The sequence below is a fragment of the Anomaloglossus baeobatrachus genome, chromosome 2, assembly GCF_048569485.1.
Source record: "Anomaloglossus baeobatrachus isolate aAnoBae1 chromosome 2, aAnoBae1.hap1, whole genome shotgun sequence".
Classification (NCBI taxonomy): Eukaryota; Metazoa; Chordata; class Amphibia; order Anura; family Aromobatidae; genus Anomaloglossus; species Anomaloglossus baeobatrachus.
In genome coordinates this window covers 126,163,019-126,235,107 of record NC_134354.1, presented here as the reverse complement: position 1 = coordinate 126,235,107, position 72,089 = coordinate 126,163,019, and the positions used below count along the sequence as shown (strand labels likewise).

The following is a 72,089-nucleotide window of genomic DNA, read 5'->3' as shown; positions in this document are numbered from 1 at the left end:
TTTCTTGTAAAAGTTCAATTGACATATTGCGCATGCTATTTTCAGTTTTACTCTTTTAGTTTATAACTATATACCCATAAGTGATAGTGTGGTCACTATGACTCCGTGGTACTGTTTGTGTAATAAGGCAAAAAAATAAATAAATCAATAAAATTAATATATATATTTATTTTAAGAGACATATATATATATATATATATATATATATATATATATATATTATTGTCTTTTTTTGGGCCTATTGTTGTACCTAGGGCTGACAAAAAGCTCCAAAGAATCTACTTACAGTATTTGGGCTATGGATGGGACTGGAAAATCAATATGTATGCCAAGAATGAGCCAAAAACGATTTTGGCTCTTGCTCTTCTGCTCACGTTTTGACGATGCCACAAGGGAAGATAGAAGGGCTTCAAATAAGCTCAAATTATCCAAGTATATGAAAAATGTGTGGTAGCATACAAGTCTAACTGTATGCAAGGCACTGAATGTACGGTGGATGAATCTGTCCTTGGGCTTAGAGGAACATGCAGTTTCAACCAGTACCTACTCAACAAATATGATGTATAGGTGTACATATTAGCTGACAGTTCATTGGACTATTTAGTTAATTACAAAGTATGCATTCGAATACATCAATTCTTCATGTTTATTAAGGGGTGGATTTCATTATTTAAATAATTCCTAATCAAAATACAAGCATAGAATTACAAAATTTGGTGGTGGGGGTCATATTGACTCCATGGTTCCGCTAGTGGTTTTTTTTATGCTCCTAGACAAGACTTGAGCTCATATCTACAGGTTAGATTAGTCATACTTGCGAGTGACTTGGCGAGTCTTGCATCGCATCACCCGGCACAGTGCACACTCTCCTGACTGGAGCCGGTCGGCTGCATGTATTTCTATGCAGCGGAGACGTTGTTCCTGTCTGGAGGGTGGCAGGCCTTGCCAGGTGATGCGATGCGAGAGTCTCTCGCAAGTGTGACTCCGGGCTTAATAGCGTAATAGCGTTTGGCTACATGACAGGTTCCCTTTAAGAAAAGGTGAGAACCAAGAATCCTCTTTTAATGAGGCATACATGGTCTGTGATCAGAGGTCTACATATTCTTAGTGCAGTTGCTATTTATACCTATTATGCACAGGTAAAAAATAATTTATTTTTGAATTTAGGAAATGGAAAAGTGCTTTGACTGATGTTTACTTCAATGAAATTGATGCCAGACTTAAAGAAGAACTCATGGGTTTGACAAGTGTAGAAAAAGCATTTGATCCCGATCTCTTCTTCTCTGTATGTGCACTGTCAGAACGTATGTTTTATTCAAGACTTGTGTAAGTATTTCCAAGTGAGTAATGAAATCAGAGCGCCGTCAGATCCCATTATGTAGTATGGCAGGTGCTCACAAACATGGAGTTATTCTTAGATAGCTGGTATCTTTATTACAGGGGTGGGCAATTAATTTGCTCATGGGGCCGCATTCCAAATTGGGATGGTTTTAGAGGGCCGGACTAATATAATTAACTCAGTTCTACCCAATACTACCCAATACTGTATATAGTATATATACTATCCCTTCATAAACAAACAGTAAGTTAAACAATACAAAGATTCAATGAAAATATGGAGGTCAGTGGGGGGGCATAGACATTACTGGGTTCAGTAAGTGGCAGCCATTACTGGGGTCAGTGGGGGCATACACATTACTGGGGTCAGTGGGGGACATACACATTACTGAGGTCAGTAAGTGGCATAAACATTACTGGGGTCAGTAGGGGGCATACACATTACTGGGGCCTGTGGAGCATATATACTGGCCCTGGTGGCCAGTGGAGCATACATACTGACAGTGGTGGCCAGTGAAGCATACATACTGACAGTGGTGGCCTGTGGAGCATACATACTGGCCCTGGTGGCCAGTGGAGCATACATACTGACCGTGGTGGCCAGTGGAGCATACATACTGACCGTGGTGGCCAGTGGAGCATACATACTGACCGTGGTGGCCAGTGGAGCATACATACTGACCGTGGTGGCCAGTGGAGCGTACATACTGACAGTGATGGCCAGTGGGGCATACATAGTAGCCCTGGAAGTGCTGAGAGCACAGGCAGGCAGCACTGCAGCAGCAGAGCCTGAGGGGCTCCTCTGGCTGCTTCTTCTATTGCAGGCACAGGAGGGACCTGAGAAGTGCTGCTCCCCTGCTCTCCCCTCCTGCAGGCACACTGCACTCTCCCTGCTGCTACTGGTGCACATTACCTCAGTTGCAGAACAGACATTTTTGAAGTGGCTGCTGTGGAGATGAGGTGGTCACATGATCCTGGGTAGAAGAGGCAGGGAAAGGGGGCGTGGCCAGCATCGAGAGAGCAGCAAGAGGGGACAAGGAAGGCATCCAAGGAGTGTGTGTGTCCAGCATCCAGGGGGCGTGGATGACAGCAAAAAGGGCGTGGCTAGCAGCATAGATGCCATAGAAGGCATCCAGTGACTGTGGCCAGCATCCAGAGGGGGAATGACTGGCAGCAAGAGGGGGTGTGACCGGCAGAGTGGGGGCGTGGCAGCTGCTTATCACTGCACTGCGGGCTACATATCTCCCGGCAGTGGGAGCGGGGCTGAGGCATAAAATCGTAGATCAGGCCACGCCTCCAACTCTCAGCTATGACGGGCGGGTCGTTTACAGACAGTAGGCGGTCCGGATCCGCCCCTTGCCCAGGTCTGCTTTAATGTATAAATCTTATGCCTCAATGCGTGGAACCAGATGATATATTAAGACAGGTCAGTATTGCTATTAATTCTATTCATGACCAGATTTTTCACATTATCAATGAATTTAAACCTCATCCTTCAAAACAGAAAACTATAGACCCCACTTCATAAAGAGCGGCGCCGCTGGTCTCTAGGGGCAATATTGGAGTCTGATGCTTGTGATTCACTAAGAGGCGTACACCTCAATGCATCAGGAGAATCTGGCAAATGGCGTGTGCTGCACCACAAATCTTATGCCAGTCAGGGTCTGAAGATTTTTACTTTAAGGTATGCACCATATCATCATGAATTACATGAGTTGTAGTGTGATGACCACATTCAGCACATTTTGGTTGAGCTTGAAAAGGCAAAGTGTCACAAAATGTTTATGTAACATAGTGTAATGTAAATATTTTATGACTTAGCGTTTTACACCAGACTTCTAGCTTAATTTCTTTGATGAATCAAGGCTGTCTTTAACCCCTTCACAACCAAGGACATATATATACGTCCTTGGTCGTGCATGGCCTTAAATACGAGCTTGCATTATTCCCTGCACATGTCTGCTGATCTGATCAACAGGCGTGGGGGATCTTTGATCCACCCGTGCCTGTTAACCCCATAGATCGAACTGTCAAACTCTGACAGTGCAATATAACGCACTTCGGCAGGGATTGTGCGGTTCTCCACCGCCATCGGCGGCCGTGTGACATGATCACTGGACACCAATGGATTGTCATGACAGCTGTGGGTCAGCTGATGACCCTTGTTGTTGCCATCACTCACTTCCTGTTAATGCCATCAGAGCGCCAGAATTCGCAGGAACACAGCATTTCTGCTGTTCAGAGGGATGCTGAAGCACTGCTCTGATCACCATAAGTGATTGGACAGTACAGGTATAAAGCTGTAAAAATACGTTTTTAAAAATATGAAAAAAAAACCCAAAAATCTAAAAGTTCAAATCACCTCCCCTGTTGTCCCATTGAAAATAACTAATAAAAAAATGCACATATTTGGTATCGCAGAGTTCAGAAATGCCCAATCTATTAAATTATAATTAACCTGATCAATAAAGGGCGCAGCGAGAAAAAAATCAAACCACCAGAATTACCGTATTTTGTGGATTTTAAGATGCACCTCAAATTATGAGGAAGAAAATAAGAAGAAAGAAGAATTTTGTATTACTTAAAAAAGGGGTCCATCTTAAAATCCAAGTCTGTTTTAAAATCTGGATATAGATTACTGGGTGGTGTCATGGAGCGGAGTCGCAGCTGAAAGAAATCGTTGGCGGTGGCAGCACGGCATGCTGCGGGCCCGAGGCTAGAAGGAAGAGCTATTGCGGCAGCGTGATACGGCCTCCATGGATCTCAGGTCAGTGCAGAGGTGTATCTAGGCTTTCTGGCACCTGGGGCAAGACTTCAGTTTGGCGCCCCCCTCCCCCATGTGACCAATCTTTCATATGTGATTTGCACACTCACAGTCACGTGATGACGAGCTGCTCTTAATAATTTAATTATCTTAATGTTCAAAGAGAAACATATGAAGAAAAGCCAGTTGTCGTATGCAAGTATGAAAATCACATATGAGTGGAGTGGCCAAATGATGACTGCTGGATCCAAACGCAGAGCTGAATCCTGACAGGGAGTATATTACATGCTGTTATGATTGGGCTACAGTGCTTAATTTTAAAAGTAATGGGGTTGTCCAGGTTTGAGATGAAAATCTGCAGTTACTATGTGACTGCAGACTTCTGAATTCTCACAGTGCGCACACTGCCCGCTGTCAGGATTCTCTGGTGCCGATAGATGGTCAGAGTGGGAGGTCATGAAACTGCAAGTATGTGATTTACATACATGTGGTCACGTGCTGACTAGACATGCGTGGCCTCGCTCAAAATGAATTAAGTGAGGCTGGACACGTCAAATCAGAATGTGGCCAGACATATAAAAATCTCATACTTGCGCTCACATCACCGTCCACTATTGCCACTGGCAACGGAGAATCACAAAAGTGTGCAGATCATGCATTGTGAGAATTCAGAAGCCTGAAGTCACCTAGAGTCACTGCAGAATTTCATCTCAAACTTAGACAAGCCCTTTACTTATACAATTAAGCCGTGTAGCCCAATTCTAAGTAAAGGGGTTGTCCAATCTTACAATTTATGAATTGTTACTTGTGTACAGGATCAGAGCTAATAACAGCACCAGAACCAGCAGAAGTACGGAAATACATAATTATAATACCCAACAGTACAAAAATACAGCATCACAACCACCAGCAGTACAGAAATTCATCATCAGAACCACCAGCAGCACAGAAATACATCCATGTAACCCCATCAGTTTAGAAATACAGCATCAAAACCCTCATCGGTACAGAAATACATAATCAGAACCACAAGCAGTACATGGTACATCAATTGCAATGTCAGGTCAGACCTATACACATTTGTATTGCATGAACTGACAACTTCCAGTACATTCAGGGCTGGCTTCAGGTTTTTGTGGGCCCCGGGCAAAAGAGTATCAGTCGGCCCCATACACACATAGAAACACATACATACATATTTAAAAATTCACAAGAATACATCTAAATAGACAAATCTATACACTGTCCTATACATTGACATACATAGATACACATCATACATGCACACACAGACACATTAGAGATATTAATAAGGGGAAGCCGGCAGCAGCCTCACTCACCTCCCCAGCTTGTCTCCCATCCACCTACTCCTGGGCATGTGGCTGTGCCGCGCTTATTGGTGGCCATGGCTAACAGACATGGCCGCACACAGAGCACTCTGACACTGCTACAGTATATACATCACAGGAGAGACTGGAGACATACAGCAATGGGGGCACGTACAGCTCCAGAGGTGGGCATACAGCTCTGAAGTGGCAAACAGCACTGGGGTGCGGGAACATACAGCTCTTGGGGTGTACAGCACTGGGGTGGTGGGGACAAATAGTTCTGGGGGTATACAGCTCTGGGGTGAGGGGGACAAACAGTTCTGGGGGTATACAGCACTAGGGTGGGGGGACAGACAGTTCTGGGGGTATACAGCACTGGGGAGGGGGGGACAGACAGTACTGGGGGTATACAGCACTAGGATGGGGGTATACAGCTCTGGGGTGGTGGGGACAAATAGTTCTGTGGGTATACAGCTCTGGGGTGGTGGGGACAAACAGTTCTGAGGGTATACAGCTCTGGGGTGGTGGGGACAAACAGTTCTGGGGGTATACAGCTCTGGGGTGGTAGGGACAAACAGTTCTGGGGTATACAGCTCTGGGGTACGTGGGACAGATAGTACTGGCGGTATACAGCACTGGGGTGCGTGGGACAGATAGTACTGGGGGTATACAGCACTGGGGTGCGTGGGACATAGTATTGGGGTATACAGCTATGGGGTGTGTGGGACAGATAGTACTGGGGTATACAGCACTGAGGTACGTGGACAGATAGTACTGGGGGTATAGAGCACTGAGGTACGTGGGACAGATAGTACTAGGGGTATACAGATATGGGGTACGTGGGACAGATAGTACTGGGGGTATACAGCTCTGGGGTGCGTGGGGCAAGTATTACTGGAGGTATACAGCTCTGGAGTGCATGGGACAGATAGTACTGTGGGTATACAGCACTGAGGTACGTGGGACAGATAGTACTGGGGGTATACAGCTCTGGGCTGCATGGGACAGATAGTACTGGGGGTATACAGCTCTGGGGTGTGTGGGGCAAATAGTACTGGGGTATACAGCACTGGGGTGCGTGGGGCAAATAGTACTGGGACTATACAGCTCTGGGATGCATGGGGCAAATAGTACTGGGGTATACAGCTCTGGGCTGTGTGGGGCAAATAGTACTGGGGGTATACAGCCCTGGAGTGTTTGGGGCAAATAGTACTGGGGGTATACAGCTCTGGGGTGTTTGGGGCAAATAGTACTGGGGGTATACAGCTCTGGGGTGGGAAGGATGAAATTCAGCTCGGCAGTATGTGGATGCTTCGGCTCCTCTGTGGGTTGAGCCTAGAATGTATGGGCTCCTTCCATGTTAGTGGGCGTGACCAGCTTCATTACAAATTGTCATACCTGGAAGGAGCCCGTACATTTTAGCATCTACCTTCATCTGTTGGATGGGGAGCACAGTGCGTGCTAGCTCCGCCCACAGACAAACTTAGACCCTGCACGCAGCAGTGAAAGCTGCATGCAGGAGAGGAGTTAACAGCCAGCAAACCAGGAAAGTGCGGCTGCCGGCATGAGCGCTGCGGTACCCGGAACTCGGCCCGGGGGCAGCAGCATACATCACACCCTTGCTGACAGACAAGCGCTGGCGCTGGCCCTGGCCGCCAGGGAGACTCAGTGCTGCATCAGTCGGTATGACAGCGCCCCCCCTGACACTGCGCCCGGGGCAGATGCCCCGCCAGCCCCCCCTAGATACGCCTCTGGGTCAGTGGATGCGATAAGCTTCAGGATAATGGCTGCAGATGCAGCGCATTTGCAGATTGAGATCTTGGAGAGCCGATATCTCAATCTGCTCATGCTCCTCTTTTGCAGCCATTTTCCTGAGTCCATCATGTTAGAAGCGGCAATCTACACATGTGCTAAATCCGCGGCCATTATCCTGTAGCCCATCTCGTCCACTGACCAAAGATAAATTGAGCCCATATCACGTTACCGCAACACCATCTCCTCCCAGCTTCGGGCCCGCAGCATGCTGTGCTGCCGCTGCCAACTTCTTTCAGCTGTGACCCCGCTCCACCGCACCCCCTTTTAAGATGTATCCTGAAGATGCACCCCCCCATTTCCCCCCAATTTGGGTGGAAAAAAGTGCATCTTATAATCCGAACAATACGGTACTTTTTGTGCAACATTGCATTAAACTTTAATACCAGGCGATCAAAATATCGCATCTATCCAAAAACAGTATAATTAAAACCATCAGCTCAAGACGCAAAATATAAGCCATCATTGAGCCCCAGATCCCAAATAATGAAAACGCTATGGGTCTCGGAAAATGGCGACAAAAGCGCAATTCATTTTTTTTTTTTTTTTTACAAACTTCTGAATTTGTTTTCACCACTGGGATAAAACTATACATGTTTTGTATCTACAATCTCGTACCGACCTGGGGAATCATAATGCCAGGTCAGTTTTACCATATAGTGAACACGGTGAATAAAAAAAAAAAAAACAATCGTGCAATTGAGACTTTTTTTTGCAATTTCACCACATTTTTTTCCCCCCAGTTTTCCAGTACAATATGGGGCAAAGTGAATAGTGTCATTCAAAAGTACAACTCGTCCTGCAAAAAACAAGCCCCATATGGCTATATTGATGGAAAAAAAAAAAAGGTTATGGCTTTTGGAAGAGGAAAAAACGAGCTCTGCTTACTTTGATAAAAGGGAATGTGTCATCAAAAAATCATCTTTAGTTTGAATCAGGTTTTGTGAGTTTAAAAAAAATTAATTAACCCCTTAGTGACAGTGCCAATTTTGACCTTAATGACCAGGCCAACTTTTTGAATTCTGACCACTGTCACTTTGAGGCAATACCTCTGGAACTGTTAAATGGATCCCAGTGATTCTGAGACGTTTTTTTCATTACACATTGTACTTTATGTTAGTAGTAAATTTAGGTTTATTTTTTTTGTGCGTTTATGAAGACATCAGAATCTTGCTGAAAATGTTGTAATTCTCAAACTTTAATTTTTTACTAACTCGTTTATACCCTTAAAACAGTCTCGCTGTAAAAAACTAATTAATAAATAACATTTCCCGTATGTCTACTTATTTTACATCTGCATTTTTCAAATGTCATTTTGTTAGGATGTTAGAGGAGTGAAAAGTTTAACAGCAATTTGTTGTTTTTTTTCAAGACATTTACAAAAACCTGTTTCTTTAGGGACCTAGTTAGATTTAAATGAACTTTGAGAGTCCTATAGATGGGAAACTCCCCAAAAATGATACCATTTTAAAATCCACATCCCTGGAATACTTGAAAACTGCTGTCTATGAATTTTTTTTAACTGTTCAGATGCTACACAGGAATTAATGCAGATTGGAATGAAGAAACAATATCGTATTTTTCGGTTTATAAGATGCAGTGGATTATAGGACGCACCTCAAATTCAGAGCAAAAAAGGGTGAAAAAAAAATATGGGGTCCGTCCTATAATTCGGTGGTCTCTTACCAGAGGAGGCGGCAGTGGTGGTGGAGCAGGGTTACAGGAGGCCGGGGCGGTGGGTGTCCCAGATGCTGTCCCACAAACTGTTAGCTGTGCTGGGGCTTCGGCGGTGGCTGGGGCAGCTGTGCTGGTTCTCGGGCCGCGGCTGGTGAAGGCTTCAAAAAATGGTGCCCGGAGTCAGCGCGTGTGCAGATTGAGCTCTCAGCTCAATGGCAAGCCAAGATTTCATCTGTGCATGCACCACCTCCGGAGGCCATTTTCCTTAGATTTTCCTTAAACCTGCTACTGAGAGATCAATGGGCCGGAGGCGGCGCATGCGCATATGAGATCTTGAGTCAAGATCGCTGACCCCGGGCACCATTATTTGAAGTACTCACTGCCCACCCCGCAGCACCAGCCGTTGCAGACCCTGCACAGCAGCCGTAGCATCAGCCGCTGCGGACCCCGCACAGCCGCCACAGCACCAGCCCAGCCACCGCAGGATTCCTCCGGCCTTCCTCCACCACCCCCAGTAAGCTACATTCAGATTATAAGACTCACCCCTCACTTTCCTCCCAAATGCTTGGGAGGAAAAGTGCATCTTATAATCTGAAAAATGTAGTAATTTCTCCTCTGAAATGTTGCTTTAGTCCCAATATTTCACTTTTACAAGGGATAGAATGAAAAAAAATGGAGTCCACAATATGTTACCCATTTTCTTCTTAGCTGGCTGATACTCCATATGAGGTCAGAAACCTCTGTTTGGACAAACGGCAGGTTTGGAAGGGAAGGAGAACTATTTGAATTTTGGAGCACAAATTTGGTGCCTAAACAGCAGAAACCCCCAAGTGAACCCATTTGAGAAATTAGACCAATCAAGGAATTCATCTAGGGGTGTACTGCAGTTCGTGAACCCATAGGTGTTCCACAGATCTTTGCAAAATGTGGATGTGAAAACGAAAATACACTTCTACTAAAATGTTGTTTTAGCCCCAAATTTGTCATTTTCACAATGGATTGTAGAAAACAGAACTTATAATTTGTTACACAATTTCTCCCAAATGCAATGATACCATATGTGGTCAAGAACTGCTGTTTGGGCAGATCGCAGGGTTCAGTAAGAGAGCTATTTGATTTTTGTAGCGTACATTTGTCTGGAATAGATGTGGACGCAATGACACATTTGCAGAGCCCTTGACATGGCAAAACTGCAGAACCTCCCCAAGTGACCCCAATTCGGAAACCAGACCCCTCAAGGCATTCATCTAGGGGTGCACTGGGCATTATTAACCTACAAGTGATTCATGTAACTGTAATATTTGGATGTGAAAACTTAAAAAAAAAAAAACTAAAACCCTCTTTTTCCACTAACATACTATTTTATTCGTATATCGAAGGATCATATAGAAACAGTGATTTACTAAAATACTGTTTTAGCACCAAATTAATATTTTACACAAGGGGCAATAGGAGAAAATAAACCCTGTAATTTTTGGCTTTTTAAATAATTTCCAGTATAAGGTTGGGATCACATTCTTGTGTTCTACACTGAGTACTTTATTTTTGTAGGATTTACACGGACTCCCAGACATGAGATTCATGCGAAACCCAGGACGAAAGCAACTCGCTATGTGTCAGATGACTTTTGACTCAGTTTGGAGTCAGTTCCGGTGGTATCCATCTTTCTTGGAGTGCACAGAACTGTGGTCATCCACACTTGTGGACGCCTAAAATGATGGGGGGGGGGGGAGACTACACCGGAACAGGCGAAGTCCAAAGTGACTCCATCTGCATCATTATATTGAGTGTTTCAATCGGCGGGTTTGACTGGATTGACTGGACTAGAATTTCTGATGCAAGTGCTCAGTGCAGGATAAATGTGACTAGTCTTATTCCAATTTGTGGGAGGTAGAATGATCAACTAGATAGCAGTTCCAGAATAGTTCTTATTTTTATGTGGTACACTGTATGGTGTAAGTGATAAGACGACTTTGTCCATCAGGTCGGTGTGATTACAGCGATACCAAATTTATAGGTTGTTTGTTTTTTGTTTTTGTTTTTTTTTTTTCTTTTTTGCATCACACTGTAAAAATTAATTTTTATAAATGATTTTGTCCCCATATTCTGAGAGCTGTAACTTTTTCATTTTTTGGCAAACAGCTGCATCAGGGCTTATTTTTTGCGAGATGAGTTGAAGAGATGTGTGTGTGTGTGTGTGTGTGTGTGTGTGTGTGTGTGTGTGTGTGTTTTTTTATTTATTCGGATCTTTCAAAATCAGAATTATTATTATTCTTCAGGTCAATACAGTTACAGTGATACATTTATTTTTTTATGCTTTGATGCATTTTTGGAAAATATTGTTTAGTGCATACAAGTGCTTGCTTTTGTTTAGCTATTCTGAGAGCCAAAAAAAAAAAAAAAAATTTGCTGAAGGAAGCCATTAGGGCTTTTTTTTCTGGCAGGACAGTTTGTTGTTTTTATTTATACTTTTTTGGGTTTTTTGATAACTTTTTATTCAATTTTTTTGTGCCAGTATGACAAACATGTTTGGCACATTTATGTTTTTTTTTTTTTACAGTACATATGGAACCACACCAGTTTTATAGTTCGGGTTGTTTCGGACCCGGCGACACCAGTTGCATTTAGTTTTATTTTTGTTTTACCACAAATGTGGTGTTTTTAGTGATGAAACAGGTTTTCATAATTTATTTGCGCTTTTTTTTTTTATCACAGAAACTTAAAGGGAACCTGTCAAGTCAAATATGCACCTAGACCAACATGCAGTTCTGTGTGTATATTAGTAATTCCTGCCTAACCGTTCCTGTATACACTAACATAGACAAAGAGATCTTTAGAAAAAGTATTTCTAAATATCTTTTATCGTATGCTAATGAGCGCAGGGACTAGTCCCCTAAGAGTTAGTCGCCCCTCATTAGCATGTTAGTATGTCCCTGTGGGTGTGCTAGCATCCTAATGAATACGCAGCGTCACAGGATGATCTCACTCACCTCTCCGCTGCCATCGCAGGATTTTGGCTTAGTGCATATGACCACGCGCACTATGAAGCCGGGTGTACACGTTCTGGTTTCAAACTGGAGTGGTGTGCATGACCCCAACTCCGAGGTTATGCACACTGAGCTGAAATCCAGCGATGGCGGCGGAGAGGTGAGAGATCATCCTGTGACGTTGCGTATTCATTAGCAGGATCCAGGGGCATACTAACATGCTAATGAGGGGCGACTAGCCAGGGAACTAACGCCCAGGAGACTAGCGCCCTTGCTCATTAGCATACAATAAAAGATCTTTAGAAATACTTTTCCTAAAGATCTCGTTATCTATGCTAGTGTATACAGGGAGTATTGGGCAGGGAGTAGGAACATGCACCCAGAACTGCTTGTTGTTCTGGGTGTATAGTGCACCTGACAGGTTCCCTTTAACACGTGACAGATTCTGCTATAAGCAGGTTGTAAGAGGCCCCCGTATCCTGGGGGTCATCCAATGACCTCAGGGTACCATGTCAATGATTGGCACGTGCAATTACAATCGTGGAGGAATAACCTTGTCAAAGGGGGCTCTTAGACTGGTATGTAGGGGGTCAATCAACCCAATTTCCAAAATCAGTCAGCTGTCTTGTAGCATTCACCTGCAGGATTTTCAGCCGCAGAGGGGTGGTGGTTTGTATGGAGGCATTTGGTGGCTATATACTTATGTCCAAGAGCAGTTGTAAAATGAAGGAATAAGGCCACCTTATGGCCGCCGTTTTAATGAGTCTTGGCGTTCGTAAAATGACATTTTTGTGTACTCACCGTAAAATGTCTTTCTTGGAGCCTTTCATTGGGGGACACAGACAGTGGGTTATATGTTGTCTCCAGGGGAGGCTTGACACTAGGTTTAAAAAAGAGTTAGCTCCTCCTCCCACAGCATATAACCCCAGCTAGGCGGGAACTAGCTCAGTTTGGTGTAAAAGCAGTAGGAAAAGGACAACCAAAACCACAAGGGCGGGAGCTGTGTCCCCCAATGAAAGGCTCCAAGAAAGACATTTTACGGTGAGTACACAAAAATGTCATTTCCTTTCTCGCCTTTTTCATTGGGGGACACAGACAATGGGACGTCCCAAAGCAGTCCCTGGGTGGGAACTGAACTATTAACAGTGTATAACATCAGACTAAGAGCTGGCTAACAACTGTAACTGCAGTGAACACATATCAGAACACTGTCAAGAACCGAGCAGTGGCCACTTATAAATGGGCCACTGCCGCCTGAAGGACTTGTCTTCCAAGAGCAGCATCCGCGGATGCATGTGTATGCACTCTGTAGAATTTTGTGAACGTGTGCACACTGGACCAGGTAGCGGCCTTGCAACGTTGGGCCGCCGAAGCCTGATGGCGGATAGCCCAGGAGGCACCCACTGCTCGTGTAGAGTGGGCCCGCACAGATTGAGGGGGAACGGCACCTCGTGATTTGTATGCCTCACAGATGGCAGTCCTGATCCATCGAGAAATCGTGGATTTAGACGCCGGGTTGCCCTTTTTGTGTCCTACTGGGAGGACGAAGAGGGCATCGGACTTGCACAACGGCGCTGTTCTGGAGATGTAGATCCGCAGAGCCCTGACAAGATCAAGAGTGTGAAGGGCTTTCTCAAAAGAGTGGACCGGGGCCGGGCAGAATGATGGCAACACAATGTCCTCGTTCAGGTGGAAAGAGGATACGACCTTCGGAAGGAAGGCGGGGGAAGGCCGAAGGACCACCTTATCATGATGGAATATCAGGTAAGGTGAGCGACAGGAAAGAGCTGCCAGTTCGGACACTCGCCTGATAGAGGTAATAGCGACTAAAAAGGCAACTTTCCAAGACAGTCGTTGAAGAGAGATTTCTCTCAGAGGTTCGAAAGGAGGAAGTTGAAGGACTCCCAGAACCAGATTCAGGTCCCAGGGATCTAAGGGGTGGCGATAAGGAGGGACCAAATGCGCTACCCCTTGAAGAAAGGTACGGACCTGAGGGCGAGAAGCCAGCTGCATCTGAAAAAAAAATCGACAAGGCAGAAACTTGTCCTTTAAGGGTACTGAGAGCAAGACCCGAGTCCAGACCGTCTTGCAGAAAAGCAAGAACATTAGGGATTGAAAAGGTCAGGGGCGACCGATTATGACGGTCACACCAGGAAAGATAGGTCTTCCAGGTCCTGCGGTAAATGCTGGCGGAGGAAGGCTTCCGAGCATTAAGCATGGTATGAACTACCCTGGAAGAAAGACCCGATTTGGCTAGAATCAGGGATTCAAGCGCCACGCCGTCAAATGCAGCTGTGCTGTATTCTGGTGGAATATTGGACCTTGCGACAGAAGATCCGGGCGGTCGGGAAGACGCCAGGGAGTGTCGCTGAGAAGTTGGAGGAGCTCTAGATACCAGGCTCTCCTGGGCCAGTCCGGGACCACGAGGATCACCGGGATTCCCTCCGCTTTGATTTTCTTGATTACTCTCGGAATGAGAGGAAACGGATTGAAGATGTAGGGCAGCCGAAACTGCGACCATGGAAAGACTAGGGCGTCGGAGCCGAGCGTTAGCGGGTCTCTCGACCGAGATATGAAGTGACGTATTTTGGCATTCATTCGAGACGCCATGAGGTCCACATCCGGGAATCCCCAACGAAGAGTGATCTGATGGAACACTTCGTCGTGGAGGGACCATTCCCCTGCCGCTAGACCTTGCCTGCTGAGAAAGTCTGCGGCCCAGTTGTCTACCCCTGGGATATGGTCAGCTGAAAGGGATGTGCTTCTCTGCCCAAAGACGAATCCTGGATACTTCCTTCATCACTGCCTTGCTGCGAGTTCCTCCCTGACAGTTGATGTAAGCCACGGCCGTGGCATTGTCTGACTGGATCCGAACAGGGAGGCCCAATAGTAAGGTTTGAAAATTCTGAAGGGCCAAAAATATGGCTCTGATCTCCAGAACATTGATGTGCAGAGAGCGCTCAGAAGGAGACCAGCATCCCTGAACAGTGTGGTGGAGAAATACTGCCCCCCAGCCTATCAGGCTGGCATCCATCGTGACTACCTGCCAGTGGACCGGGCGGAAGGACTTCCCTTGAGATAGGGATGAGGCTTGAGTCCACCAGACGAGGGAGCTGAGCGCAGACCGAGATAGGCGGACTGACCGGTCCAGGGAAGCTGGATTCTTGTCCCAGGAGGATAGAAGATCCAGTTGTAGAGGGCGCAGATGGAATTGGGCAAAGGACAGGGCTTCTATGACAGCCACCATCTTGCCTAACACTCTGATTCTATTCCGAAGGGATGTGTGATGGCGAGAGCGGAGGGATTGGGTGACCCGGATCAGGGAAGACCTCTTGTCCTCTGGAAGAAAAACCCAGGACTGAGCCGTGTCTATCAGCATACCTAGAAAGGTGATGCACTGATGAGGAATGAGGGATGACTTGTTGAAGTTGATAAGCCACCCTAGCCTTGACAGCGTGCCTAGGCAAATCTGCACGCTTTCTGAGCAAACGTGGAGAGCTCCCTTTGACAAGAAGGTCGTCCAAATAGGGAACGACCAGGATGCCTCTGGGGTGTAAAATGGACATGACGGCCGCCATGACCTTTGTGGCCAGCCGAAAGGGGAGGGCCCTGAATTGGAAATGACGGTGTCCTACGGCAAAGCGAAAGAACCGTTGATGAGAGACACATATGGGAATGTGTAAATAAGCATCTTGAACGTCTATGGAAGCTAGGAATTCTCCAGGTTACATGGTGGCTAGTACTGCTCTCAATGATTCCATTCGGAGAGTTCGAATCCGTACGAATTTGTTCAGCCGTTTGAGGTCCAAGATAGGGCAGACAGAGCCATCTTTTTTGGGAACGACAAAAAGGTTTGAATAGAAACCTTTGCCGCGCTGTTCCAGGGGCACTGGAATGATGACGTTTGCTTTCTGTAAAGAGGCTATGGCCTGAAATAAGGCCTGGCTTTGCGTTTTGGACTTTGGAAGACGAGAACGCAGAAACCTGTTGGCCGGCAGGGAATGGAAATCGATCTTGTAACCTGAGGTGACGATTTCTCGAACCCAAGCATCGTGAGTGTGGTCTAGCCAGATATCCCGAAAAAGCAGAAGCCGCCCTCCCACAGGAGTCGGATCTGCGGGATACCTAGCGTCATGCTGAGGGGGCCTGTACAGAGCGAGGTCCTTTGGGTTTAGGTTGCTTGGAGTGGGAACGCCAAGAAGAGCCCCTTGAGGGACCGGATCCTCGATCTGAGCGTTGGGACGGTCCTTGGGCCGATGGTTTTTGGGGGGCAGGCCGAAAGGACTGCCTGCGCCAAGAAGATTTTTTGAAATTTCTGGCTACAGGCCGCTTTTGTGGTAGAATGGTACTTTTACCACCCGTCGCCTCAGATATGAGTTTGTCCAGGGATTCACCAAACAGACGAAGACCCTGGAAAGGAAGTGTGGACAGGGACTTCTTGGAGGCACTGTCTGCATTCCATATTTTTAGCCACAGAACCCTTCGGGCGAAGACAGCATTGGCTGCCGTTAGGGCTGACCAGCTAGCTGCATCTAGGGAGCCGTGAAGAAAATAATTAGAGGCGAGAGAGAACAAATCAAGAATCTCAAGAGCCTCTGGAGGAATATTGCAGGGGCGAAGCAACTTGCGCAGGTTCCTACTCCACACGCTCATAGCTCTTGCCACCCATGTCATGGCAAACAGGGGGCCCAGAGAGGAGCCCGAAGCCTGGAAAATAGATTTGACCGCAGCCTCAACTGCGAGGTCGGACGAGTCCTTGAGAGACGCGTTGTCTAAAACAGACATAACTGTGTGTTTAGCCAGTCTGGATACTGGTGGATCCACAACGGGGGGTACCGACCAGGGCTTAACCATTTCCGGAGGAAAAGGATAAGCGAATGAAGAGGAGGATTTTTTTTTATTTAACCTCCTATCAGGGTAATCCCACCGTTTATAAATGATTTGATGAAAAATCGGATCCTGGGCAAAGGACTTAGGAGGCTTCTTGGCTCACTTGATTGCCGACTGAGAAGTCGGGTCCGAGGGCTGATCAGAAATCGACAGAGAGTGATTGACAGCCGCTATTAAAGTGTCTTCCATATGCCTAGACTCAGAAGGGACATCTGAATCAGAGTCAGAGTCTCGGGAATCGTGACTACTAAAGGTCACGGAGCCTGAGTCAGACTGACCATCGTGTGAGTCAGACTAGGCGGAGCGGTCGCAATGGCGCCTTTTGGAGACAGCCTTTTTACGTACTGGGGATGATACACCAGACGAAGGCGGGCTCCTCTGAGGGAGCTGAGCTGGGGGGAGGCTGCGGGAGCCTGTGGAAGGCTGGGATATCTGAGCGGCCAGGTCATCTAATCTTTTAGACATCAGAAGAGCCCATGCAGGGATAGCCTCATAAGACGGGGGTGCTGCCTGAATGGTGGCCGGGGCCGAACCCACAGATTGCACGACTTCCTGGCCGGCCACGCCTGTTGTGACACTGTAGTAGGGGCATCGCAGCCCGAGCAGAGTGGATAGCTTCGACCATTGGGAAACTAGCTTCCACAGGTGGTACAAGCATAGTACAGGTCCATAGAGGATGCCTGGGAAGCTTTATCACCCTTGCGGTTTTTACGCATGTCAGCAACAAACGTACAATTAGTACTGTGAGCCTCTAGCAGTATTACACTACTGTGGGTGAGGAGCTACTAGCAGTATTAGAAAGGGACTGCTATACAGAGCTGATATATACCAATAGTAAAGTGGCATACACTGCCAACAGTCGGTATATACCTGCAGACACAGTCAGTATATACCGCTAAAAGCTGATATACACAGCCAGCCAGCAGGCACACACCGCTAGAAAGACAGCGATATACCGCTGAACAGAGCGGTATATAGTGCTGCAGAGTTGCAGAGCCAAGGAGGCGATCTCACCCGTGTCTGCTCCCCACATGTAATGGCGTCCAGCGTTCTCTGGCAGCATGGAGGGGAGAGACGGCCCACTAGAGGGAGCGGCTTCTGGAGCAGTGGAGGGGGCGTTGCTAAGAATGCAGGCCGACACCGGGAGCTAAATTTATGATTCTTCCCCAGGAACACGGCCTGCATTGCCCCACCGGCGCCGCCTCAGGCGGCGGTTGGATTGCTGGGGACGGGTACACGTCATCTCCCTACCTGCTCTTGCTCCATCTGAAGACGCGTCGGTCCTGGGATGCGTAGATCTCGGGGACGCATCTTCGGCTCAAGGCTAGTAGGTGCTCGGCTCTGCTTAGCCCTCTGGATCTACCTTTGTGAGGTGCTTGCAGGGAGCCTGGAGGGGTACGCAGACCCGACCACTTGGGCGCGAGGGAAGACTGACGGCTTTTGCACACCAGGTTTCCTCTGCCCGTAAGCGGGGCGAATGAGGGTGAGCACACCCTAGTATTGCCCCATAGTCAAAAATAGAATAAAATCACAAAGAAAAAGAAATAAACAAAAAACATGAGCTGGCCTGGGGCTCAGGCCAGACGTGTCAGCCTCCCTGCTGACACTAAAAAGAACTGAGCTAGTTCCCGCCTAGCTGGGGTTATATGCTGTGGGAGGAGGCGCTAACTTTTTTAAACCTAGTGTCAAGCCTTCCCTGGAGACAACATATAACCCACTGTCTGAGTCCCCCAATGAAAAGGCGAGAAAGGAAGTGATTTAAACATCTTTAACAATTCCCTCTTTTTTGCACGTTGCAATCTTGTACTTAAAAGGGAATTTGTCCCCAGATTTGGCCTAAATAAGCCTCAAACCGCAGTTACCGTCAGTGCTGGAATGGCTCCAGAACAGAAGAAGATCGGTTCATATGGTAACTGGGGGGAAAAAAAAGTGAAATCGGGAGTTCTAGTAGCAGACAACACCTTTAAGCCTAACAAAAAGCTAAACCTCCTGTCAATACATGCAGTTGACCAGGCATTTTTTTTTTTGGAGACCCATTATTTGACTGTTCTATACAAATTTCCTGTAATTATTTACATTCTATTTTTACACCTTGATCCAGTTATACGGATTTGTTTTTCTTTAACAGCACAAAAGATATGAGTGAAGTACTCCGAAAAACAATGGGTGGAAACCGCAGACTTCTCCACACAGTTGGAAATTTGAAGGATGTAACATTATCAGATCTTTAAAATAAAAAATCAGACTGAACAGTGTCCGATCCGGACTTGGTGCTCTAAAACAAGGACTTATTGATCCTTCCAACCTACGGTGAAAATGACAAGCGTTTGCTTTTACGGTATTTCAATAGACTAAGGAACTAGACAGGAGATCAGAACACAATTTCCTAAATGTTAAGGTCATTGTGTAGTCCTATGTGATTATATCCTAACATGAGGAAAGTAGCATTATTTTAAGCTTATTTCATAAATATACATTTTTAATTATGTGCTTAAGAATAAATTCAATGGAATAAATGTAAAAAGACAGATCAGAATTAGAGAACACTTTCAGATACCTGCAAATTGTTGTTGTTAATCTACACTTTCAGATACCTGCAAATTGTTGTTGTTAATCTGGCTCCTGGCACCAATTTCCTTAATTATCTGACAAACCCTATTCAACTGACAGCCTAACGTTCCAGTTTGCAGATTTTGCAAAAATTGTGTGCTGTTCAAATGTGACCGAAACCCTCTGGCAGCAGGTTGTCCACTTGAAGGTAATAAGGAGTGACCCCATCATCCATAGCAAAAGATGTTGGTCGTTCCAAGTCTGATTTCAAGAATATTGCATCTTTACAACAAACCCTTACAAGTCTCCCAGGAAAGCTGGTCGCCCTCAAAAGATAAATGCAAGATACGACTGGATAATGCAGAGAATCTCCATGGGTAATCATTTCAACACTGCAGCTAGAACTGCTCAGCACTGAACAGGGTAAGGATCTGTCTCATCATACAGTGTCACGACATTGAATAGCATTTGGACAGAAAGCACACTCTGCAGTGACCAAACTTCTCATTAGCAGAAAGAATTAAAAGGCTAGATTCAGCTTTGGTGAGGAGCATGTTGTGTGGACAGAGGAGAAGTGACCCACAACAGTTCATTTTAATGATAAAAAAAGGTTTTTGGGTCTGATGGGAAACTTGTCTGTCGACAAACCAGGGAAAGCCTGAACCCAAAGTGTGTTAAATCAGTGAAAGGTGGTGGAGGAAGTGTAATTTTTCTGCAGCAGGCGTTGGACCTCTCATACACACTTGCATTCACTCTGCCATGTAGCAGTATCAGAACCTTCAACAAAATGTGGTTCCTTTTTGCATTCATCACTATCAGCCAGCAATTTTTCATTCAGGACAATGTCCCCTGTCACACATCAAGACAGGTAAAGCAGGTCCTTGAAACAGAAAACATTGAAACAATGAAATGTCCAGTCCCGAGTCCTGATCTAAACCCAAAAGAAAACCTGTGGAAAAAATCTTTGGTGACAAAGTTATGGCTAAGGCTACTTTCACTCAGTTTTTTTCCATCAGGCAAAATCCGGGAAAAAAAAAAAAAAAAGGGAATTTTGTTTACTTACCGTAAATTCCTTTTCTTCTAGCTCCAATTGGGAGACCCAGACAATTGGGGTGTATAGCTCATGCCTCCGGAGGCCACACAAAGTATTACACTAAAAGTGTAAAGCCCCTCCCCTTCTGCCTATACACCCCCCGTGCATCACGGGTTCCTCAGTTTTAGTGCAAAAGCAAGAAGGAGGAAAGCAAATAAATTGGTTTAAAATAACTTCAATCCGAAGAATCTCGGAGAACTGAAACCATTCAACATGAACAACATGTGTACACGAAAAAACAACAGGGCGGGTGCTGGGTCTCCCAATTGGAGCTAGAAGAAAAGGAATTTACGGTAAGTAAACAAAATTCCCTTCTTCTTTGTCGCTCCATTGGGAGACCCAGACAATTGGGACGTCCAAAAGCAGTCCCTGGGTGGGTAAAATAATACCTCATAATAGAGCCGTAAAACGGCCCGTTCCTACAGGTGGGCAACCGCCGCCTGAAGGACTCGTCTACCTAGGTTGGCATCCGCCGAAGCATAGGCATGCACCTGATAGTGTTTGGTGAAAGTGTGCAGGCTCGACCAGGTAGCCGCCTGGCACACCTGTTGAGCCGTCGCCTGGTGCCGTAAAGCCCAGGACGCACCGACGGCTCTGGTAGAATGGGCCTTTAGCCCTGAGGGAACCGGAAGCCCAGAAGAACGGTAGGCTTCAAGAATTGGTTCCTTGATCCACCGAGCCAGGGTGGATTTGGAAGCCTGTAACCCCTTACTCTGACCAGCGACAAGGACAAAGAGTGCATCCGAGCGGCGCAGAGGCGCCGTACGGGAAATGTAGATTCTGAGTGCTCTCACCAGATCTAACAAATGCAAATCCCTTTCACATTGATGAACTGGATGAGGACAAAAAGAAGGCAAGGAGATATCCTGATTGAGATGACAGGTGGATACCACCTTAGGAAGGAATTCCGGAACCGGGCGCAGCACCACCTTGTCCTGGTGAAACACCAGGAAAGGGGCTTTGCATGACAGCGCTGCTAGCTCAGACACTCTCCGAGGTGAGGTGACTGCTACTAGGAAGACCACTTGCTGCGAAAGGCGAGAAAGAAATATCTTTCAAAGGTTCAAAGGGTGCCTTCTGAAGGGCCAGCAGAACCCTGTTCAGATCCCAGGGTTCTAACGGCCGCCTGTAAGGAGGAACAATGTGACAAACCCCTTGCAGGAACGTGCGTACCTGAGAAAGCCTGGCAAGACGCTTCTGAAAGAACACAGAGAGCGCTGAGACTTGTCCCTTAAGGGAGCCGAGCGACAAACCTTTTTCCAATCCTGATTGAAGAAAGGAAAGAAACGTGGGCAATGCAAATGGCCAGGGGGAAAATCCCTGATCAGAGCACCAAGAAAGGAATATCTTCCACGTCCTGTGGTAGATCTTGGCAGACGTTGGTTTCCTGGCCTGTCTCATAGTGGCAATGACCTCTTGAGACAACCCTGAAGACGCTAGGATCCAGGACTCAATGGCCACACAGTCAGGTTGAGGGCCGCAGAATTCAGTGATGTAAGCCACCGCTGTGGAGTTGTCCGACTGAATTCGGATCTGCTTGCATTCCAGCCACTGCTGGAACGCTTTTAGGGCAAGATACACTGCCCTGATCTCCAGAACATTGATCTGAAGGGAGGACTCCTGCTGAGTCCACGTACCCTGAGCCCTGTGGTGGAGAAAGACTGCTCCCCACCCTGACAGACTCGCGTCCGTCGTGACCACCGCCCAGGATGGGGGTAGGAAGGATTTCCCTTTCGACAATGAAGTGGGAAGAAGCCACCACCGAAGGGAAGCTTTGGCTGCTTGGGAGAGGGAGACGTTCCTGTCGAGGGACGTCGACTTCCTGTCCCATTTGCGGAGAATGTCCCATTGAAGTGGGCGCAGATGAAACTGCGCAAAAGGAACTGCCTCCATTGCCGCTACCATCTTCCCTAGGAAGTGCATGAGGCGTCTCAGGGGGAGTGACTGACCTAGAAGGAGAGATTGCACCCCTGTCTGCAGTGAACGCTGTTTGTCCAGCGGAAGCTTCACTATCGCTGAGAGAGTATGAAACTCCATGCCAAGATATGTCAGTGATTGGGCCGGAGTCAGATTTGACTTTGGAAAATTGATGATCCAACCGAAACTCTGGAGAGTCTCTAGAGTAGCATTGAGGCTGTGTTGGCATGCCTCTTGAGAGGGTGCCTTGACTAGGAGATCGTCTAAGTAAGGAATCACCGAGTGTCCCTGAGAGTGAAGGACCGCCACTACTGTAGCCATGACCTTGGTGAAAACCCGTGGGGCTGTCGCCAGGCCGAACGGCAGTGCCACGAACTGAAGGTGTTCGTCTGCTATGGCGAAACGCAGGAAGCGCTGATGCTCTGGAGCAATCGTTACGTGAAGATACGCATCTTTGATATCGACCGATGCAAGGAAGTCTCCCTGGGACATTGAGGCGATGACGGAGCGAAGGGATTCCATCCGGAACCGCCTGGTCTTTACGTGTTTGTTGAGCAGTTTTAGGTCCAGGACAGGACGGAAGGACCCGTCTTTCTTTGGAACCACAAACAGGTTTGAGTAAAAACCGTGACCCTGTTGCTGAAGAGGAACCGGGATCACCACTCCTTCCGCCTTTAGAGTGTCCACCGCCTGCAGAAGAGCATCGGCTCGCTCGGGAGGCGGAGATGTTCTGAAGAATCGAGTCGGAGGACGAGAGCTGAACTCTATCCTGTAACCGTGAGACAGAATGTCTCACACCCAACGGTCTTTTACCTGTGGCAGCCAGGTGTCGCAAAAGCGGGAGAGCCTGCCACCGACCGAGGATGCGGTGTGAGGAGACTGAAAGTCATGAGGAGGCCGCTTTGGTAGCGGCACCTCCAGCGGTCTTTTTAGGACGTGACTTAGACCGCCATGAATCGGAGTGTGTCTGATCCTTCTGAGGCCTTTTGGACGAGGAGAATTGGGACCTGCCCGCGCCCCGAAAGGACCGAAACCTCGACTGTCCCCTCCTCTGTTGGGGTATGTTTGGTTTGGCCTGGGGTAAGGATGTATCCTTTCCCATGGATTGCTTGATTATTTCATCCAATCGCTCACCAAACAAACGGTCACCAGAAAATGGCAAACTGGTTAAGCACTTTTTTGGAAGCCGAATCTGCCTTCCATTCCCGTAGCCACAATGCCCTGTGTATTGCCACCGAATTGTCGGCTGCAACCGCCGTACGGCTCGCAGAGTCCAGGATGGCATTAATAGCGTAGGACGCAAATGCCGTCGCCTGAGTGGTTATGGACGCCACTTGCGGCGCAGACGTACGTGTGATTGCGTCAATCTGCGCTTGACCCGCTGAGATAGCTTGGAGTGCCCATACTGCTGCAAATGCTGGGGCAAAAGATGCGCCGATGGCTTCAAAGATGGATTTCAACCAGAGCTCCATCTGCCTGTCAGTAGCATCCTTGAGTGAAGCCCCATCTTCCACTGCGACTATGGATCTAGCCGCCAGTCTGGAGATTGGGGGATCCACCTTGGGACACTGAGTCCAGCCCTTGACCACGTCAGGGGGAAATGGATAACGTGTATCCTTAAGGCGCTTGGAAAAACGCTTATCAGGACAAGCTCGGTGTTTCTGGACTGCGTCTCTGAAGTCAGAGTGGTCCAGAAACATACTCGTGGTACGCTTGGGAAACCTAAAACGGAATTTCTCCTGCTGAGAAACTGACTCCTCCACTGGAGGACCTAAGGGAGAAATATCCAACATTTGATTGATGGACGCGATAAGATCATTCACTATGGCGTCCCCATCAGGTGTATCTAGGTTGAGAGCGGCCTCAGGATCAGAATCCTGATCAGCTACCTCCGCTTCATCATACAGAGAGTCCTGCTGAGACCGTGAACAATGTGATGATGTCGAGGGAGTTTCCCAGCGAGCTCGCTTAGGTGGTCTGGGACTGCGGTCCGTGTCAGAGACCTCACCCTGGGACCTATGAGACACCCCGGGAGGACATTGTTGCTCCAACTGAGGTGGACCATGGTGCAGTGATTCCACAGTGCCCATGGTCTGAGATACCGGTCTGGACTGCAAAGCTTCTAATATCTTAGCCATAGACTCAAAGTCTATCAGTAAAAACTGCAAACTCTGTCCCCGTCACATGGACATTGTTAGCTGGTGGTTCCCCCTGGGCCCCCCTTCGCAGAGGCTCCGGCTGAGCAAGTGCCACAGGGGCCGAGCATTGCACACAATGAGGGTCAGTGGAACCTGCCGGTAGTATAGCCGTACATGCAGCGCAGGCAGCATAGTAAGTCTGTGCTTTGGCACCATTGCTTCTTGTGGACGACATGCTGTTGTGTCCTCTGAGCAATCCCGGAGGGAATATAGCCAAAAATCAATCGTGCACCATACAGTGTAAAGTATAGCATATAAGGATATAATCTATATGTACACTACTGCACTAGTGGGGCCAGCACCATAGGTGCTGCTTACCGACCGGTCAAGCGGTTGTGTGGTCACCAGAAACGCTGCCTGGGTCTCCCAGAGCTTGTCTCCCCTCTCCAGCGTCGGAAGAGCTGACAGGAATGGCTTCCGGCGTCCTGAGGAGAGGGGGAGGCCGTGGGCGTGCCCGAAAAAGTGCGGGAGTCTGGTGCCCCACTGTGCACAGTGAGGGGGGTGGAGTATGCAAAGCACGCTCCAGCCCTCAGTGCTGACGTTCTACACAACATCTCTCCCTTCCCCTGACTGACAGGCCTGGGGGCGGGAAAAGACCGAGACTAGGCCGGAAAAGCCGGGGACTCAAGTTATAAGCGCGGCCGGCGTATAAGCTCGGTCTGCGCGGAAGTCCCCGGCGTACAAACAATCCCAGGCGCGCTGCCGTGTTGCAATGGCAGCGCGCGGTCAGGCGGTAGTCTCTAGTAAACCAAGCACACCAGCACGCTGTAGTGTGTGATGACACAAACGCGGTCAGCGCCGCGGTCCCTGGTGCACTAACACACCCAGCAATGCTGGAGTGATTCTGTGCGCGGTCCCCACGGGGACACAGAGTACCTCAAAGCAGCAGTGTCCCTGACGATACTCGGCTCCTTGTCCAGCAGATATCCCAGGTGCTGTGGATGGAGCACGGTCTCAGTGTCTGGAGACCGAATTAGGATCCCACTTCCCCAGAGCCCATCAAGGGATGGGGAAGGAAAACAGCATGTGGGCTCCAGCCTCCGTACCCGCAATGGGTACCTCAACCTTAACAACACCGCCGACAAGAGTGGGGTGAGAAGGGAGCATGCTGGGGGCCCTGTAATGGGCCCTCTTTTCTTCCATCCGACATAGTCAGCAGCTGCTGCTGACCAAGCTGTGGAACTAATGCGTGGATGTCTGACCTCCTTCGCACAAAGCATGTAAACTTAGGAACCCGTGATGCACGGGGGGTGTATAGGCAGAAGGGGAGGGGCTTTACACTTTTAGTGTAATACTTTGTGTGGCCTCCGGAGGCATGAGCTATACACCCCAATTGTCTGGGTCTCCCAATGGAGCGACAAAGAAAAAACGGATAATCCGGATCCAGCGCCAGATCAGTTTTATCCCCATTGATTTGTATTCGCGCCGGCTTGTGCCCGATTGCCTTGCATCCGGCTTATGCCGGATCCGTCGTAATTGGCTAATGCGGAGGCCAAATGGAACATCTCTTGTAACGTTTGTCTATGACAAAACCCAAACTGCATTGCGCCGAATCCGGCACGATACGGTGTGATTTACAATGGAAGCCTATGGACGCTGGATCCGGCGTAATGCAATAAAAACGGATACTCCGCCGGATCAGTTTTTTTTTTTTAAACTAAGCATGCTCCAATTTATTGGGAGAAAAAAAAAAAAAAAAAAAACAAAAAAAAAAAACAGAAAACTGATGCAAAAACGGACGCGTCAGATCCGTTGACAGATCAGGTATACCGGATCCGTAAAAAAAAGAAAAAAAAAAAAAGCAAACGGTGCATCCATTTTTTTTGCATATTGCTGAAGCCGTTGCATCAGGCATACGCCTGATAAAAAAAAAAAAAAAAAACTGGTGTGAAAGCTTAAAAAAACCCACAACAGTCAAAGAACTGTGGAAGAGACTTAAAGATTATTATTATTATTATTATTTCTATTACGAAGAGTGGACCAAACTTACACCAGAGTGGGACTAGTGATTACCTGTGACCACAGATGTGCTGAAGTCATTCAAAGAAAAGTCCTGTACACTTCCTACTGATGCGTTACGGTTACCTTCAGAAGATTGTTAGAATCTCTGTGCTACAGTCGGTGTAATTATGAGCTTCACATTTTGGGTAAAATCTTTTGTATACCATGCAACTAGAACAGTGTTTTACAAATATAGATCAATGTAAATTACATTATTTCTGAAAAAAAGCAAGTGATCATACATGGTTCTCTAATTCTGATCTCTAATGTAGATGCCAATGATTAGTCCTGAATAGAACACCCTGTAGAAAGATTAAGATTCAGTCATAACTAAAACAAATTAATTTGTGCCATACACAATGCTGAATATCAGCATACATGTCTAAGGCTATGTGCCCACGGGGACAGTGTCCTGCGCATATATCCGCAAGACATTCCGCAGGTGCTCCCAGAAATCCGCAACAGAACTCTGTTTCAATGCTGCGGATATACAGCGGAATGTCGTGCGGATATGGTGCGGACATTCTGCATTGAGGATACAGTACCATGGCTTCGGCACTGCATCCTCAATGCAGAACAAGTGCTGCAGTGATCGGGGTGCTCATACTTCCCTCCATCATGCAGCACCTCGCTTTCCGGTGGCCGGGTCACTGTCAGGCAGCGTCTGGTTCACTGTGCTGGAGGTGGGCGGGCCTGAACTAGCTCCGGCTGTCACATGACCGGAGCTCGTGCAGGCCCCACCCACCTCTTCCTTCCTGTACCTGGCTGGATCCACCGTGCTGCTGCCGCTACACCGGACGGAGAAAGTGACTCTGGTCTCTATCAAGGCAGGTAAGTATATGGGACCCTGCGGAGAAATCCGCAACAATAATTGACATGCTGCAGATTTTTCCGCACGAAAATCCGCACGATTTCCGCTGCGGAAAAATCCGCAGCGTGGGCACAGCATTTCCCAAATGCCATAGAAATGGCTGGGGAGTAACTGTGCTGCAGATTTCTGGAAAATCCGCGGCTTTTCCGCGAGAAATCCGTGGCAAAATCCGTGCATTTTCCGCAGCGTGGGCACATAGCCTAAGGCTACTTTTACTTCAGCGGTGTTCTGCCGCACTGTCAGATCTGACACAAATGCCATACAGGTCAATGGAAGCGCAGCGAGGTAATGTCACATGCGGCCGCATGTGATCTTAGCTTGCCGCGATTCCATTGAACTGTACTGCATTTGTGCCGGATCCAGCAGTATACCGCTGATGTACGTGCAGCCTAAAGGATAACCTTTTTTGTGTAGTCGCTGTAGAATAAATAGAAGTTTCATCTATGGTACTCTTCAGTTCCCAATGATAGCAGCCATCTATAGCAAATAGAAATCAGAAAACTATAGTGGGCAAAGTCTATCTGGTCATATCAGGGGTGACCCAGACAACTCAATTCTGGGAGGTTTTTTTACTTGCTCTAACATGGCACAATTTATCCCTAAACCTGTAGCACATACGATTTAGAGATCTGATGGCAGGTGACACACACTTGTCTAACTTAAAACTTTCAAAAGGTCAACTGCGTCTGTTGCTGCTTAGGCGATTGTGCAGATTTCAGCTGTGATGTCACATCAACAGCGCTGCAGCCAATTTCTGGAACAGCAACGAAAACAGCATTGGACGTGGGAAGGGTAAAATTTTATAGCAATGACAAATTAGTTAATAAAAATCTAAAAAAAGGGAAACCCTTTGAATGTTGAAAAGATTTTAATCATCCTATCAAGTTCGGCACAATTATTTTAGATCTTGCAAGATGCACATTGAATGAATGACGTAGTGTAACCTAATAGAATAGCGAGTGTCTGCACTGTACAATGTCACATTAAGGTGTATGAACAGTCATGTGGTGTTCCAACAAAATAAAGGTAAAATGGTCACTTTATACGGATGCCTTTATTTTAATGAAGCCAATTACACTTGGGCAACATTTTCTCTTGCAAAGGAAAAAAAATAAAAAAAAATAAAAAATAAAAACACACCATAGAGACTAAAAGCTAAACCATTATTATACTGACCAATAGTACCCCATTCTGACAAACTCAAAACTTCAATAAAATTACAGGTTTTGGCAAATCCTCATGAAAATTTAAATACCCATATAGCAAGCAGAGTATGTACCTCCAGTTTATGTCTAGCTACTGACACAGCCACACACAAGACTAGTCTTCTGAATAGTATTGTGGACGTAGCCCCAGCTCCTGCACACAGCGGAGGAAGGACCATTATAACACTGCAATCTTGTGCAAAAGTGCTAGTGACATCGATGCACCGGCTCAGCCTCTCTGACATCACCGTATCATAGGGAGCAATGGCTTCAGCCACAAAATTGCTGCCTTCATTTATTCAGGTGACTGGGCCAATTTAATGGCAATTATTGTATCCTACTAGTGGAGAGAAAGCTGGTCCTTAAAGGCTACTTTGACTACCAATATAATATCCTTACACAGACAAGAAGAGGTCAAGTGAGTAATATTTGGCATTTTTAATTTAGGTTTTGTTTATTTAAGTTTAATGTTAATTCCATGCTGTGTTTCAGTAAGAACAATGACAGATTCTGTATCTGTGGCTCCAGTCAGATATCCAGTAGTACAAATTAGCTTCAAGTTACACATACTGAACGAAAGATAGGTTGAGCAAGAGAAAAAAGGGCGGAGGAGGGAAAGAGGGGGTGGGGGGGTAGAAGATAGAAAAACGAAAAAATTTTTAAACACGCATGCAGGCTATTAGACACCGGCTCCAATGCTAACCTGCTCCGAGGAGGGAAAAGTAAAAAGGAGGCAAGAATGAATAAACACGGATTGTGACATGATACCAGCACCAGAGTTTTCAGCAACATTTTTGCACAGTTTGAAAACACTTTTACAGCAAAAACCACTACAAGGACATTCTGAAGCAATCTGCGACGTCAAGCTCTAACCACATTTTAAACAATAGAATTTAATTCAGTTTCAAAACATTTAAAAACAAGAAAAAAAAAAAAAAAGAAAAAAGAAAGAAAAAGCCACCACACATTCTACAGTGCGATTGACTCTGGTCTGCCCTAAAGAGTAACGTCTTCATTCTATGTGTTTCTAAGAGGTTATAGTGCTGGATGGCACGGAGACAATCTAATGCTGAAAAAGCCTCTATGCAGTCCTGTTAGTGTCTTAAAGAACCTAGGATGGCTGGCAGCAGCAAAATCCACAGTCATTCACTCTTGCCTTTAAGAATTCTTAAACTGTGTAAAAATGATACACCCAATTGGGCAGGAACCTAAATCCTGAGAACCAGTGTAAAAGTCAAATTTTGATGGTCCTCAGAGTGAGACGGGATATTTGGAGGGAAGGGGCAGTTGGTTAGAGGGTCTCTTCTTGGCTTTTAAAGGTCTCACTGAGTTTCATCTTCCACATCCTGCAGTGCTTCTTTACTCTGTTCATCACCTAGAAAAGGTTGAAAAAAATATAAAATAAATTCAATCATTGTTTGGCTTTTTTTGGTAAGCTTCATGCACAATAGAGGTCATCTTTATAGCGACTGTCAGTCCCTCGGGAGCACAACTACCACCCCCACCTTGTAGAGATGACATTAGCACCACTCAGGGAAAACACTTTCAGATAATTTATACCTTTAATGTACAGACATTCTTACATCCATCGCCTATAGCTCCCATTTATTATATAAAAACAAACCACAATATCAAGTATACCAGATAGAATTCTGTTTTATCTCCTCAATCCTACTGGTGGAGCTAAACGACAATATTCAGCAGCTTTTTTGTTATTTGTTGTTTCATAGCCTGTTCTGCCTCTGACAATCTAAGATTCTTCTCGGCAGCACGGTTTGTTTACAAGAGTAATGTGCTGCAGAGACAGATTATATTTTGTGCAGCACAAAAGGTAATTTCACATGAGCGATTAGCATTTTGCCCATTCATCAGGTGATTGGCAACCTGATTACACTGCAGTATCATGAAGGTGTTTTTTTTTTTTTTTTTAGGTATGCTCATTCACAATCTTGTAGTGTAAATAGACAAAGGACCCAGCTTCCATCACATAAATGGGGGCGTATGGATAGAATTGATGCACACATTTACAAAAATCCAGAACAAAAAAAAAAAAAAAAAAATAGCAAAAAGTTTTTTTTTAAGTCTAAAACACATGCATAAAATTAGACAAATTTATTTTGAATCTATTTGCACACAACCATAACAGGATGTTTCTTCAAATTGCATAAAAGCATTATTCGAGACCCTCACCAACCAGACATTCAGCACTATACACAGGCACCTGTGGGCCAAACAGCTGTGAAGTGAATTGCAGCTAGCTCCCCTTGAGTAGAGCCACGTGCTGCAGTTCCTATGCACAGCCGGCGCCCCATTGTCCCAAACAAAGCCAATCCCAGAGGCCAGACCACCACACTGTATCACCACCTTAGGAGATGGGATTATGCCTTTAAGGCTACCTTTACACAGTGCATCTTAAAATGCAGAGTTTTTAGCTAATGTGTTGTTTTTTTTACTCATATCTATTGGCTGAAAGGACTCAAAAGCTCTGGAAAACCGCAAAAAGAATTGACATTCTGCATCTTCAAAAACGCAGCCCAAAAAAAAAAAAAAAAATGCCCAGTGTGGACAGCAAAATAGAAACCTCAGACACTGCAGGGGGACAGGAAATACATGCATTTAGGTGCAGCTTTGGACCTCAAAAACGCAGTAAAAGATGCACTGTGTGAACATAGCCTAAATGACCAACCATCTCCTGAATGGCATGTGTACAATGGGCTGATCAGTATTTTGCACCCCCTGTATGCAGCACTGAGATTTGCATGTATTCTGGTAGGGAGCAGTATTTAGAGAAATTCTGTCAGTGGGTTTATGTCGAGCTCCACTCACTGATTAACACCTGCTATGTGGCTCATGATAGCCCAGCCCCACCATTGAAGGAACCAGTGCGGCCAGAACAGGGTCAACAGTGGGGTATCGGGGACAGCTAGAGCTCATGTGTATCATAAGACTACATAGGAAACTCAGTGAGAATAAAACTGCAGAGTTTTATTTATTATAAAAAAAAAAAAAGCCATGAGGTGGCTGGAATCAGGGGCACACCCAGGCCTTAGTTTGTCAGACTAGAGAGCAACCTGCTGAGAGATCTTTTAAAACCATACCTTGTAATGGTAGATATTAGTGATAAGCAGTGTGCTAGGCTCTCCAGGTACTCTGTACTGGGAATCAGGGTATGTGCGCACGCCTGCGTTCTGCCATGCCAAATCTTCTGCAGCGTTTGCAGCTTTTCGGCTGCGTTCTGAAAAGTGCAATCTGGGGGCATTGTGGAATGCAGAAATCATGCGTTCTGGATGCTTGCTCTGCCATAGACTGTGAAAAGCATCCGGAACGCACAAAAGTAGTGACATGTTTTTTTAGAACGCAACATTTTGGATCAAAATTTCAGCATCCGAAACGCTGCGCTCTCAAACGCAACGTCTGGCTGGATTATGCACATTCATAGAGTGTGCTGGGGACACAAGGACGCATGCAGTTACGCCTGCGACTAAGACTCCTATAGCATAACTTATCTCCTCCCTGCATGTTCATCATCACACATGCGATCACAGATGCGGATTCTAGGAAACCTCAATAAAGATTTATACTTCTATAACAATACTATTAGCTAAGGATTACAAATGTCAAACATATTGGTAAATATGCAGTTATTTACAGTTATTTTTTGAAGGGTTTAGTAGAAAAAAAAAATCACAAGTTAAAAGGTTAGGAAATGAAGGTGTTAAAAAAAAAAAAAAAAAAAAAAAGGGAAGATCCAGTGTTAAAGTGTAGTTGTTAATGGTAGTAACGTATAAAAATGGGGGGGGAAATAATCACACAATTCATTTACCCAACATCTGGTATCTCAGAGGTGGCCACACACACAGATAACTGGCCAATAAAGCATTGATCCAAAAGCCATAAGACCCCAAGCACTAGCCAGGCACACTAGTATAGGAGTGTATATTCTTGAAGGAAAAAAAAAAAAAAGCTGTTCCTTGGCATTTTAGCATGTGTTCATTGCACGAGAGAATGTATGTTAGGTGTGAAGTGGCGTCACACACAGAAGATAGTCGTCGCCGCTCGCTCAGCAGCTCTCATGTGTATCTAAAACTCAGACGTTCTTCATCCTCATTTTCCGACAAGTGCAGATATTGAGAGGTTCAGCAGATGGTGCTTTAAGGCCAACTACATATATACCCTCAGTGGCTGTTGACTGAACGATGCTTTGTCTGACACCCATCTCAGGCACAATCACATAAGAGCGTTCGCTCAGCAGAGCGCTCCTGTATATTTCTTTTGTAAGTTTGTTTTTTTTTGAGAAATCCCAGGGAGAACAATGCAAATTTAAGTAAAAAATAAAACGTGCAATTGACATCTCTTCCGACCACTAGTAAGCAGTCACTGATACTCAGACTGTCAGCCGAGTCAGGGGATACCTGTGGGATCGGCTGACCGTATTTATGGAGACTTCAACATGTGCAGCAGATTGGTGGAGGTTCAGGTCCTGAGATTCCCCCCCGATTGCACAAAGCCACTCTGCAGTGCACAGCCAGTAAGGAAAAAGTGCACAGCCCCTGACTAACCTGGCACAAAGCATTGTACAGGCTCAAGAGAAAGTATGAGCCAGTACAGAGTGGAAATGGGCCCGAATACAGCTCCTGTCTGATCACACGTTTCAAAGTGGCCCTAGAACCCCGACTGATCCGCAGGACATGTAAAGGGAAGCAATCACAAAATAATCTACTGGTTAAATACACGTACCACAAAACCCTGATTTTACTCCTTTCTGACATGACAGCCGTGTTAAGGTATCATCCACCTACAACAGACTTTGGGTGAGGAGCGCCGCATGCTGTTAACCTGTTAAATGCCACTGTCAAACGAACAGTGGCACTTAATGTGCTGGCCGGGGGGGGCACATCATTCTGTGTGTCCATCAGCAGGCCAGTGACGGGAACACGGGGCGGCGTTGGGTTGCCAGTATAACCCAACGCCGTGGGGGGGGGGGGGGGGGGGAGGTCTTTCAGCAGTGGGGGGCCGCTGAAGACCACTGCGCCTGTCATTACAATTCTCCTGTGAAAGCCTTTCTGTAACGGACAGTCATAGGAGACTGATTTTCGCTACACATGGCAGTACAGTATCACAGCCTTATATCGTACAAGCGATCAGATTACTGCATGCTCAAGTCTCCTAAGGGGACCAAGTGAACAAAAGTTATTTGTTTTTGTTAGTGTATAAAACTTCAAAAAGCACCCCTTTTTTGCTCCATTACAGAGTAAAAAAAAAAAAAAATTTGGTATCAATTGGCATGGAAAAGTCAACACTTTTGGGCCGCCAAAACATTGCTATAAAATGCAATAACAGGTGATCAGTAAAAACATCACCCCGGGGCGAGAGAGGGGAAAGGGGAAAAAAACAAACAAACAAAAAAAAAACCCCTCACAGCCCCCGATCCCAAAAATTACGGGTACGTTATGGGTCTTGGAAAATAGCGACTATTTGTTCAGGTCAGTTCAGTTACGCAGAGCCTAAATTTGTACCAATCACATTACCGGGCCAGTTTTTTCTGGTTTATTTACCATGTTTGCAATTGAAGAACTGCATTTTTTTTTAGCAATTTTGACGCAGTTGGAATTTGTTCCCAGCTTTTCAGTGCATCATATGATAAAAAGAAGTGTAATTCACAGGTACAACTCGTTTCACACAAAAAAAAAAAAAAAAAAAAGGGAATTGAACGCAGCGTGAAGGGATTAAAATGCAATCTGTCACCAGGTTTTTGGCACCATATCTGACACCAGCATAATGTAGGGGCAGAGACCCCAATTCTGGAGATGTGTCACTTACTGGGAAGCTTGATGTAATTTTGATAAAAGCAATGCTTTATCGGCAGCAGATTCGGGTTATAGGACTAGTAAACTTAGTGCCATATTCATGAGCTCTGTATAACCCCAGCCAAATTGACAACTGTGCACACTGCATAGGCAGAAAGCTGCCAAAATCATTAGTCGCCGGTGTGGCTGGGTTATAAAGAGCTCAGCATTAAAAAAAAAAAAATAAAAATAAAAGTGGTGTAAGTGATACATTGCTGGAATCAGGGATTACGCTACTCTCAGAAGGGCTAGCAAAACACCGGGTGGCAGATTTCCACTAAGTATTGCTTCTCCCTTTATCACTTGTACATTTCTACTGCGTATGCTCAGACATGCACTAAACTACGGCACTGCCAAAATTTGCATAGCAGGAAGGGACAGCTCAAACAATTTTAGTTCCCCAGAGTTGAGGAAATCCTGGCCACGTGGGGTCCACACCGAAGATGTGAACAGTTTAATCAGCTAATGCTCATGGAGCATTTTCCCAGTCAGAGCAACTTTCATACCCCATGTGCCTTAGCATATACAAGAAACCATTAACACAACAAGAGGGGAGACCATGCCAAAATATTAGTACAATCCAGATCTGCTACTGTAGGGGTCCACACAAGTTGTAAAGCCACCTAAAGCCACACAGAGCAAACAGCTGCAAGGGTTACGATGAACCAGAAACACAAGCCTACTATGTCAGGCAATCATGACAGCAACTTACAAAGAATATTTAGGAAAGGGACACGTGGGTTTCCTTTAGGAATCTACATAAGAAAGGAAAGAACAGGATCATGAAATGACAGTGATGTTAAAAGCATGAGGGGGAGGATTCAGCCAAGTGATTAATGTAGATTATGCTTTATATTAGAACCTGTCACCAGGTTTTCCCCATATAAAGTACGGCCAGAACCTTTAAGACCTATCTTACAGCATACTAGAATGCTGCAACGTCTCCAATCCACTCTGCCCATTCCCAAAAAAGTCCACTTATACGCAGATGGCACAGCCCAGTCCAACAGCGCTTCCTCTTGCCCCACAATAGCCATTCTCCTGCTTTCTTCATGTGGGTGACACGTTCTGGGTCCCCCAATATCACTCCTGCACAAGCGCCACTTCTCCCTGCCCTACCGATCGCAGAGCAAAGTACTGTAGTGCGCATTCGTCAGCTTTACCGGTCACTGGCGCTCTTTGGTCTTTCCTGGCGCATGCGCATTACAGTATAGTACACTGCCCTAAGCAGAGTAGAGATAAGAGGACTTGGGGGACACTGTGTGGATGAAGTAGAACGCGTTAGCCACATCAAGCAAGCTGGAGGATGGTCATTGTAGGAAGAAAATATCAAATGGAGATCAGAGATTCCCATCGGACCAGGCCATCTGTGGATATGATAAAAAGGTATTTTTCAGGATCTGCAGAGGAGGGTAGAATTTTTTTTTTTTACGGCATTCTTGTATGAGACCTTAATGGCAGTGGCTGTATTTTACATGGGAAAGACCTGGTGACAGGTTCCCTTAACATGTAAACAAAATACATGATACATTTTATGGAATTCTAGTACATGGCGTCACTGCACTTTCACAGTATCGGCCAGAGTGGCAGGCATTGCAAGGAGGTCACAAATGTAAGGACCATCTGTTGCATAGAGCTAGAGGGACTTTCAGAAATGGTCCAATTGGGTAGATACCTCAAAGCAGCATGAGAAAAGGGCTATATTCTTGTAGTAAAGGGTGCTGAAGACTTCTACTTACCATCACCTTGCATATCTGAAGTCCATAGTGTCAGATTATCACGTAACAATTGCATGATAAGCGTGGAGTCCTTGTAACTTTCTTCGCTCAGTGTATCCAGTTCTGCAATAGCATCATCGAATGCTGCTTTTGCCAACCTTAAATAAATCAGACCAGTGTTAGCCAGGAAGGTGCCATTAGGCTACATAATAGTCATTTAATCAATTATTCTAAAATGTCAGTTTATTCTACTCCAGAGAGAAAGCGTAAACTGCATTTAGGACAGTCATTTGTACACAACGTTCTGCCATATTATACTACACCAAAAGCTTTAAGATACCAAGATATCCTTAGAGGAAACTACAAGCATTTTATGATCATTCTGAGCCAGGACAAAAAAAAAAAAATCACAGGAGCTCAAAATAATAAATAATAATTTTATTCATTTATATAGCGCTATTAATTCCACAGCACTTTACATACATTGGCAACACTGTCCCCATAGGGACTCTAGATTGTGAGCCCCAATCTGTATGTCTTTGGAGTGTGGGAAGAAACTGGAGAACCCGGAGGAAACCCACGCAAACACAGGGAGAACATACAAACTCCTTGCAGATTGTGTCCTTGCTGGGATTTGAACCCAGGACCCCAGCGCTGCAAGACTGCAGTGCTAACCACTGAGTCACCGTGCCGCCCGTATACAAGTTAAGCTGCTTTCAGAGTCTTCATTAACACTAGAACTACTGAGGTAGTCATTTTGACTACTTTGCACTATGTATTTCTATATAGGTGTCACGAGTCCAGTAGTTCTAGTGTTAAAAATGAGCAAATATTTTGCTGCTGCAGAAAGTATGCATGTCCTTTATCCTAGAGCTTTAGAAGAAATAGCTGTCACAGCTCCTCCATCTGACGGCTTTCTTGGTGTATGCAGTAGCAGCAGAGTTTCCAAAGTGTGGAGGGCAGAAGAGACCGGCTACAGATACAGGAGTGTACATGATGACAATATGTGCAGGATAGAAGCTGTACTGATATATGAACTAATAAAGACCGCAGAGGCCTGATACACAGACCATACATTCAGCAGGTATCAGGCCAAGTTCACACAGTTTTTCTAATCAGGCACAATCCAGTTTGTGCCTGATGCAACGGATCAGTCTCAGATTGTGTAAACTGATGCGACGGATCCAGTAAAAAAGATCCGTTTTTTATGCTGAGACCCCATCATCACCGCACTACCGCCCCCACCATCACCACACACGCAGGCACTCCCGCTCGCACCATCACCTCACATACACCGGCACTCCCGCACGTACCATCACCGCACACCCAGGCATTACCTCAGTGACGTCCCCGCTGACAGCGCGACTCCCTTCAGTTGCTGCGTGGAGCTCCCGGGAGCGGCAGTGTTCTATTGCCGCTCCCGTCAGCTTCATGTAGCAGAGCCGATAGCGTCGTGGGACCTCTGTGGATTATGTCGGACCTGGAGGGGTATTTGGGGATTTTAATAAAATGGTGAAAGAGGGTGTTTTTTGTCTTTTATTCCAAATAAAGTATTTTTTTTGGGTGTGTGTCTGGGGGGCTCCCCATTCTGAGAATACCAGCCCCTAGCAGTGTGGCTTTATCTTGGCTGGTATCAAAGTTGGGGGGGACCGCACGTCGTTTTTTTAAATTAATTTTACTGCACATATATAGACCCACCCACCGGCGGCTGTGATTGGTTGCAGTGAGACAGCTGTCACTCAGCATGGGGGAGTGTCTGACTGCAACCAATCATAGGCGCCGGTGGGCGGGGAAAGCAGGGAATACGAGATTGAATAATGGGCGGTCGGCATTTTCAAATCAGGAGAAGCCACCAGAGCTTTGTGACAGCCGTGCAGCGCCACGCCCGTGATCGGTGAGTGGGTGAATGAGTCAGTGAGTGAGAGTTTGAGAGTGATTGATTTTCTGACAAGCAATGACTTTTTATCACTTCTGGGCATGCTCAGAAGTAAAACCCGGATCCGGTACATGCTTCCGGCATTTGATGCATGCCACCAGATCCAGGGCGCATAGACTTTCATTATGCATCATGCCGCACCCGGCGCTGTGTTTTTTTTTTTTGCTGCAGGAAAAAAAAAAAAAAAAAAGTTCCTCTCTGCGTCCTGTGCGGCCGCCGGAGTGACGATTTTTCCGCATCCGGCAAAAAACGGATCAAACGCAAGTACATGCGGCACAATCCGGCGTTAATAAAAGTCTATGAGGAAAACACTCACCCAACGGCAAAAAAAAAAACAAAAAAAAAAAAAACTGTTTTCCTGAAAAAAACTGATACGGTGTTCCTGCAAATCGCCGGATTGTACCGCAGAGCAAAAACCTGATGTGTGAACATAACCTTAGTCGGACACTCCCATGGCAACAGCTGCATACCAGGAAGTCTTAAAATGAAGAACAGATTGCAGCCCGAAATTGTATTAACTAATCACTGAAGTAACTGTTAAATTAACTGCATAACCTTTAACTCAATCATTTCATTATAACATACCTGCATGCACGATCAGGGGAATTAAGAATTTCATAATAGAACACAGAGAAATTGAGTGCGAGACCTAAACGAATGGGATGTGTTGGAGGAAGTTCTGTCATTGCGATATCGCTTGCAGCTTTATAGGCTACCAAGCTGTTCTCTGCAGCCTCCTTTCGGTCATTGCCTATGGCAAACTCTGCCAGATATCGGTGGTAGTCTCCTTTCCTAAAGAAAAAAAAAAGAAAAAAATTTAGAAAAAAAAAAAAACACAAGAAAAACTCAAACATTACATATAAAACAATAACTTAAAGTCCATTCCCAGGCTCCAGGTATTGTACTATTGTGGACATTTAGTAACAGTATATAAAATTGTATCCGCTCTTCAACAACGGTATAACTTAGGCCCCTTTCACACTGCGTTTTGCCTTCTGTTCACAGCTTCCGTCGGGGCATCCGCCCGAACCGTCCCACCCCCACAAAGTGTGTTTCAGACGCATGCGCAGACAGGGCCATTGACTGTAATGGAGCACACTACGTTAGCGTGTGCTCTGTTTTGTACTATTTTGTTCATATTTGTTTTCTGCAGACGGACACCTGAACGTAGTCAACTATGTACAGGTGTCCACCTGCAGAAAACGAATATGTGCAAAAATGGTACAAAACAGAGCACACGCCAATGTAGTGTGCTCCATTACAGTCAATGGCCCTGTCGGCGCATGCGTCCGAAACACACTTTGTGGGGTGGGGGAGGGGCGGTTAGGACAGATGACCCAACGGGACCTGTGAATGTAAGGCAAAACGCAGTGTGAAAGGAGCCTTAGCAATGCTCTCTATGATCAGGACTCAATACCTACAGACACTGCAGTTACTTACATTTTATAATAAAAAACCTTAGACTCTCCACTGCTTGCAGCTGGAATGAGGTGCTTGTCCAGTACATCCAGAATGTCACCACAGATACATTTCAGTTCAGTCTCAACCTACAATACAAAGTCATACAAAGTGTCAGTTGTCATGTGAAGCAAGGGGCACTTTCTGCCACATATATTCGTTAATAAGTAAATACTGCAAGTGTTGGCGAGTTACTGCTGCATGCCGGATTGTGTGTGCACAAGTATAGCCACATCTGTCATTCATTTCCTGTAATACTGTTCCCCTTTTCAGCACCCCATTCCTTCCATGCTTAGTCATTCAGTATGGCACACCCCCTCCCAGAAACAGTAGCATACACCAGAACCTAGAGCAAGGACTGCAGCCAAATCTGTATGACCACAGGCAGGTACCGTCTCAAATGATACAAGGTCCAGAAATATAACTCTACATCTCCCACATTTGATACCTTACTATATAGAGGATAGCACATGATGGACAGGTGGGAGGGGGATCTCACATAAATCATGGGTTAGGGAAGAGGAGTCATGGACCCCACAACTCCTCTGGACCAGAAGCGGACACCTTCTGATTAGTCGGCCCAGGGTGAAGTCATTTTTCAAATGTGTCAGTACAGCTGGGTTTATGGGTCTACTAATCAAAAGTGGTGCTGAACACCATGGTAGGTAGGAGGAAGTTCACAGGGCTCTGCTAGGCAGCCATGGACTACCAGGGTGGCTACTGAACCAGGGTTCTGGAAGTCTTTTGGTTTAATGTTAATTTATACAATCTAGTCGTTGAAATTCTACATTGTGAACCTCCAAGCATGTGAAAGTGGTCCTGCTGCAAACAATTCTACAAGTCCCATTCATCTTAGCTGAATATTGCAGATTTTTGTTACTGAAATGTCTGTGGCTATATTCAAATTGTCTCTCCAGTAAAGGAGACAAACTCTAGCACAGCGCCACCTATTGGAAGTAGCGATCCTAAAAGTCACAAGTGGATTTTCAACAATCCTTTGCAATATGACTCAGGATATATAAGCCAGATCAGAATCCCAATTTGCAGACACGGTGTTTCGGGGTGCTTGCCCCTCGTCAGTGCAAAGTATGGGGGTGTCTGATCTGGCTCATGAGAAAGCTATGTGGGGACCACGGGGGAACACTATTCTCCTTAAGGAGACTTTGCAAGCCAGTCTGGCTGCCAGGTAAGGGGACTAATAGCTGCCATGCCCCTCTAAGAAATATTCAAATTGTCTCTCCAGTAAAGGAGACAAACTCTAGCACAGCGCCACCTATTGGAAGTAGCGATCCTAAAAGTCACAAGTGGCTATATATATTTTAAAATAAAAAAAAAAAAAAAAAGATCTTAAAACATGCGAAGTAAGCGTCTCACCGTTGTCCGATAATCCTTGATCATTTTAAGTTTATCTTCTCCGCCTTTGTTCTCTTCCTTCTGTTCAATGCTGCTGATTATCCTCCAAGACGCTCTTCTGGCTCCAATCACATTCTTATATGCAACAGACAGCAAGTTCCTTTCTTCTACTGTCAATTCCACGTCCATCCCGGCCACTTTCTTCATTGATTCAACCATTTCTAGGAGGGGAGGAGTAACGTTTTATTAAACATCAGCAACATAACATTCAGCCTAATAGCGAATTCAGGCACCCTGGACACATGCAAACAGCAGGTTTTTATCCGAAAAGTAAAATATAGCTAAACCAAAAAACGTGATAGACATAAATGCTTAAACATGAGTCAATGTGATCGAATCAGTTATTTTAGTCAATTGAAAACTGATCAAGTTTTCTTAGTTACTGGACATGTGAGCTCCGCCTTGAAATGACTGTCAGATTCTGCACACTTGATAGATGGGTACCATTCTGTGCCATGAGCATCTCCCATTCAGAAACTGCTTATCTACACATGTAGTACAAATGATGAATGGCTAGCTGTACAATACTTGCCAGAGTAAACACTGAATCATTCACACGCAGGCTGGAAGCGACGAGTGGCACGCCTCACAGCTAAAACGGATCAGATAAAAGGTAACAAGCACTCGCTTAAGTACACAGATTTCCAACAAACTAATCCCTCCTGTAGGCTGCCACAGCTTGCTGCAAAATGCAGAAGTACTAAAATTGTGAAAGTCAGTGCATTTTTCTCTGGTAGGCACCAAAATGCATATAAAAGCAGCACTAAATCGCAGCTGAACAGGCGGTCAGTGCATGCACACGGGCCATTCTGTACACCCTTCATTGTGCGGCTATATATTGCAAAAGGACCAGCAAGCAATGTGTGGAATTACTGATAAATGGCCACATACGCCACGACCCTCATCGAATATGCCGATTATGTGGTTCAGAGTAGGTATGAAAGAGGCATTAGCTAAATCACAATCCAGAGTGCCAAAATTGCCATAAAGGAGTTATCCACTATTCGCATAACTCCTTCTCCAACCCTATGGTCCCCCAAACAGAAAAATAATAATAATAATAATAATAATAATAATAATAATAATAAATAATAATTAATAATAATAATCATCATGGAGTCTGCTTCGCTCCAAATTATTGGAAGGAGGAACAATGACCTCAAACATACAGCTCTTGTTCATTCACTTTGCATTTTATTGATACATTGTTATACCATTCTTACGCTAACTTTTCTCCACCCTTGCCCATAAACCTTTGCAGTGTTACACGCAGACAGCTTTAATAAGAAATATGCTGTGTTCATCCCTTGTCAGGTCCTCACAGACTTCGTGTCACCATATACTCCTAACGTCTGACTACATCCGGCCAACCTCCATATGGTGAGGACGTCCGCGTTTATGCGATTTAATCCCAAACACTACATCTCAATCTCTTGGGAAACAGGGCGGCTGTATGCCAATTACACAGCTCTAATATTCCATTAGTGTAGGCACTCAGACGTCTGCGACAGCCTGAAGTCCTGCCAAGCACACACAGTACATATTGTGATGTCTGCCATGGTATTCTAGGATGCCCTTTTAAATACACATGCAATGTGATAGATGGTGCCTCCCTGCACCACTTTAAGTGACCTGGTACACTTGGTTAAAAAGGTTATCAACTTAGGGGTGCTTCACACATAGCGAGATCGCTACCGAAATCACTGCTAAATCACGGTTTTTGTGACGCAACAGTGACCTCATTAGCGATCTCGCTGTGTGTGACACTGAGCAGCGATCTGGCCCCTGCTGTGAGATCGCTGCTCGTTACACACAGCCCTGGTTCGTTTTTTTGTCGCTCTCCCGCTGTGACGCACAGATCGCTGTGTGTGACAGCGAGAGAGCGACGAAATGAAGCGAGCAGAGAGCAGGAGCCGGCATCTGGCAGGTGCGGTAAGCTGTAACCAGGGTAAACATCGGGTAACCAAGGTGGTTACGCGATATTTACCTTCGTTACCAGCCTCTGCCGCTCTCACGCTGCCAGTGCCGGCTCCTGCTCTCTGCACATGTAGCTGCAGTACACATCGGGTTAATTAACCCGATGTGTACTGTAGCTAGGAGTGCAGGGAGCCAGCGCTAAGCAGTGTGCGCTGCTCCCTGCACATGTAGCTGCAGTACACATCGTGTAATTAACCCGATGTGTACTGTAGCTAGGAGAGCAAGGAGCCAGCGCTAAGCAGTGTGCGCGGCTCCCTGCACATGTAGCGATGTGATGATCGCTGCTGCGTTGCTGTTTGACAGCTAAGCAGCGATCATAACAGCGACTTACTAGGTCGCTGCTACGTCACAGAAAATGGTGACGTAACAGCGACGTAGTTATCGCTGTCGCCATGTGTGAACCCAGCATTAGCAAGCTATGGGATAGCTTGTGAGCACTGCTGGGACCCCACGATTGCAAAAAGGAGACCCAGAAATACCCAGTTAGAACACCTACATCTCCATTCATTGACTATAGGACTGCCAGAGAAAATCAAGTACAACACAGCCACATTTCAACAGGGAAGTTTACAGTACCTTTCTATGGATAATTAGGGTGTCCCCAATAACTTGCTACGGGTAGGAATAACCCTTTAAAAGTGAAATCTGACCAGGTTTTTTTCTATCCCAGCTAAAAGCAACATTATGTAGGGGCAAATACCCTGATTCGAGTGATGTGTCACTTACTAGGCTGCAGTTTTGATATAACTGATTGACAGCTCTGAGAACACTGCATAGGCAGAAAGTTGCCAGTGGTGGGTTTGGGTTGTACAGAGCTCAAGAATATGGAGGACAGCCCAACAGAATTACTAGTGATCAAATGATAAACCTGATTTTATGAAAACTAAATAAAGCAGCCCAGTAATGACATCACTGCAATCGGGGTCTTTGTCGCTATGTTATGCTGCTCTCAGATTAGGCACCAAAAACCTGGTGACAGATTCCCTTTAATACACTAATGGACATCAATATCAAAAGAAAACTAGTTTGTCTGGTTTCCATAAGCAACACAAATTCCATACAGCTCAGAACTATATATATAGGAAAACATTACTTGTTAATTCTGATTGAGCGGTAAATACAATGAGCGGTAAATACAAGGACACATTTCTTCAAACTTAAAGGGGTTGGTCATTTTCTCTTTGTGCAGTTTCCTCAAGCTGACCAGCACTTCTGCCCATATAACTGCTGCTGGAGGAGAATATGACCAGTGTGTCATCCTCCTCCAGAAGAAAGCAGCCTTCCCATGTGTGCGGTTTTACAATTGGAGGAGGCTCCTTTACCAGCAGCCGTTTTTTTTTGACAATTTGTGAGGAAAGCTGCACTTAGAGTAGAAAGTGGCAGCCACTTTCTACCCCTTCAGTCCCAGAGCGGTTTCAGTTTTTGTTTTTTGCTCCCCTTCTCCCAAGAGCCATAACGTTTTTATTTTTCTGTCAATCTTGCCATTTGAGGGCTTGTTTTTTTTGGGGGACGAGTTGTACTTTTAAATGAAACCATAAGTTTTACCATATAGTGTACTGGAAAACAGTAAAAAAATTCCAAGTGTGGAAAAACTGCAAAAAAAGTGTGATGGCACAATAGTATTTGGGATATTTTAGTCACAGTGTTCACTATATGGTAAAACTGATGTGTCGGTGTGATATCTTAGGTCGTTGCGAGTTTGTAGACACCAAACATGAATAGGTTTACTTGTATCTAAGGGGGTTAAAAAAAAATAATTCACAAGTCTAATAAAAGTGGAGCACATTTTGCGCCATTTTCCGAAACCCGTAGCGTTCTCATTTTTCGGGATCTATGGCTCACTGACTGCTTATTTGTTGCGTCTCGAGCTGATGTTTCTAATGGTACCATTTTTGCGCAGATGATACGTTTTGATCGCCTGTTATTGCATTTTGCGCACAACTTGCGGCGACCAAAAAAAAACGTAATTTTGGCATTTGGAATTTTGCCGATACGCTGTTTACTGATCAGAATAATTTATTTTATATATTTTGATAGATCGGGCATTTCTGAACACTGCGATACCAAATGTGTGTATATTTTTTTAACCCTTTAATTTTCAATGGGGCGAAAGGGGGGGGGGGGGGGAGGTGATTTTTCGGGTTTTTTTTTTTATTTTACTAGTCCCCCTAGGGGGCTATAGCGATCAGCAATCCGATTGCTCTGATCTATCTGTAGATCTCAGCTACAGAGCTAAGATCTGCAGATACGCTGCTTTACTCTCCGTGCTGGCATTATGCCGGCACTGAGAGGAAGTGACTCATGTTAGCTACAGGCGTCATCACATGACACTGTGCTACCATGGCAACCACCGAAACTATGGCAGCGAGGTGTAAGGGGTTAAATGTTGCGAGTGGAAGCGATTCCACTCGTAACATGCAGGCACACATGTCAGCTGTTGGAAACAGCTGATATGTGCGCGGATCACCGCAACCTGCCCGCGGCAGGGGGCGGGTCTTAACGTCACACGCTCCATGACAGATCCGTCCTTGGTCGTGAAGGGGTTAAAGCAGATAGTGTCATTTCAGGTGACTTCAGAAATAGCATGTGTACTTTAAAAGCAGTATTATTTCTGGCCATTATTTGACTTGTATGCTGTCATAGATTTCCCATCTGCAGGTTACCAGATTTATAGCAGTCTGAGCTAGTGGGTAGAAACTGCAATAATGGCCTCAAAAAACACGGACATGAGGGATTCAGGCTCTCCTGTCCCTGTAGCAGCACCATGAGGACATACAGCAGCGCTAAAGTGCACTGGTGTACGATAAGTATACCCCAACAATAAGAGGTAGCTGCCCCATCTCTGCTTCTCATTCACCTCCTTCCTCCATAGACCTCAATAGGCAGCTGCACTTTGATCCCTCTGACCTGGCAATCTATTCTCTCAAACGCAAGCGAATAATGAGTCTTATTTTATAAGGCCTACTTTGTATAAAGAAAAAAAATAAATAAATGTCCTTTTACTAGATAGTCCCTTTAAGAAAGGCAAATTTCAGCATCTTTTCACACTGAATGAAGAATTTAGAAGAGGTCAGGGAAAGTAGTGGCTCATATTTGGAGAAAGGATATTTTACCAAGACAACTGAATAAAACTTGATAGTCCCGTTTAAAAAATTCATGAGGGGGTAAGCCCAAAAGTTTATTGAAAGCTGGCAACCAGTGTGCATTATAACCCGGCATGTCCACAGGGCACATTTCCAGCTGCATCCACCATATTACAAGGCCAGGGACAATGTAGAAATTGTCAGCGGCATAAAATTATGAAATTATGGGATGACCAGCGTAAGCCCACTACACCAGCATAGACAATACACTAGAGACATCTCCTGTAATGTCCTCTGAAAGGCAAACAATTACTTTCTGTGTATAGAAAATGACTGCCAGCATTGTCGTGGTCTCAACATAATTAAAGGGAATGTGACAACAGAAAAAGAACTATTGTTTCAAATCAGTTTGTTAAATGTATTTAAATAATTTCAGCAATGTTCCCACCCCCCATCAAAATCTGTATATTACACTGGTCAAAGGGGCACTTTTAGATTAACTTGCTTCCTGTTTCAGGTAAACATACATTAGCCACAATCTTCTGTTTTGAAGCATCTAATGAGCGTGTGCTTGTGAAGGGAGAAACAGTCAGCAGTGACCGCGTTCTACGCAAAACAGCACTAGCCAGACAGGGATACTGTTTGCCCAGCACAGCTCATGCATTGGTTTCAATAAAGGATAAGCACTAGGGTGATCGAATACCTCAAATATTCGGCAACGCCCATACTCGCCGAATAGGTAGCCGCAATTCACGAATATTCAATGCACAATGTAAGTTATGGGAAACCCGAATAGTTGCCGAATAGCAACTATTCGGGCTTCCCATAGACTTTCATTGCGCATCGAATATTCACATAGCGGCAAACTATTCGTCGGATAATCGCGAAGCTAAATATTGCCGAATATTTGATCATCCCTAATAAGCACTGTGTTGATACGGAGTGCGTAATTTTCTATTTTTTGGACTATTCAGCCGCGACATCACCAATTGTGACCAATGAGTCCTTTGCTAGCTGTGCATAAAAGTGTTACCTGTTGAGGTAATCCAGCCTCTGATAAACACTCTAGAAACGTCATGAAAAGGACAGGAAGTCTAAAAAAAAGCCAGTGTGGCGTGTGTGAAATCTGCAAGATAAATCTATTTATTTTTTTTGCGACAAGAACGCTCCTCTTATAGATCAGGTCTGAGACTAAATCGGAGATCAAATTTGTGGTAAAAGGATTAGAGCCACAAGACCATGAAACCAAGGGTCCAGAGTTGTATGCAGACACTTGTTAATGCCAATTGGCAGATTGTTCCCAACTGGTGAATAATAAAATGCCCAAAGCAAAATGTTTTCATTTTCTGATTTTAATGTTATAAAGAGGCGACTTCAAGAGAATGTTCCCTTTCAAATATAATTTATCCCTAAGGCTTTGTGCCCACGCTGCGGAAAGTTCGCCGCAATTTTTTTTGTGGAAATTCCGCGGATTTCTCAAATCCGCAGTACAGCAAGTCCCCAGCCATTTCTATGGCATTTGGGGAGTGCTGTGCTCATGCTGCGTTTTTTCCACATAATGTGGATTTTCCTGCAGAAAAATCTGCAGCATGTCAATTATTCCTGCAGATTTTTCCGCACGATCCTATACTTACCTGCCTTGATTGAAGACACTGGAGTCACTTCCTGGCTACGCCGCGTTCCTCTGCACCAGAGGAGCAGGAGGTGGTGGGCGGGGCCTGCACGAGCTTCGGTCATGTGACAGCCGGAGCTAGTTCAGGCCCGCCCACCTTCTCCTGCAAAGTGCAGACAGACACTGACGGAAAGTGAAGTGCTGCGTGATGGAGGCAAGTATGAACTCCCCAATCACTCCAGCACTTGTTCTGTATTGAAGATGCAGTGCCGAAGCAATGGTACTGTATCCTCAATGCAGAATGCCCGCAGCATATCCACAGGATATTCCGCAATACATCCGCAGCATGGAAACAAAGTTGTGCTGCGGTTTTCTGGGAACTCCTGCGGAATGTCCTGCGGATATATCCATAGGGCACTTTCCCCACGGGCACATAGCCTAACCGCATTTTGTAGTAAACTAAACCATGCTGTACTTTGCCAGTCCACGAGAGCGCCTCCTGGTGTCTTGCATTGGCAGCAGTGAGTGGTGCCCGCAGTCTACCCTGGGATAGCTGCTGAGCTCACTTTAGAGATATCTTTTCCACTTGCGATAAAATAATTCCTGCGATGCTCGTCCCAAAAAACATGGACGAGTGTCATGCATATGGTCTGCTTTTTTTTTTGTTTTTTTTCATTCAGCTAGCATCTGTATGCCATGCGAGTGTGTAGATTTTTCTCATGCGTATGCCATCCGTATGACATGCGTATGCAATGCCGTTGCGATATTTTTCTCGCACCTACAGCAAGTCTGGTGCGATCTACGCAGCTAGCTGTGATTTGAACCTCAGCACAATCAGAGCTGAGGAAAAAAAAATTGCAGAAGGACACTGCCTCATTGATTAACACTGGTACCTGATGTGTTATCGGATCGCACATGTAAATTGCAAGTGGAAAATAACCCTTAAAAAGGGAACCAGTCACCAGGATTTTCGCATATAACCTAAAGCCAGTGCTATACTGGCACTATCAGGCTGAATCTATACATACAATTAGTGGTCAGCTCGGATGTTTAGGTTCTGAAATCCAAGAAAGTGAAGTTTGTAAAATTAGCAGCTTCTTGAGTGACAGCTGCACTGGAGCAGATCATATATTCATAGTTATCCCCTCCCTGTGTTAGAATTAGCATAAGTATTATACAAATGACTCACTTTGTCTAGCAGGACCTGTGGTGAGGTCATAGCCATGTGACCAGAAGAGGCAGGGCCTCAGCCACCAAAGCTGGATACCAGGTCACATGGGTATGACCTCACCACAGGTCCTGCTTGACAAAGTGAATCGTTTGTATAACGCTTATGCTAATTTTAACAGAGGGAGGGGATAACTGAATATATGATCTGCTCCTCAGCTGCTGTCACTCAAAAAGCCGCTCATTTTACAAACATCACTTTCTTGGATTTCAGAACCTAAACATTCAAGCTGACCACTAATGGTATGTAGATAAGCAAAAGACTGAAAAAACCTCTAAAAGCAGATATTTATTAATTATAATTAAAATGGGTCAAAGCCATATAACACAATTAGCTCCAACGGTCAGTAAACACACAGCAAAAGTCGTGCAGGGGTGAGTACATATAAGTAGGGTAAGCTATAAAGTGCGAGATAATCTGGTGTAAACAAATTGTTCTCTTAAAGAAGATATAGGAGTATAAGCTTAAGGGACTGGGCTAAAATTCCCTAGTCTCTCTCCTTCCTAACCGCGGAGGTTACACCGTAAGGTTTTGGGCACCCCCGCTCAACGTCGACGCGGCCTATAAACCCTAAACTTAGCAAAGTGCCATATCCATCACCCTGGGAGGTGCAGTTAGTGCTGAAGTCAAAATACAAATCACACATTGCACAAGGTCATTATTGAGGATATAAGTGAGGTCATAAAATCAGTCCCAAATGGGACAAACTATGCAAATTGTCCTACTAGAGATCCCTCCAGTCTATAGATAACAATTGGTTGAGCGACATCTATATATAAGGGTCCTTTGACCAACAGAATATTATAGGCCCAAAAGAAAGTATGTCCCATTCAGGGGTTAAACTTATCTTCCTGGTAATTTGACTCCCAGAAGAATCCCAAACGTGTCACACACACACACACACACACACACACACACACACACACAATTTTTGGGGTTCATCAGGGTATGTTACAGAGTCGTGAGAAATTCACTGTCCTTTAGGCCACCTTATAGTTTCCGGTTATGGATCTGTATAACAATTCCCTGGAATTCCTCACTGCATTGTTCAGGAGAACCCCTTTAAATTTTTCACTGTTTCACATTTTTTTTCCTCCTTAATGTGCACTGCTTCCTATCTTGAGTGAAGAAAAAAAAAAAAAAAACTGAAATCTCACATGGTCATAAGTATTCAGACCCTTTGCTCAGTATTGCGTAGAAGATCCACTCCAGTTCCATCAGGTTGATGGTTGAACGCTGGTGGACAGCCATTTTCAGGTCTTTCCAGAGATGATCAATTGGGTTTAGGTCAGGGCTCTGGCTGGGCCAGTCAAGAATGGTCACAGAATTGTTCTGAAACCACTACTTTGTTATTTTAGCAGTGTGCTTAGGGACATTGTCTTGTTGGAAGATGAACCTTCGGCCAAGTCTCAGGTCCAGAGCACTCTGGAAGAGGTTTTCTTCCAGGATCTCTCTACTTGGCCACATTCATCATTCCTTCAATTGCAACCAGTCGTCCTGTCCCTGCAGCTAAAAAAAAAAAAAAAAAAACAACCCATAGCATGATGCTGTCACCATGTTTCACTGTTGGGATTGTATTGGGAAGGTGATTAGCAGTGCCTGGTTTTCTCCACACATCGCTTAGAATTATCACCAAAAAGATTTGTCTCATCAGACCAGAGAATCTTATTTCTCAGTCTGGGAGTCCTTCATGTGTTTTGTTTGCAAACTATGCAGGCTTTCATATATGTCTTGCACTGAGGAGAGGCTTCTGTTGGGCCACTCTAGCATAAGGGCCCGACTGAAGAGGGCTGCAGTGATGGTAGAAAGTTCCACAAAGTCAACTATCTCCCTACTGCATCTCTGGAGCTCGGCCACAGTGATCTTGGTGTTCTTTACCGCTCTCACCAAGGCTCTTCTCCAACGGTTGCTCAGTTTGGCTGGACGGCCAGATCTCGGAGGAGTTCTGGTGGTCCCAAACGTCTTCCATTTAAGGATTATGGAGGCCACTGTGCTCTTAGGAACCTTGAGTACTGCAGAAATTCTTTTGTAACCTTGGTCAGATCTGTGCCTTGCCACAATTTTGTCTGAGCTCCTTGTGCAGTTCCTTTGACCTCATGATTCTAATTTGGTCTGACATGCTCTGAGCTGTGAGGTCTTATATAGACAGGTGTGTGCCTTTCCAAAGCAAGTCCTAACGGTTTAATTAAACAGCTGGACTCCAATGAAGGAGTAGAACCATCTCAAGGAGGATCACAAGGAAATTGACAGCATGTGACTTGAATATGAGTGTGAGCAAAGGGTCTGAATATTTATGAACATGTTGTTATGTTTCAGGTTCCTTATTTAATACATTTGCAAAAATTTCTACATCTTTTTTTCTGTCAAGATGGGGTGCAGAGTGTACATTGAGAAAAAAAACACATGAACTTTTGAGTTCACCAAATGGCTGCAATGAAACAAATAATGAAAAAGTGAAAGGGGTCTGAATACTTTTCGTACCCACTGTACATTACCAAAAATATATTTTTAAGCGCAAGGACATGCAATTGACACGGATCATTGGAGAGCTAACAGACTAGACCCCCACCAATATCACAGATTGAGTTTACCAGTCACTTAACTTCCGGGGTCTGAGCCGACTGATCAGCCATAGTATAGAAATATTTCTAGGAAATATCCCTTGAAATGCCTTTATAAAAGTGAATGAAGTCTAAGAAACTGCAAGAAAGCATTTTTTTTGCCTTTGTACTACAAAAGGTTTCATTCACTATGAGCAGTAATCATACCCAGAAAAAAAAAAAAAAAGTGCATAAGGTCATACTTTAATCATGGATGCCAAGAAAAAAAAAAAAGCAAAAGTAGCTGGTTATTTCACAGCAGATTTAGAATATTCCCATTATATTTAAAAAGCTAAAAGCTTATTAGAAGGTACCAGGCCTGTGCTCAACAATATGGGGGGGGGGGGGGGGGGAGACAAACGACACACACCATAAAGCATCACTAACCATAGGTGTGACTTGTTACACTATTCATGTAGAAAACAGAGCAACCCTCAAGAGGAGATGGGAACAGGAAACCTCTATGGAGCACTTGTGTCAGACCAACTCCCTCTGGATCCATGGTATTGTGGGGAAGGGGAGGGTTTCCTTCAAGCGCACAATAGTAAGAGTATCATTCACATCTGGGGCCTGACATATGGTTAAGAGAAGGTGGGTGTAAGACCATTGCTCATATCTGAAGGCTCAGCCGGTCCCGCTGACTCATTTCAATGCCAAGAATAGCTTTACCCGCTGCGCCATATTTGCCTTCAAAAAGGGATGGAAATGTAGATGGAGACTCAGCCCCTAACAGGATGAGGCCTCAATAACCTGATCTAGTCTATGTTCACACAGTTTTGCAGACTGTGGTTGTATGTGATAGCAAGAATAATGCGACTCGTATTCTTAAAACTGTCAGAAAGAAGTGAACCCCAAAAGACTCCAATGCAAGTCATACAACATGACAGATCTGGCACAGGACTGCTGCTTCAGTGTCAAACCGAGAACTATGATGCTGATATAAACCGAGCACTGGTCTTGGTATTTAGCAGTCTAGCTGGCAATCTGCTGTCATCCTCCATGTCTGTACCCAAAGTTAAAGTTACAGCTCACAACAGCATTCGTCAACAGGAGCAGAGCAAAAAAAGTGACGATATGCAGAATCCTCACATGACCGGTACACGAACAGCACAGGATGGACCCCGCTGACTTATGGGGTCAGATTATCAACTTCACGGATTTTACTTCGGTCACAAAGCAAGAGAACAATTGGCCTGCATTAAATACCCTTGTATGATGTATGGAGTGTAATAGCGTTCCAGGCCTTACTCTGGTATCCACCCTACAACCATCTAAACGGTGTACGGCCAAGCCAAGGGCTCATTCAGATGTCAGATTGTCCTACGAGATCTATTAAGGTGGCTTTACACACTGCAACATCGCAAACGACATCGCTGTAACGTCACCGGTTTTGTGACGTAATAGCGACCTCCCCAGCAACATTGCAGTGTGTGACACGCATCAGCGACCTGGCCCCTGCTGTGAAGTTGCTGATCGCTACAAATCGTTCAGGACCATTCTTTGGTCCTTTGTTTCCCGCTGTGCAGCAAAGTTTCAGTGTGTAAAGGGGACTTAAAACACTGGAAACGAGTGATGTGTCACAATATCTGTCAATCACTATTCTCTGTCAGTTGGTCTCTCCCTCTCGGTCCGTCACTATGTCTGTCCCTCTCTGTCTGGCGGTCATTTTCCCCTCCTCTCTCATACTCCCCGATCCGCGGCACTGCACGGCATTCACACTGCTGCGGCGGCTTTTATTATTTTGAAAAAGCCAGCTGCTCATTAAACAATTTCGTATTCCCTACTTTCCCCGCCCACAGGCACCTATGATTGGTTGCAGTGAGACGCCCCCACGCTGAGTGACAGGTGTCTCACTGCACCCAATCACAGCAGCCGGTGGGCGGGTCTATACTGTGCAGTGAAATAATTAAATTTAAAAAAAACAGCGTGCAGTCCCCCCAATTTTAATACCAGCCAGATAAAGCCATACGGCTGAAGGCTGGTATTCTCAGGATGGGGAGCTCCACGTTATTGGGAGCCCCCCAGCCTAACAATATCAGTCAGCAGGCGCCCAGAATTGCCGCATACATTATATGCGACAGTTCTGGGACTGTACCAGGCTCTTCCCGATTTGCCCTGGTGCGTTGGCAAATCGGGGTAATAAGGAGTTATTGGCAGCCCATAGCCGCCAATAAGTCCTAGATTAATCATGTCAGGCGTCTCCCCGAGATACCTTCCATGATTAATCTATAAATTACAGTAAACACACACACACCCGAAAAAAATTAAAAAAAAAATTAGAAAAAAAAAACAAAACAAAAAAAAACACAAATTCCCTCATCGCCAATTTAATCAGCCCCAAAAAGCCCTCCATGTCCGGCGTAATCCACAGACCTCCAGCGACGCTTCCAGCTCTGCTGCATGCAGGTGGCAGGAGCAGCAGAAGACACCGCCGCTCCTGTCACCTCCACGCAGCTAATGAAGACAGCCGCGCGATCGGCTGAGCTGTCACTGAGGTTACCCGCTGTCACTGGATGCAGCGGTGGCCGCGGGTAACCTCAGTGACAGCTCAGCTGATCGCGCTACTCACCGCCGCTCCAGTCAGCTCCACGCAGCAACTGAGGTGAGTAGCGCGATCAGCGGAGCTGTCACTGAGGTTAACCGCGGCCACCGCTAGATCCAGTGACAGCGGGTAACCTCAGTGACAGCTCAGTCGATCGCGCGGCTGTCTTCATTAGCTGCGTGGAGGTGACAGGAGCGGCGGTGTCTTCTGCTGCTCCTGTCACCTCCATGCAGCAGAGCTGGAAGCGACGCTGGACCATCCTGGATTACGCCGGACAAGGAAGGCTTTTTGGGGCTGATTAAATTGGTGATGAGGGAATGTGTTTGTTTTTTATTTCTAATAAATGATTTTTTTTCGGGTGTGTGTGTGTTTATTTACTGTAATTTACAGATTAATCATGGAAGGTTTCTCGGGGAGACGCCTGACATGATTAATCTAGGACTTATTGGCAGCTATGGGCTGCCAATAACTCCTTATTACCCCGATTTGCCAACGCACCAGGGCAAATCGGGAAGAGCCGGGTACAGTCCTAGAACTGTCGCATATAATTTATGCGGCAATTCTGGGCGGCTGCTGACTGATATTGTTAGGCTGGGGGGCTCCCCATAACGTGGAGCTCCCCATCCTGAGAATACCAGCCTTCAGCCGTATGGCTTTATCTGGCTGGTATTAAAATTGGGGGGACCGCACGCCGTTTTTTTAAATTCATTATTTATTTCACTGCACAGTATAGACACGCCCACCGGCTGCTGTGATTGGGTGCAGTGAGACACCTGTCACTCAGCGTGGGGGCGTGTCTCACTGCAACCAATCATAGGCGCCTGTGGGCAAGGAAAGTAGGGAATACGAAATTGTTTAATGAGCGGCCGGCTTTTTCAAAATAGTAAAAGCCGCTGCAGCAGTGTGAATGCCGTGCAGCGCCGCGGATCGGGGAGTATGAGAGAGGAGGGGAAAATGACCGCCAGACTGAGAGGGACAGAGATAGTGACGGACCGACAGAGAATAGAGACCGAGAGGGAGAGACCGACTGACAGAATAGTGATTGACAGATATTGTGACACATCACTCGTTTCCAGTGTTAGTTAGTGCTAGGTCATTCTGCAGGTCCGGATCGTTGTTGCGTCGTTGGCCAGGTTTGTCTATTTGACAGCTCACCAGAGACTCAGAGACTTTGTAGCGATCATGGCCAGGTTGGGATCGATGAAAGTCTCAGTGTGTAAAGGGGCCTTTAGTGTATTCCAAGATTAGTACCCATTATGGTCTATTGGCTTATCACGTGTCCACATCTTTTTATTGACTTTGTGGTCAGCACAAGATCAAAGACATATCCGATTTTGATCAGTACCCGCTCAAGCTGGCCAGTGCAAGTCTATGGGTCCAGATAGAAATAAATCACAGCACTTGGAGGTTAATCTGTGTGCGGTCCATTTTAAGGGTAAGTTCACACAGTGCATTTTTCGCAGTGTTTTTCGGCCTCAAAACTGTCTATGAGTTTATTTTTTGCTGTCTGCACACAACTTTTTTAAGCTGCGTTTTTGAGCTTAAGAAAAAAAAAAAAAAAAAAAAAAAAAAAAAAATGGACATAATTCTTTCCTGCGTTTTTCCCCCATGCAATGCATTGGGAAACGCAGAGATCAAAAAGGCAGCAAAATGCAGCCAAAAACGCACCAAATCGCGGCAAAAACGCATGCGTTTTTTTGGAGCGGGTGCGCTTGTGCGTTTTTAGTGGCCAAAAACCGCAGCGTGTGCACATAGCTTAAATCACTAACTTGACAAAACTCCAAGGTTTTTTTAGCCACGGAAAAACTGAAAACATCGAACAGTAAAAACTGAGGAACAGGCAATATGCGCACCTAACCATTTTTTGTGGCATCAAAAATGCTGCTTTCTGGCCGTTAAAAACGCAGCGGTAAAAATGCTGCGTTTTGGTTGCGTTTCGCTGCATTTTTTACTGTGTTTCGCTGCGTTTTTCCAATGCATTGGATGGGTGGAAAAAAAAACAGCAAAACGCAGAAAAGAATTTACATGTCCATTTTTACACTTCAAAAACGCAGCTTTAAAAAGAAGCTGTGTGCAGACAGCAAAAATGAAATGAATGGACTTCGCTGGAAAAACAAAAGCCTTTTGAGCCAAAAACGCAACGCAAAAATGTGGTAAAAAAACGCCTAGTGCGCACATACCCTTACACTGATCAAAAACACTGAAGAAAACTTTTTGCATGAGGGTAAAATCACTGCCTTGTGAATGAGGCCTTACAACCAGGATTACTCCTTATAAAATGCAGCTCACCACTTCCATACACGCAAATCAGTAAGTGACCCATCTCAAGGCTCCTGCAAAACATGTAGAAAGCCATTAAAAATAAAATTATACTATTACACATTTTTCATGAGCTGAACTCAAAAGATTTTAAAAATTTTAATGTACAAAAGACCTTTTCCTCAAATATTATTCATATCTTTATCTAAATCTGTGTTAGTGAGTGCCACGATAATCCACCCAGCTCACAGGAGTGCCTTATCAAGATGCTGCTTAGACATAATCATTGCACAGGTGTGCCTTCTGGCCACTATAAAAGGCCACTCTAAAATGTGCAGTTTTACAGTATGGGGGTGATCCGGGGGAACCAATGAGTATGTGGTGTAACCATTTGCCTCACCCAATGCAACAGATCTTTTTTGTGCGCTCAATGGGCGAGTATGCTGACCATGCAAGAACTTGCATGTTTTCAGCTTCAAAATGGCATCAATAAAACGCACGTGTCCGTAGCATATTCCTGCCCATACCACACCCTCACCATGGGCCTCTCGATTCACAACGTTGACATCAGCAAATTGCTCACCCACATGATGCCATACACAGACTGTCATCTGCCCTGTAGAGCGAAAACCAGAATTTTTCTGTGATGAGAACACTTCAACAAGCCGAACGACAGACTATGAGCACTTGCCCACTCATGTCTGTTACGACGACGAACTGCAGTCAGGTAGAGAACTTTCCAGAAACTGAGTTTGTGCACGAAGTCTTTGGTTCTGCAGATTGTTGCAGACGCTGTCCGGTGACTGGTCTCTGACAATCTTTGAGGGGAGATGCTGGATGTTGACGTCCTGGGCCGGGGTGGTTACACGTGGTCTGCGGTTACGAGGCCAGTTAGATGCACTGTCAAATTCTTTGAAACGCTTTTGCAGAGGTCTTATGGTAGAGAAATGAACATTCAATTCATGGGCAACAGCTCTGGTGGACATTTCTACAGTCAGCGTGCCAACTACACACTCCCTCAAACCTTGTGGCATTGTGCTGTATGATAAAACTGCTCAATTTGAGGCCAGCCAAAGGCACACCTGTGCAATAATTACACTGTAATCAGCATTTGATATACCACACCTGTGAGGGCGGTGGATTCTCTTTTTAAAGGAGAAGTGCTCAATAACAGATTTATACAAGTTTGTGAATATAGAGAAAAAAACCTTGTGCACATTTAAAAAAAAAAGTCAAATCAAGCTCAGCTCATGAAAAATGGGAGCAAAAACAAGTGCTGGATTTGTATTTTTGTTCAGTGTACACACCTCAAAAGTTAGGGATATTTGGTTTTCAGGTGAACTTAACATAACCTTTCAGCTTTTGGATGCACATGTCTAACTGCTCAGTGCAAGTACTTGTACAACTTGCAGTTCTATAACAAGGAGCTTAATGGCAAAAACAAACACTGTTTTGACCCATGAATCGCCCAATAAATTTTGGCGTTCAATTAGAATTGCTATTTAAACAGTCCTCCACATCATGCTGTTCACATTTTGACATCATGAGGCAGACACCTAACAATTGATGAACAGCAGCTTGCCATTCCAAGGCTTCAAGGAGGATGTTCAGACGAAAGTGACCATTGAGCTTAGCTCGTCATCAGCAGGTTGCAACAGATATACAGAGAGACCGGAAGAGGCACAAGATGACATTGAATGGGACATCATTTAGTCACATCCCACACTTGTGACTGCTTCGCTGTGAACAATGCTCCTCAGAACTGGATGATGAATGCCATACAACTTAAGGCAATATTTAAGGGAGGTGAGAGGCACTCAAGTGTTAAGTCAGACCATTTTAAAAATTTACATCAGTGTGGTCTGCATGCTAGACAACCAGGCATAGGCGTCATCTTCACTAAACGAGGGACCAATGGGCCTTAGTGCTGGTCATTGATGAAAGTCTAGTCACGCTGAGCAGAAATGATTGCCACTAACGATGCTGAAATGTCAAAGAGAGCGCTATGCATCAGCCACTGTCGTCACCAGATAAGCCTTTGGTGGTTGTAGTGTTAAGAGTGAGTAGGTGTGTCACGTCAATACAGAACTGCCATACACTTTGTGAATAGTACCGTAATGAGCCCCTACAACATCAATCCAGTCATTGTGCCTCAGTGCTCCAGGTCATCGAGGTCACATCAATAGGGAAACCCTGCTGGAGACTGGGGTGCCTCAAATGGAGTGGCCTGCACTTTACCTAAACCTGAATCCCATAAAAAGCCTATGGGATCAGCTGAGTCACTGTGTACAGGCTCGTAACTCTGTACCCCTGAACCTCAAAGACCTGAGGGCCGCCCTTCAAGAAGAGTGGGATACCATGGCCTCATTACACAATAGCTCCCCTTGTGAACAGCAGGTGATTGTTAAGCTGTAATTGATGCTGAAGTCCACATGACAAGTGATAGAGATTTTGGGGGTATACCCACCACTGTTCGCTTTTGTTTCAATAGATTGTTTGAGATTATTGTACTTAAATGCCCTACTTTAATGATATATCCCCACAACGTGAACTTTTCCCCAAAACTCAAATATCCCTAACTTTCAGTGAGAAATTATTAATATGTTATATACATGGCTCCTGCTATGTGAGATTACAAACCATAACCACTTTAACCAAGTCTTTGTATGAGCAGGACAGATTCACGCCAAGGACACATTGGTGGCTGCCTGCTACCCATTTACTATCATTTCAGCCTTCCAAGGGAATCCCACCCTGAAGGAGGTCTTCCCCCAGTACGCCCTTTCAGCGTACACATGAAGGCACTAGAGATGGCAGGTGTCTTCGGTTCTCTGACTATTAGTAAAAGTGGAGGAGCATTCTCGCTCCGAGGGTCCATTAGATTACAAGAGCTGTCCCCCATGCGAACAGCTGACTGCAGCGTACCAGTGGAGCAGTGAATTGAACCCTTCCACACATTATGAAGCGCATTCCAGAATACGTAATGTTGTCCACCGGCTGTGTTTATTCCACGCATACAGAAATGTCCTAAACATACTACTGGAGGGGTACAGACACCAGGAGCTATCCTGAGGGACGCAGAGCAGAAACTGTTAATGTGAAATCATGTGATCAGTATCCATTAAATGAGAGCAGCCAATGCACATGTAATGCAAAGATGGCAGAGCCCACGAAGCCAGAACTGCAGATCACCGCCCCTACAAAACACCACCTTAAAATGGATTTCAGGACAATAAAAAGGGGTCATCAGCGCAAAGGGTTTATATGAAATACTCTAGCAAGAGATATCGATCTCTCTATGGAGAACCTGCAGACTCCCAAAATCTCTCAGATGCTTTTATCTCTTATAAAACAATCGCGTTTCTTGTAATTGCTGTTACTACAAATTAATAAAATTTACAACTGGGCGTTGCCACTCCCCTTGGTTAATGTTTATTGACCTCCCGCATTGCCACATCTAGGAGGATGGACCCATGTCCCCACCTTCACGGTACATCTGAATAGCCGAAGAGGACAAGTGCAGGTATTGATTGATGATGGGCGAGCGTCCGCGATCAAGCATCGGGGTGCTCGGCCAAGTATTGCAGGTGCTTGGATGTATCGTTCGTGAAACATTGAACACAAAGCAAGGCTCGCTTCACTGCAGAACCCCGGGGAGAAGCCACTTGCAGTCTCCGAATGGCTCTTACTGGGAGTAAAAGTGACTTTATATGCAATGTGTCAAAAAAAGAAAAAAAACTTCCCTCCCCAGAAATGCTGTGTACATGACTATGAGGGTAGAGAGCCGAATTACCCAATTATTGACTTCCATTATTCTCGTTACTCAAGTCGAGCCTGTCCGAGCGTCTGCCCTGCTCCACTCCAGTAAAGGGAAGAACACGCGATCATCGTAGACCTCATCATTGCGATACTGAGCACCGCACTGCTCACCATCACTGGTACTGACCAGGTTAGGGTTATCAACTGGCCACTGATCGGCAAGTTGACAATTAGACTAGAATAATAAAGCGGCACTTATCAGGGTTTCCCGACTTCTTACAGGATAGGTACAAGTCCGGAGTGTAGGGCGCTCAGTCATCACATGAACACAAAGTCCAAAACAGCCAACACCCCACTCTTCATCCCTGATCGGAGGATGATGGTAATGTGTGCATGATGCAGCGCTAAGGAGCATCCATGGGGCGAATGGAAAAAGAAGAGCCCGGTACCCGGCCTCCTCCAGTCTTGTAGACACTGAATGGAGAGGCAATGAACGAGACCAGGCGAAGCCTTGTGTGTATTTACTATAGTGTGAAACCGGACCCGGGACCCCAGAAAAGAGGTGTCAGCCAGCCCCAACCCCCCCCCCCCATCAGGGGCTTCAGCCAGCGCCAACTCTTCACTTGGGGGCATCAGCTAGCGCCATCCCTCCACCCCCCCACTCGGGGGCTTCAGCTCCACCCCCCCCCACTCCAAGTGCCATCCCTCCTACTGCCCCCCACCCAGGTGCGTCAGCCAGCGCCAAACCTCCACCCCCCCCTCCGAATGCCATCCCTCCTACTGCCCCCCACCCAGGGGCGTCAGCCAGCGCCAACCCTCCACCCCCCCTCCGAGTGCCATCCCTCCTACTGCCCCCACCCAGAGGCGTCAGCCAGCGCCAACCCTCCACCCCCCCCCCCTCCGAGTGCCATCCCTCCTAATGCCCCCCACCCAGGGGCATCAGCCAGCGCCAACCCTCCACCCCCCCCCTCCGAGTGCCATCCCTCCTACTGCCCCCCACCCAGGGGCGTCAGCCAGTGCCAACCCTCCACCCCACCCACTCAGGGGAGTCAGCCAGCGACACCCCCCCCCCCCCCAACTTGGGGGCTTCAGCTCCACCCCCACCGGATGCCATCCCTCCCACTGCCCCCCACCTGTGGGACGTCAGCCAGCGCCAACCCTCCACCCTCCCAATCGGGGGTGTCAGCCAGCAGCAACCCTCCTACCGCCATCCCCCCCCACCCTGGGGTGTCAGCAAGTGCAATCCCTCCTACCCCTCCCCACACCCTATTCCGGGGCATTAGCCTGCGCTGTCCCCCTCTCTGGGGTGCTAGCCAACAGTCCCTCTAGCCCCCCTCCCCCACTCAGGGGCATCAGCCTGCGCTGCCATCCCCCAGCCCAGGGTGTCACCGTCCCGGGGGTCTGCACGGTACATCCCTCCCTGCTCGCAGACGTGTTACATGGGCCCAGACTAATGAATGGCAGCACCGTTCTATGCCATTTCTGGGCGCAGAGGCCCCCCATGTCCCGCTGCTCACACACCATTGCTCCTCGCAGATATTTTTGGGGAGTTTCCCCTCAGATCACGGGGACTCTTTGTAGGCGTCCCTGTGCCCCGGCTGATAACAGGGGACAATAGCCGGCGCGGAGGAGCGCAGTGTAGACCGTAGACTGATCCCCGGTGATGGCGGCTCCCGGCGCCTCCGCCCAACAATGGAGGCCGCGCCCTGTGCCCGGGACACGTCCGGCGCCATCACGACCGGTCTGACAACTCCCAGTAATGGCCGCGGCCCGCAGTACGACGTGTGCGCCGCCCCGACAATGAATGGGAGTGCCGGGGGCGAGCCGTGCGGGCTGCGGCAGAGCCGGTGCGTGGAGCCCCCCTGTCACGGCCGCTCCCTCCGCAGCTCTGGGGGCTCGCCCTGCTCGGCGGTCGCCATTTTGCAGCCGTCTCCCTTCCTGCCCGCCGCCCTCCCGCCTCATTCCTCGCCCTCCGGCCCTCGCTGCTTCCGAATGATGGCGGCGCCACCATGACCGCGCCGCTCCCGCACACAAGGAGCTCCGGGCGCCTCTCCTTTGTCCCGTCCTCCCGTCTCCAGCCGAGCCGCCATTTTGTCTCGCCTCCATTCTCTCCGCCCGCCGACCTATGGGAAAAGCCGCACATTCCTCTTACCGTCATATCGCTCAGCTTGCTCGGCCAGCTTAGCCTGGTACACTAGATCCTCTCGCTCTTCCATGGCTGTAGCTAGCGGGGATTAGAGGTGATCTACTGGGCGGATGGAAGCCGATTGTATCTCTCGCCGTCTCCCAGCGCTTCTGTCTCTCTCTAGCTGAGCCCGGGAAAGATGGCGGCTCCTTGATCCGGGAACTTCCGCCTGCGCACGCGGACAATCGCTCGGCACTATAGCAACGGCTCCCTAGCAACAGCAGCAGGCGCGGCAGGAGAAGGGCGTAACCGCGAGCTTCCTGCGTCAGTAAGAACAAGGGCGTGGTCTTTAAGTGTCCCTCCTTATAAGGCAGCATAGGGGGCGTGGCCTGAGCTGCTGTTCCTAATAGCGCGGTGCAGCGGCCGATCAATGTAGGAAAAAATGGCGGAATGTACGGTGTGTGAGGGCCGGAAAGACCCGACACTATTCGGCACTACTGAACAGCAAGCCTCACTTCAAAGGGGCTGGTTTGCTGATGAAGGGGTTGACCTCTGGGACCCCTAGCAATCACAGAGGAGGTGCGCATGCGCAAACTCGCCTTCCATTCATTCTCTATGGGATTGTCTCATGGAGGGTGAGAAGTGCAGCTGGGGATAATGTCTTATTTTGGGGTGATCCTTTCTTATGGTCTCCCCCACACGTGGCCTGAATATTGCCAACAGCAGATCCCTGTTTACACACAGATGTGCCCTCTTGCCACACAGCTTAGGCTATATTCACATTTCCGCTATTTAGTATCCGTCACAATCCGCTGCTTTGAGAAACAACGGATTCTGTTGTCTCCCATAGACTTGTATGAGTGGCAGATTGTGACTGATGCCCTTGCTTTGCATCCGCCGCGTGACTGATCAACGACTGACCGTCGGGCAGCAGGAACGCAGCATGTAATGTTTTTTGAGCAGCGGAATCCGTTTGATTTCACTGCGCATGCTCAGCTCTTGTGTTTAATGTCAAATGTCTCTCTTTCTCGGCGGCCGAACGATCAGCTGATCGCCCGGCGGCCGGCTACTGTGAGCGATCAGCTGATCGCCCGGCTGCCGGCTACTGTGAGCAATCAGCTGATCGCCCGGCGGCCGGCTACTGTGAGCGATCAGCTGATCGCCAGGCGGCCGGCTACTGTGAGCAATCAGCTGATCGCCCGGCGGCCGGCTACTGTGAGCGATCAGCTGATCGCCAGGCGGCCGGCTACTGTGAGCGATCAGCTGATCTTCGATAATAGCCGGCCGCCGGTTAAACAGTAAAAAAAAACAAAACAAAAAAACCAACGGATCGTTGTTTTGCAGCATCAGTCACATCAGTTGTGGCACTATCTGCAACACATCCGTGCATCAGTCACACAACTGATTGTGACAGATGCAAAACAATGGAAGTGTGAACATAGCCTTAGGCTATGTTCACATTTCTGTTGTTTTGCTTCCGACAGGTCCGTCGTTGCGACGCAACAATGTATCCGCCATTTTTGAGATGACAACTGACGCAACTGATGTTATTTCACAGGATTCCGTTCACAGGAATCCAGTGAAAAAACTGATCCGTCGAGTCCGTTACATCCGTCGTGCGTCCGTTTTTTGACAGGTCCGTCGTGATCCTTTTCTGTTTGGAACAGGCCAATAGGTGTGCCAAACATGCTGGGCATGCTCAGTAGAGCATGACGGAATCCAGCACCATAGACATCCATTATAATTGTGACTGTTGGCGACAGACACCTGCGGAGTCCATTTTTTTGCGGCTCCAAAAAATGTTACATGCAGCATTGCTCCCGCCTGACGGTCAGTCAGTAAACGACTGATCCGTCATGCGGCGGATGCAACTCAAGGCTATCAGTCACAATCCGTCGCTAATAGAAGTCTATGGGTAAAAACGTAGTCCTGTAAAATATTTTGCAGGATACCGTAATTCCTCAAAGCGACAGATTGTGACGGAAGCAAAACAACGGAAATGTGAACATAGCCTTAAAGGATGTTGTCACAAACCACCGGGGGGGTCACTCAGAAATCCCCCGCGCTGGCTACCAGTACGTCACAATCGGGGGGTAACAAGTGGGTGTCACCCCTCCTTTATACCTCCCGACCGACAGACAGAGCACGTGACGCGCTCTCTAGCGCCCCTCTTATAGTCAGGCCAATTATGGAATTGCCCGACAATAAGCAAGGAGGCCGCTATACTACTTATGCCGATTATTGAAGGGTCCCCGGTGAGAGTAGGGTATATATTCCCCCGACCTCCGCGGGCGGAATATATAAAACCTCCCCGAATCTCACTGGCCTCCCCACAATAATCCTTGGCACAACTCGCTGCCACCAACCGCTTCACGGTAACTATTAGCCGAACACACAGACGTGGGATTCAAGATCGAGATAACAGAACAGCCCAAGATTAATTATATAATTTAATCGGCCTAACGCCACACTAGAAACTACAATATATACAATAGGGAATCTACAGAATATACATATGTCAGAGTACAGTTACAGATAAAGCATGGTTTACAAACAGGTATGCAATTCAATCAGTTACCTTGTGCGTCTGGCCACAGGGGGGCGCTGTAGACCAGGTTTCTAGGAACTCCCACAGATGTTTCCTGCACGTGACCCCCAGCGAAAGAACCCTGGAAAATGGCCGAAGTAGGGTTATCAACCTGGGCAAATCCAGGTCCCCTCCTACCTTAGTGACCTCAGAGGGAGCACTGCTCCACCCCTGGCTGGAGTTATGGACAATCCACAACATGGAATATGGGCCATAACTTTGCCTGGGAGCGTCGTAGGCGGACGCCGACGCTCTCATTGTGACAGCTATGAATTTAGCTACAGAACGAGAGGACTCATGACTTGTCTACTAGTTCCCCATTGGCTGATATCACGCCTGGGGTATTTCCCAAGCTCCCGCTCCCATAAAAAGGGTGTGCCAGCATCGTCCGCATGCGGAGACACCATTTTTATGGTTGCCATATTTATCGGAAATATGGCTTGCGAGATATGAACCATTTTTTACTGGAGTCGTTCTGTCTGGATACTTCCAAGCTTGCTAATTAGATAGCAGCTCCTACCACAGGGTCACGGCAGGGAGTCCTCCTGTGTCCATTGTTCCCACATCATCTCATCTCCATATCACAGGAGATGGCCATGGAGGTGTAACACCTTCACAGATGCTGGACATTGAGGACAAGAAGGGAGGGGGGCACTGCCAGGGAGTGATGAGCGATTATGACTGGAAGTCATAATTCATCTTCATATCCCGGGATTTGCCTCACACCTCCCCCCTTTTGAGGGCGCTAGGGGGCAGCACACTCCGGTGTTCCCCCGTGCGCCTGTCCGCGACCTCTCCTTGTCGGGACAGCCCGTCTGCGTTACCGTGGTCACGGCCCCTTTTGTGGCGAATGGTGAAGTTGTATTGCTGGAGCGCAAGGCTCCATCGCAACAATCGCCCATTCGTCCCAGAGACGGTGTGCAACCAGCTGAGGGGATTGTGGTCCGTCTCCACGATGAAGTGGCGCCCGTATAGATAGGGTTGCAGACGCTGCAGGGCCCACACTATGGCCAGGCACTCCTTCTCCATCGTGGAATAGGCCACTTCCCTTGGTAACAGCTTCCTGCTCAGGTACAAGACTGGGTGCTCTTGGCTCGCAGAGTCCACCTGGCTGAGCACCGCACCGAGGCCGAAGTCACTGGCGTCGGTCTGTACTACAAACGGCCGCGTGAAGTCGGCTGCCTGTAGCACGGGCGGGCTGGACAGGGCGTCCTTTAGGGCCTGGAAGGCTGTCTCGCAGTCCATTGTCCAATCGACTGCAGAGGGCAGCTTCTTCTTGGTGAGGTCCGTCAAGGGCTTTGCCAGGCTACTATAGCGTGGAACAAACCTCCTATAGTACCCAGCGGTCCCCAAGAAGGACATCACCTGCTTCTTGGTCCTGGGGGTGGGCCAGAATGCGATGGCCTCCACTTTCTCAGGCTCGGGCTTCAGTGTTCTCCCGCCTACCCGGTGACCGAGGTACTGGACCTCGCTCATGGCCAGCTGACACTTTCCCGGCTTGATGGTCAAACCTGCCCGGTGGATCCGCCTGAGCACCTGTGCTAGATGCTCTAGGTGGTCCTCCCAGGTGGGACTGAAGACGGCAATGTCATCTAGGTACGCGGCCGCGTACCCTTCAAGTCCCTTGAGCAGGGTGTTGACCATCCGCTGGAAAGTGGCAGGGGCATTCCTCATCCCGAATGGCATCACCGTGGACTCGTATAGTCCAAATGGGGTAATAAAGGCAGAGCGTTCCCTGGCCTTGCGAGTCAGGGGGATCTGCCAATATCCCCGGCTCAGGTCCATGATGGTCAGGTACTGAGCCCCGGCCAACTGATCGAGCAGGTCATCGATGCGTGGCATTGGGTACGCATCGGCGACCGTGACAGCATTGAGCCCCCTGTAGTCCACGCAGAACCGAGTGGTTCGGTCCTTCTTAGGGACGAGGACTACAGGCGAGGCCCAAGCGCTGTTGGATGCCTGGATCACCCCCAGCTTCAGCATCTCGTCAATCTCCTGGCGCATGTGTTGCTGCACCTCCAGGGAGACCCGATATGCTGAACGCCGGATCGGGGGATGATCCCCAGTGTCCACGTGATGGACAGCCAAGTCAGTCCTTCCGGGCTGGTTGGTAAACAACCCCCGGAAGGGGAGGAGGGTGGCCCACAGCTGGGACCGTTGGTCCTCCAAGAGCTGGTGGCCAACCTCCACATCCTCAATGGATCCGCCGGCCCTAACCTGGGCTAGCATATCCAAGAGGGTTTCCGCTTCTCCCTCCTCGGGCAGGTGGCACACGGGGAGCGCACACGCCTCCCGCTCATGATGTGCCTTCATCATGTTCACATGGAAGGGCTTCCGCCTTCCACGGGCAGGGTCCAGGGTGACCAGGTACGTCACAGGGTTGAGCTGCTGGTACACGAGGTATGGGCCTTCCCAGGCTGCCTGAAGCTTGTCCTGTGGTACGGGGACCAGTACCCACACCTTTTGACCCACTTGGTAGGTCCTCTCACAAGCGTTCTGGTCGTACCAACGCTTCTGATCGGCCTGGGCTTGAGCCATATTGTTGTGTACCAGTTGCGTCAAGGCCTGCATTTTGTCCCGGAAGCGCATGACATACTCGATAACCGACACTCCAGGGGTGGCCAAATCCCCTTCCCAAGCCTCTTTCACCAGAGCCAGGGGGCCCCGCACACGTCGCCCGTACAGGAGCTCAAACGGTGAGAATCCTGTTGAGGCCTGTGGAACCTCCCGGTAAGCAAATAACAGGTGTGGGAGATACCGCTCCCAGTCACGCCCATGGGAGTCGACCAACATCTTAAGCATCTGCTTTAAGGTGCCATTGAACCGCTCGCACAGGCCATTAGTCTGTGGATGGTACGGGCTGGCCACCAGATGTCGCACCTGGACTTGCTTACAGAGGGCCTCCATCAGCTGGGACATGAATTGGGTCCCCCGGTCAGTGAGCATTTCCTGGGGAAAACCCACTCGGGAGAAAATCTCCAGCAATGCGGTGGCCACCTTGTCAGCCCGAATGGACGACAAGGCCACTGCTTCTGGGTACCGGGTGGCATAGTCCACTACCGTCAGTATGAAGCGTTTCCCGGAGCTGCTGGGGATGGCCAGCGGGCCGACCAGATCCACAGCCACCCTCCTGAAAGGCTCATCGATGATGGGCAGAGATACCAGTGGGGCTTTGGGGCGTGGCCCCGCCTTCCCCACTCTCTGACAGGTTTCACACGAACGGCAGTAGGCAGCCACATCGGCCCCCATTTTTGGCCAGTAGAAATGCTGGTTTAACCTGGCCTTGGTCTTAGCGATCCCTAGGTGTCCGGCCATCGGAATCTCATGTGCGATCCGCAACAACTCCGTCCGGAACGGATAGGGTACCACCAACTGTCGGTCCCTGGGCCACGCCTCCGGTGAACCCTGCTGGACCGTGGCCCGGTACAGCCGTCCTTGGTCCCAGACCACTCGCTCCGGGTCCGAGTCCGAGGGAGGCTGTGCCGCCTGCTCCTTAAGAGCTTTCAGGCTGTCGTCAGCTTCTAACGCTGCCTGAAACCCCTGACTAGATGTGGCCAGAATCGACGAGACTGTCACATCTTCGGTCAGTACCCCGGGACCTGTGTCCTGGCCTCCACCTGACTCGGCTGCCACTTGGTCAGAAGGGGAAGAGCTATCGGACCTCCGGGAGGCCCCTTGGCTTCCAGCACTCCCACTGCGGGTGACAGCGGCCACAGCCGCTGCGACCGTGGGTCGTGCCTGCTCCTCCTCCGTTCCTGACCAAGTCGCCGGTTCAGGCAGACCGACCTGGCTTCCTGACACCCCGGTTGTGGGGGAACCATGCACCGAGATCTTACCTGGGAGCACTTCCGCTCCTGGACCGGCCCCAATCTCACCTGCCTGTTCCCCTCCTGCAGCAACAGAACCCCGCTGTGAAATCTCTGGGGACCCCACATTTGCTGTGGTAGCCCCCACCCCACACACTGGTCCTCCCCCTGCAGCACCCTGCTCTCTGCTTATCCCTGCAGAGGGCAGCAGATCCCAGCTCACAGGCTGATTACTTGTAGAGGCATTGTCACACCTTTCTCTGACCCCCTCCCCTGTCACAGCTGCAGCTGTGTGTGTGTCTATGGTGTCTGTGCAAGCAGAAATATCAGAGTTCACTCCCCCCTCTCTCACATCATTCATAGATAACACATTAACATTGTCAGGAGTCATGTCCGTACTGGCTGAAGGTTCAGCCCTTGGTGGGGGCCCAAACTGGGAGGTTATCTGCCCCAAATCTGTCCCAAGTAGCACGTTTGCGGGGATCCGATCAGTTACCCCCACCTCCCTCACCCCTCGCCCTGCGCCCCAGTCCACATAAATGTCAGCAACAGGCAGCGCCGGGTCAATGCCTCCAATCCCGGAGACAGCGAGGGTTTTTCCAGGGATCAAGTCTTGGGGGGACACCATCTCAGGCCGCACCAGAGTCACCTCCGAGGCGCTGTCTCGCAGTCCTATGGTCACAGACCGGCCGACGGTGACAGGTTGGAAGCTGTCCAGGGACCTACCACCACCCCCACCCACACAATACACCTTGGGCGGCCCTTGGGACGGGGACGGAGCCGGGGCCTTGGGACGCTGAGGGCACATGGCCTTGAAGTGTCCAGGTAGGTTGCACTGGTGGCACCGTCTTGGCTCTGCCACGGGCCTGGAGAGGGGAGTTGAGGGGGACACCCCCTGCAGTCTAGGGGCAGGTGGGGCAGTCGCAGAATTCATCTTACCCCCTCTCCAGGTGCTGCTGGTGGCTGCTCTCCTGGCCTCAGGAGCCCGATTGTTGGTGTAGTCATCGGCCAGGGCAGCTGTAGCCGTGGACCCCTTTGGCTTCTGGTCTCGGATGAACTGGCGGAGATCCTCAGGGCAGTTCCACAAGAGTTGCTCCGTGATGAACAAGTCCAGGATCTCCGGTCCGGTGGAAAGCTGCAGGCCTTGGGTCCAGTGGTCGGCAGCTCAGGCAAGTGCCCGCCGGTGGTCAGCCCAGGAGTCCTTTGGTCCCTTTTGCAGGGTCCGGAACTTCTTGCGGTAGGACTCTGGAGTGAGGTTGTACTGTTGGATCAGGGCCCGCTTGATGGTGTCGTAGCCCTGATCTGCCTCAGCAGGCAAGTCCCCAAGGATATCCAGGGCCTTACCCCTTAGACGGGGGGTCAGGTATTTGGCCCACTGATCCTTGTCCAGATGGTGCTGCAAGCAAGTCCGTTCAAAAGCAGTCAGGAAAGAGTCCAAGTCTCCATCCTTCTCCAGCACTGGGAAGTCCTCAACACGGACCTTTGGAAGTTTGGTGTTTTGAAGGTCACATGTGGCTGATGAGGGCCGGAGCTGAGCTAGCTGCAGCTGGTAGTCACGGTCTGCCTGTCGCTCTCGCTCTTCACGCGCTGCCTGCCGCTCCGCAGCCTCACGCGCTGCTTGCCGCTCCGCAGCCTCAGCGTCACGCGCTGCCTGTCGCCCACGCTCGGCCATGAGTATCTCGTAGGTATCCCGGTCTCCAGCCATAAGCCTGGCCAAGGCAGCTTGAAGGAGGGCCTCTGCACCTCTCAGGCCGGAGGGATTGGCAAGTGGTGATCTGCGGCACGCTGCAGAGCCAGGTGATTCACTGTCCATTTCAGAGCGGAGGGCTGGCATCTGGCTCGTTGAGGACCCTTGGGCGAGCTCCTCCTCATTTTGTCCAGCAGTGCCAGGTTGTGCGATGTCCTCTGCAGAGCTGTTCTCTGGCGTCTGGCTCCTGGAGGACTCGTGGACAACCTCCTCATCGTCTCTGGCCTTAGCATCGGCCATTCCTTTGGCTTTGCTCCTGGTGCTCTCAGCCATTCTTGCAGACTTTTGGTCACTGACACAGAACTGACACCTGATGCCTCCACACACCTTACAGTATCTGCACTCTGACACTCTAGTGTTGAGCTAGTCTGAAGACCCCAGCAGCCACAGCTGCTGCAGGCAGTCTTTAGTGTCTGGGAGTATGGGTCTCACACTCACACACACTATTATCTCGATCCCACCGCTATGCCACCAATATGTCACAAACCACCGGGGGGGTCACTCAGAAATCCCCCGCGCTGGCTACCAGTACGTCACAATCGGGGGGTAACAAGTGGGTGTCACCCCTCCTTTATACCTCCCGACCGACAGACAGAGCACGTGACGCGCTCTCTAGCGCCCCTCTTATAGTCAGGCCAATTATGGAATTGCCCGACAATAAGCAAGGAGGCCGCTATACTACTTATGCCGATTATTGAAGGGTCCCCGGTGAGAGTAGGGTATATATTCCCCCGACCTCCGCGGGCGGAATATATAAAACCTCCCCGAATCTCACTGGCCTCCCCACAATAATCCTTGGCACAACTCGCTGCCACCAACCGCTTCACGGTAACTATTAGCCGAACACACAGACGTGGGATTCAAGATCGAGATAACAGAACAGCCCAAGATTAATTATATAATTTAATCGGCCTAACGCCACACTAGAAACTACAATATATACAATAGGGAATCTACAGAATATACATATGTCAGAGTACAGTTACAGATAAAGCATGGTTTACAAACAGGTATGCAATTCAATCAGTTACCTTGTGCGTCTGGCCACAGGGGGGCGCTGTAGACCAGGTTTCTAGGAACTCCCACAGATGTTTCCTGCACGTGACCCCCAGCGAAAGAACCCTGGAAAATGGCCGAAGTAGGGTTATCAACCTGGGCAAATCCAGGTCCCCTCCTACCTTAGTGACCTCAGAGGGAGCACTGCTCCACCCCTGGCTGGAGTTATGGACAATCCACAACATGGAATATGGGCCATAACTTTGCCTGGGAGCGTCGTAGGCGGACGCCGACGCTCTCATTGTGACAGCTATGAATTTAGCTACAGAACGAGAGGACTCATGACTTGTCTACTAGTTCCCCATTGGCTGATATCACGCCTGGGGTATTTCCCAAGCTCCCGCTCCCATAAAAAGGGTGTGCCAGCATCGTCCGCATGCGGAGACACCATTTTTATGGTTGCCATATTTATCGGAAATATGGCTTGCGAGATATGAACCATTTTTTACTGGAGTCGTTCTGTCTGGATACTTCCAAGCTTGCTAATTAGATAGCAGCTCCTACCACAGGGTCACGGCAGGGAGTCCTCCTGTGTCCATTGTTCCCACATCATCTCATCTCCATATCACAGGAGATGGCCATGGAGGTGTAACACCTTCACAGATGCTGGACATTGAGGACAAGAAGGGAGGGGGGCACTGCCAGGGAGTGATGAGCGATTATGACTGGAAGTCATAATTCATCTTCATATCCCGGGATTTGCCTC

At 47.4% G+C, this 72,089-nt stretch overlaps 1 protein-coding gene across 2 annotated transcripts; it reads right to left on the bottom strand.

Moving 5' to 3' along the window:
- Positions 1 to 28,461: 28,461 nt before the first annotated feature.
- Positions 28,462 to 62,428, bottom strand: YWHAE (tyrosine 3-monooxygenase/tryptophan 5-monooxygenase activation protein epsilon). Of its 2 annotated transcripts, XM_075335320.1 has the most exons (7): positions 62,215 to 62,428; positions 40,964 to 41,163; positions 39,572 to 39,678; positions 38,717 to 38,923; positions 36,217 to 36,353; positions 35,190 to 35,232; positions 28,462 to 30,006 (listed from the first exon to the last, which is right to left on the bottom strand). In XM_075335320.1, the coding sequence occupies exons 1-6, from the start codon at positions 62,276 to 62,278 to the stop codon at positions 35,225 to 35,227; spliced, it is 723 nt and encodes a 240-aa protein (XP_075191435.1). In that variant the 5' UTR covers positions 62,279 to 62,428; the 3' UTR covers positions 28,462 to 30,006; positions 35,190 to 35,224. The 2 variants fall into 2 exon arrangements, with proteins under 2 accessions (XP_075191435.1, XP_075191434.1); XM_075335319.1 differs by lacking the exon at positions 35,190 to 35,232 and having other exon boundaries at positions 62,215 to 62,427.
- Positions 62,429 to 72,089: the final 9,661 nt, after the last annotated feature.

Bases quoted from the DNA above. Each gene is read 5' to 3' on its own strand.
- YWHAE (XM_075335319.1), bottom strand. From the start codon at position 62,278: ATGGAAGAGCGAGAGGATCTAGTGTACCAGGCTAAGCTGGCCGAGCAA. The intron at 38,924-39,571 runs GTAAGTAACTGC...TTTTTTCTTTAG, and splicing joins AAGGTTTTTTATTATAAAAT to GAAAGGAGACTACCACCGAT. The intron at 30,007-36,216 runs GTAAGTAGAAGT...AACCTTTTCTAG, and splicing joins TTCAGATATGCAAGGTGATG to GTGATGAACAGAGTAAAGAA.